Source organism: Pan troglodytes, chromosome X (genome assembly GCF_028858775.2).
Source record: "Pan troglodytes isolate AG18354 chromosome X, NHGRI_mPanTro3-v2.0_pri, whole genome shotgun sequence".
Classification (NCBI taxonomy): domain Eukaryota; kingdom Metazoa; phylum Chordata; class Mammalia; order Primates; family Hominidae; genus Pan; species Pan troglodytes.
Genome location: NC_072421.2, coordinates 88,838,093 through 88,910,181, shown reverse-complemented (window position 1 = coordinate 88,910,181; position 72,089 = coordinate 88,838,093).

Genomic DNA, 72,089 nt, shown 5'->3' with positions numbered 1-72,089 from the left:
TTGATTTCTTCACAGTATGGTGACTTCAGGTTACTCAGACATCTTCATGCCATTTCACAGCTGTAAGCAATAGTTTTCCAGCAAATGAGGTAGAAGCCACATCCTCTTTCCATCACATTCGATTTGCCAAGCCAATCATAAGCGAACTCTGATTCAAGGGAAAGGGATATAAATCCTACCTCTCTAGCCAAGGACTGTCAAGTAAATCACCACAATTTTATGTAAACTGCTCTAGTCAATTTTAAGTGAAATTCATCCATAATGAGGGTAAGATTAAACAGAAGGCTTGCCCCCTCAAACTCACCTTTTCTCTAATACTTTCCACTGCAGTAAATGGTACTATACTTTATCAAATTACTCAATCCAAAAATCTAGAAATCATCCTTGATTTTCTGTTTTCTCTTCACTCCACATTCACTCCATCAGTATTTCCTGGTCGCTTTTCCTGGAAATTATATATAATATTCAAAAATTTCTCATATCCATCATTATCCCTTTTCTGGGCTACTACAATATCTTCCTTACTGGATTTCTGCTTTTACTTTTAATCTTGCTAACCACATGGCATGTGAAGTAATTTTTAAAAATATAATTAGGGCAAACAATCCTCACTTTTTACTACTCTACTCCTCACTCATTTGTTTTCTAAACATACTGGAGTTCTTTCAGTCCAACATGCTAAGCTTGTTCCTGTCTTCAGCAATTTGTATTCACTTTGTGTCCGAAGCTTGTCCAGACACTTGTGTGGTTCACTTTCTCCCTTCTTTCAGGTTTCTACTCAAATGATCTCAGGATCTTTCTTGACCATTAAATTTAAATTACCACTTTTCAAGAACTATATGTTTCTTACCATATTTTATTTGTCTTCATAGCACTTAGCACCAGTTAAAATGTTATATGTGTGTGTGTGTGTGTGTGTGTGTGTGTGTGTGTGTAAGATATCAGTACATGTCCAGACAGAAAATAGATGGAACACTCAAAAGTAGAAATTTGAGGAGAGTTTAATAAAAAGGATTAGTGGCAGAGTGTGAGCAGGCGTTAGACAAATTAACAAGAGATAGTGCAACATCCTAGGGATAGCAACAGTGGAAAGACATTCCATCCCTAGGAGTAAAGAGGCAAGGAGAGAGAGGGTTTATGAGAACCTGGATTGGAAAGCTACATGGAAAATGCAACCTTACCTGACTCTTCATAACCTTGTAAAAGCACACAGCTTATCTGCAGTTAATAACTGGCAGAGAAAGAGCAGAAGGATATAAGAACATCAACTTAATTTCCCAACTTCACTGTGATCTGCCTATCAACCCACACCCATGGAACAATCCTAATCAGAAGACAGAAGGTAAGGAATCCTGAGGATTTGACGTTAAGGATAAGCCTCCTGGAGCACAGAACAGGGTGGAGAAGCATAGAGAATAGATCTGGACAGGAAGGAGAAAATTCGATCATGTCTCCTGCTCAGTGTAATATGTACTCTAGGAGGGCAAGAACTGTCTTCTTTGTTCACCACTGTATTCCCAGCACCTAGATTACTGCCTAGCACATAGTAGGTCCTCAAAAAATATTTTAAAATTAATTAGGATAGCATACTTTATTCAATTGAGTACAATACTTTAAAATATCTGAGCAAGATACCAACTGAAAATGCTTCATTTTAATATTATATTTGTGTTAATGGAGGCAGGCTAAATTATATTGTGCAAGGAATCACAAAGTTTCAGTGGCAGAAAGGAATGCATTTTTTTATTATTATATATCATATCCAGGGTTGTCCCTGTTCTTCATGGTCACTCAGGTATGAGACTGACAGAGGAGTCTCTATCTTAGGCATTGTCTGTCATGTACCAGTTGGAAAAGAGAGTGCTGGATTATTGGCAATTAAATACTCAATTTGTAAGTTACATCTGCTCACAATTAATTGACCACAATTAGTCATGTGACTTCACACAACCGCGTGGGACCTAAATGTGCAATCTTATCATTTATCTAAAACACTGAGAGCCAGGAAATATGATGACCAAACCACTGTGAAGCTAAGGATACTTTCCTTGTGAAGATTGAGCATGGAAGATAGTGGCAGATAGACCACCAGATGTGTCCAACAACAAAGCAAATTAAGTCACTGGAAAAGAGAACATATATATTAATAAACATTAATCAATATATTTATTATAGTCTTATTTCCATTTATATTGTGAAAGAATTTTATAGTTTAAGTAACATCTCTTGCCTTTCTATAAATTAGCATATTGTGAAGTTTTTATTAAAGGTAAATGTCCTTGTAAAGACAAGTGTGCCGTTGAACACTCGTGAGACTTCTGAGTACACTCCTTTCATAGACTCCATAATATAGAAATTGAAAAGGATATGAAAGGATATGGTTCTCTTACCTTAGAGGTGAAGAAAACAAGGTCTATATTAAACAAAGTTTTTCCAAGATGTACATTTACTAGCAGAGCTAGGAGTCAATTCTAGGCCTAACTGCTTCTCGAGTGCTCTTTCCACTGCCCTGCAGCTGCACGTTGCCTTTTATTAAAGTTACTATTAGAAATCTGACCCCAATTAATTAACTTGACAATAATAAGTATTCATGGCTTAGAAATTACCAAGTTTAATATTTAGTAATATTAATTATGCAAATATCCACAAACAGTACTTTGAAGAAAGGGTAGTGTGATGGATGGTTAATATTGAGTGTCAACTTGATTGAATTGAAGGATGCAAAGGATTGTTCCTGGGTGTGTCTGTGAGGGTGCTGCCAAAAGAGATTAACATTTGAGTAAGTGGACTGGGAGAGGCAGACCCACCCTCAATTTGGGTGTGCACCGTGTGATCAGCTGCCAGCATGGCTAGAATTAAGCAGGCAGAAGAAATTGGAAGGAGCCGATTTGCTGAGTCTTCTGGCATTCATCTTTTCCCCATGCTGGATGCTTCCTGCCCTTGAACATCAGACTCCAGGCTCTTCAGTTTTTAGACTTTTGGACTTAACCAGTATTTTCCAGGGGCTCCAGGGCCTTTGGCCACAGACTGAAGGCTGCACTGTCAGCTTCCCTACTTTTGAGGTTTTGGGACTCAGACTGATCCACCACTGGCTTCCTTGCTCCTCAACTTGCAGACAGCCTATTGTGAGACTTTACCTCGTGATTGTGAGTCAATTCTCTTTAATAAACTCCCTTTCATATATAAATATATCTTCTTAGTTCTGTGCCTCTAGAGAACCTTGACTAATACAGGTAGATATTCAATAAAGATTTTCTAGTGAGGCTGTAAATTATATGTAAAAAGGGTGGTTACAACAATTTAATGGAATATTACTTTTTCCTATCTATATTATTTTGCTGGTAAGTAGGAAAAACTTGGCCAAGTATCTAGGCAAACATCCCAAGTTTTAAACAATGTTTTTATTCTACATTTTTACTTGCTCACTCTCAGAAGTGTTAAGCCAAACAGATTCTATGGCTTCCACACAAATGAGTAAGTGATGAAGTTTTTGTACATGAACATTGCCGGTGCTGATGATCTTCCAAGAATCTAAGGTAAACCATCTTGTATAAATAGTCAAATTCCAGTAAATTCTAGTATTCTGCTCTCAAATGAAAATAATGATTGGTGGTCTCATAACATTTATTAGTATAATTTTATGTCCATCAGTTTTACTTAAGTCGCTAGATTTGAAAACAACTTACTAAATTATACTTTAGCTAAAATTCATTGGCACGAATAAACATGAGTTATTTTCACTGTTTTTAAATTTCTGAGACTGTTGCTAAACAGGTAATAAATAGTTTTCTACCTAATTAAAAATTAAAATCTTAGGTCTTATTCAGCTCTAGAATAGTTTTAGGCAGAATAGCATAACATACTGTTATATGAGTTTTTTTTTTTTAATTCTGATAGTTAACTAATTGTTTCCCTAGAGTATAAAATTCATCAAGATTTCAAGAATTCCTAGCTTTAAGGTTTTAATTCTTAGAGTACAAAAATTCAGAATATTATAATTTTTAATGAGATGTTTACATAATATTATGGGCCCTCGTCTTGTTTGATATTATTGCTTGTCTCCAACTGTTTCTTTAAAAAACGGAAAACAGCAACTAAAATAACCAAATTTGGTATTTGTTAACAACCAGATCATCTAAAACCTGGATTTCTCTACTTAATTTTTACTAATATTACTGTCAGAGTAACACAGTTTCTAACTTTGAAGATTCCGATGGTAAACAGGATTTTTTAAAATGCAAGGACATCAGGCTTATTTCCTAAAAATAGCCATATGGAATACAATATAAATTCTAGGTTTTGAAGCTGTTTCTATGACACACATATTACTGATAGCTTTTATTATAATTTATAGCATCACACTGATGTCACATTGTTTTCTGAATGTCTTGCAAATTTCAATGTGTGAGAGACTAATTTGTTAACTGTTCTGTCTTGGGTTGGAGTTTTTGTTTTTTTTATGAGTTTAAAAAATACCAACTTATGATAGACCAGAGACTAAAGAAAACAAACAAAAAAGAAAATACTCAGAGTTTAACTTCTCTATTTTACTGTCAGTCTCTAACCTACAGCATTTTGAAGTTAATGGCAATGATGACTGGGGAAAATGTGCACAGAGAGAATTACCACATAAACTTATACCTGTTTCAAATTGTAGGTAGTACAACTATGCCTTTAAGAGTTACTTCTTTGTGTACTTCTCAGAACACCATTATTGAGCAAATGACATTAGAAAATACAATTAGGAAAGAAATAATATAGATACTAATCATAAAATTAATATTATCTAAGGAGTTTTTTAAAAGTTGATAGAAACTTGGTTATAGTGTTTCAACTTAAAATGGTATATTAAATAGTATCAAACAATATTTTTTCATTTACTCATTCTTCTGACAGGCATTTAAGGAATGCTAATGTCATTTGGGAACTGCAAATCGAAACCATAATTATATACCAATTTACCTCCACTATGATGGCTAGAATGAAAAGGATAGATAGTAACAAGTGTTGACAAGGATGGCAGAAAGTAAAACCCTCATGCGCTGATGGTGAAAACGTAAAGTTGTGCAGCCAGTCCAGAAAAAATTCTGTGTTCCTCAAAAAATTTAACATAGAGTTATGTTATGACCAAGAAATGAAAATGAAAATATTCTGTCCACACAAAAAGTTTTACATGAATGCTTATACCAGTATTACTCATAATAATAAAAAGGAGAAACCACTCAAATATCTACTGATGAATGAATGGACAAACAAAATGTGGTAAAGCCATAGAATACCATATTGCTCAGCCACAAAAATGAAATAAATTACTGATACATGCTACAGCGTGAATAAACCGTGAAAACATTATAATAAGTGAAAGAAACCAGTCAGAAATGCCCACATACTGTAGGTTTCATATGTAAGAAATATCCAGAATAGGCAAATCTACAAGACAGAAAGTACATTCATGGTTGCCAAGGGCTGGGATGAGGGGAAAATGGAAAATGACTGCTAATGGATATGGGTATGGGTTTTCTTTCCATGGTGATGAAAATATTGTAGATTAGATAAAGGTAATTATTACATAAATCCATAAATATGCTGAAATGACTGAATTGTAACTTTAAAGTGTGAGCTTTTGGTATGTGAATTATATCGCAGTAAAGATATTTTTTAAAAAGATTCTTATTACATATAGTATAATGCATTTAAATGCAAGATAACCAAAACAGAAATCAAAAGGAAAAAAAGCCCTCATAATTTAGAAATGAAGTAACTTGGGAAAATATCCCAGTGGCCCTGGTAAGAAGTAGAAGAAAATGGTGAGATTAGGCCTAAAGTGAAGATGACAGGGATAAAGAGAAAGCTATAGGTTTGAGAAATTAACTAGAGACATAGAACCAATAGGAATTGGTGGAACATTGGATATAAGGATAAAAGAAGGAAGGGAGAAACAATATTTTAATTTGTTACAAAAAGTATCATTATTTCATTTACATGACATGTGGAATACAGGAAGAGGAGGCTTCTAGGAAAAGAAAGGCAATTTAGTTTTGGACAATGAATTTAAAGATGTCTATAGAATGCCATCCACTACAAGCGTTATCCATTTGGTCTTCATCAGTAGCCATTTCCAGAATACTGAATAAGATCTTTTTTAGCCATATAACTATTTGTGCTCTTAGGAAAGATGTATTTCCATTTAAAGATGAATCTTCATTTTATTACTTTAAAAAGGATACTTTGGACCTACATATACCTTGAAAGTGATAGAGTAACAACATACAAAGGAGCTTATTTCCCCTAACTTCTCATATACTTCCCATCAAATTCTGAATCTTATGTACATAGCATCTTCACATTGATTCATATGCACTAACTTTGGTGTTGTTTTAACATTTTTGGTAGTATGTTTTATATCCTTGCTACTGAGAAACATCACGAGGTCAGGAGATGGAGACCATTCTGCTAACACAGTGAAACCTCGTCTCTACTAAACATACAAAAAATTAGCTGGGCGTGGTGGCAGGTGCCTGTAGTCCCAGCTACTTGGGAGGCTGAGGCAGGAGAATGGTGTGAATCCAGGAGGCGGAGCTTGCAGTGAGTCGAGATCGCGCCACTGCACTCCAGCCTGGGCGACAGAGCAAGACTCCGTCTCCAAAAAAAAAGAATATGAACCATAGTGACAAACATTGTTTTTAGTTGCTTGTATAAACATTTCTTCTGTGAGCAGAAAATTTCTAATGAAGAAGAAAATCAGAAGATTGAAGAAAAACAAAAAGGTGATTAAAAACATTTTCTAGATCTCTTCTCCATAAATAAATAATGCCTAGGTATTCACACTATAGAAAGTATTTTTTTCAAATATAAAATAGGTAAGGAATATACAATTATATTTTAAAAGTAGCATTATATTTTAATAAAAATATATTGGTAAATTGCTGTTAACAAATCGCTATTTAAAATATAATCCATTAAAATGAATTATATATATATAATTTTAATACTAATATATAATCAACTTAAACTGTGATGTTTAGTATCTCTTATCTATTTATGTCACCGATGGTTAAAACACATAATCTCATGTGAATCAGCTCTCAAGTATCAATACAAGTAAAATGGCTCAGGGTCAGGGCACAGTGACATGCAACTATAGTCCCAGCTACTCAGGGGGCTGAGGCTGGAAGATAGCTAGAGCCCCGGAATGCAAGGCCAGCTTGAGTAGAAGAATAAGACAGCATCTCTAAAATATCATCATCATCATTATTAAAATAACTCAAGGGCATAGAAAGTTCAAAAATTATTTAAAAGCCCCGTTACTAATTTTCCCATTACCAGCCTCATCATTATTGTTTGCTTAGACCTCAAATTGCCAGAACACATCTTTAACTGCTTCAGAGAGATGATACATGTTTTGGGTTTCAATTGTTCTTTCATTTTGACTGTGTACTGGAGAGTCTACATATACAGAGAATATAGAGAGAATCTACATATACATATGTGTATTTATAAGTTAAAGATATTTTATTACTAATAATTATGTTCAATTTATGAGGTAATGATCTAACATGGATAAAATAACTATTTGTACTTTAGTGCATATAATCAGTCTTTTTATTAGGTCAAGTCAAGAAACTTTATAAGCATGACCACAATAGTTTACACGATTAGATTCAAATATACTATTACAATATTTAGTTGAGAATATCGAGCTTCTCTACAAAAGGATCCAAAATTGATTAAAAACCTAAGATAAAGACCTGATGTTATAAATTTTATATTCTAGCTCCAGGCACATAGTTAAATTGTCAACATGGCTTTATTGACAAAAAGAAGGAAGAAAAGTTAATGTAACATTTTACCATGCTATAGAGAATTGGAAACATTTTGGAGAATTTTGTTTCAAAAAACTGTGGACAGAGCCAATGTGGACAACACTGCATGCTAAAATATTTACAAATGTTTCTTCTATGTGATCAAAATGCTTAAAAATATATCTGCTCGAAAGAAAGGCAAATCCTCAGATGACAGAAAAAAAAATCTCTAAGCGATCAAGGGAAATTCTACTGAATATGGTATAGACTTAGGTGATAGGGGCTAATACCTATGTGGAGATAAGATATCTGGCTTTCATCAAGGTAAATCAGGGATTTATCTTTGAAATAGCACAAATCTGGGACCCTGAACAAGCTGACCCTTCAATTGAAAAAACTGGGAAAGATTTTTCTCCTTGGTGTAAAGAAGCTATATGAAATTTGTTTCTCTTCCTGGAACTTCTAGAAACAAGCAAACAAACAAAAACATATTCTGTGTAAAAGTTAAAGCAATGTTCAAGGTATGCACCAAATGGGCATATGGATTCAATTTTATATCACTCATCTGGTGCAGGAATCCTGAGGCCAATAAATGAACATGAAAACACTGAGGGCAAAACAACCATAAGCAAATGTGAAAACTGTGGTGAATGCCTTGATGATTCACCCAGATTTTCCTAAATAAATGAGGCACTTCTTTCCTCTAGCTATGTGGAGTGAGGCTTGGCATAAAGCCTTTAACTATTAGCCTCTATGGGAATTACCTCTGCTGGAAAGTAATTTGCACAGAGGCACGTGCCTTTCCAGGGCCGCTTTCCTCACAAGACTTGTCAACATGACAGCACAAAGGTCAGGCTCTTTTGCCCCCAGACAATTTTCCAATATTCCTTGTAGGGTAAGATGAGCCATACGTTAAAACCGTATGAAATGTATTGACCCTAACAGTGTATCCTAAAAATTACTATATGCAAATTTATTTTTTCTTCTTCAACTTTTAAGTTCAGGGGTACAGGTGCAGGATGTGCAGGTTTGTGACATAGGTAAACGTGCCATGGTGGTTTGCTGCACAGATCAACCCATCACCTAGGTATTAAGCCCAGCATCCATTAGCTGTTCTTCCCGATGCTCTCCCTCACCCTGCCTGCTTCTGCAACAGGCCCCGGTATGTTTTGTTCCCCCACATGTGTCCATGTTTTCTCATTGTTTAGCTCCCACTTATAAGTGAGAATATGTGGTTCTTGGTTTTCTGTTCCTGCATTAGTTTGCTGAGCATAAGTGTTTCCAGCTCCATCCATGTCCCTGCAAAGGACATGATTTTTATTATTATTATTATTTATGGCTGAATAGTTTTAGATTCTGCTTCACAGAAAACACAACCAGCAACAACATTTACACACTAGAGCACACGGGACTACAACACACCCAAAAATGTATGTTTCTTGCCGAAGATACACTTAGTATTAAACAATTCAAAAGTTCAGAGGACATGATCTGTAACAAGTGAGTTAAGAGACACCATGAACAAAATGAGTATTATAAAGGTACATGACAAAGAGAGGGAGGCTGAAGCAAGTTGGTGGAATAGAAAGCTCCACCAATCGTCCTCCCTACAAGGACACCAAGTTAACAACTATGTCCATAGAAGATGTTTACCTTCATAAGAACCAAAAATCTGGTGAACACCCATCGTTTCTGGTTTTAACTTGACATCACTGAATGAGGCACTGAAAAGATAGAAAAAGCAGTCCAGAATTGCTGACGCCACCTCCAGCTGGAATACGTGGTGCAGAGAGATTCTCTGGGTGCTGGGGGAGGGAGAACACAGCAATTATGAGGCATTGAACTCAGTCAGTGCTGTTCTGTTAGAACAGAAAGGAAACCAGGACCAAACTCAGCTGATGCTGGCCCACAGAGGGAGCATTTAAAGCAGCTGTAGCCAGAGGGGAATCACCAATTTCAGTGGCACAAACGTGAGTGCCTGTAAACATTGCCATCCATGGCTACAGCACTCTGTGTCTCCAAGTAAACTGGAAAAGCAGTCTAGGCCATAAGGACTACAACTCTTAGGTGAGTCCTAGGGCTGAATTAGGCCCAGAGACAGTGGACTGGGGGGTGGAGCACATGACACACTGATGCACCAGCTGGGGCATCAAAAGGAGTGCTGGCATCACCCCTCCCCTAAGCCCAGGCTGCAGAGCTCATGGCTCCAAAAGAGAACCCTTCCTTCTGCTTAAGGAGAGGAGGGATAAGAGTGAAGAGGACTTTGTCTTACATGTAGGATACCAGCTCAGCCATAGCAGAATAGGGCACTGGTCAGAGTCCTAAAGCCCTTGTTCCAGGCCCTGGTTCCTAGATGACATTTTTAGATATACCCTGGTTCAGAAGGGAAACAGTTTCTCTGAAAAAATTAAGCCAGTCCTGTCAGCATTTATCACCTGCTAACGTGGGACCTGAATAAACAGCCACAACACCCAGGTACATTAAGGGCTTTGGATGAGCCTCTTGAGACTTCCTGGTTTCAGGTACCAGGATGCCAACAGGAGGGTAGAGCACCAAACAGGCTTTTGGGGTCCCCAATTCCAGCACTTGACTTTTGTATGGCATTTCTGAAGCTACCCTGGGCCAGAAGGGAGCCCATTGCCCCAAAGGGTGAGTCCTAGTCTTGGAAGCATTCACAACAAGCTGAATTCAGAGACCTTGAGACAAAGGCAACATAGTGGTACTCTGGCAGTGCTCTTCATAGCCTGAGGTAGTGGTGGCTACAGGGTGAGGCTCCTCTTTCTTTATAAAGGAGAGGGAAGACAGAGAAAAAAATGTGTCTTGTGGCTTGTGTACCAGCTCAAATGCAATAGAGTAGAATACCGAGTAGACTTCTAAAGTCAATGACGGTAGACCCTGACTCACAGATGATACTTCAGGACCTACCCAGGGCTTGGGGGACCTCACTGCCTTGAAGGGAAGAACACAAGCCTGGCTGGCTTTGCCACCTGATAATTGTAGAGCCCCAGGGCCTTGAATGAACATAGGCAGTAGCCAGAGAGTAGTTTCAGCAGGCCTTGGGTGAGACGAAGGACTATGCTGGCTTCAGGTCTAACCCAGTGCAGTCATAGTGGTGATGGCCACAGGGGTGCTTGCGTCACTACATCCCCAGCTTTAGCTGGCTTAGAACAGAGAGAGAGAGAGAGAGAGAGAGAGAATGAGAATGTTTGGAAGAAAATAAGGGAAGAGAACAGGAGTCTCTGCATGGTAATCTAGAGATCTCCCAAATCTTGTTCAAGACAACCAAGGCTATGAGTCTGCAAGATCCACAGAGTTAGTGGTCTTGGGTTTCAACCTAAAGCAGATAAAGAGTAGATCACAACACCCAAGTTTTTTGAAATATTTTGAAAGCCTTCCCAAGAAGGATGGCTACGAATAGGCCCAGACTGTGAAGACAACAACAGATACCTAGCCCTTCAATGTCCAAACACTGACAAACATCTACTAGCATCAACACCATTCAGGAAAACATGATCTCACCAAATAAACTAAATAAGCCATCAGGGACCAATCCTCCTAGAGAAACAGAGATATGTAACTTTTCAGACAGAGGGTTCAAAATAGTCACGTTGTTGAAAGAGAAATTTAAGATAACACAGAGAAGGAATTCATGATTCTATCAGACAAATTTAACAAAGAGCTTGATATACTTAAAATATATCAAGTAGAAATTCTGGAGCTGAAAAATACAATTGGCCTACTGAAAAAGGTATTGGAGCCCTTTAAGAGCAGAATGGATTAAGCCGAATAAAAAATTAGTGAACATGAAGGCAGGCTATTTGGAAATACACAGTTAGAGGACACACACACACAAAGAATAAAAAGCAATGGAGTGTATATTCAACCACCTTGCATCCCAGGGATAAATCCCACTTTGTTATGATGAATGATCTTTCTGATGTATTGTTGAATTTGGTTTGCTAGTCTTTCTTTGAACATTTTTGCATCAATATTTATCAGAGATATTGGCCTGTAGGTTTCTTTTTTTGATATGTTTTTGTCTGCTTTTGGTATCTGGGTAATTCTGGCCTTATAGAATGAGTTTGGAAGCATTGTCTTCTCCTCTATTTTTCAGAATATTTTGAGTAGGATTGGTATTAGTTCTTTAAATATTGGTAGAATTCAGCAGTGAACTTCAGGCCCTCTGCTTTTCTTTACTGGAAGACTTTTTATTAAGGCTTTGATCTTTTTAATTTGTATTGGTCTATACAAGTTTTAGATTTCTTTGTGTTTCAATACTGGTAGGTTATATGTATATAGAAATTTGTCCACTTCTTCTGGATTTTCCAAATTATTGGCATATAGTTTCTCACAGTAGCCTCTAATGATCCTTTGAATTTCTGCAGCATCAGTTGTAATGTCTCCTCTTTAATTTCTGATTTTCTTGATTTATTTAGATCTTCTCTTTTTCTTATTTAGTCTGGCTAAAAGTTGGTCAATTTTGTATAACTTTTCACGAAACCAACTTTTTGTTTCATTGATCTTTTATTTTTTATTTCAATTTCATTTATTTCTTCTCTGATTTTTATTATTTATTTTCTTCTAGGTTTTGGGTTCAGTTTTCTCTTGCTTTTCTACTTCTTTAAGACGCATCATTAGATTGTTTATTTGAAGTTTTTTTTTCTCTTTTTTGATGTGGTCACGTATAGCTATAAACTTTCCTATTGGTACTGCTTTTGCTGTATCCCATAAGTTTTGATATGTTGTATTTTCATTATCATTTGTTTCGAGAATTTTTTTCAATTTTCTTGTCAATTTCTTCATTAACTGGTCATTAAGAAGCATATTGTTTAACTATCATTTATTTGTATAGTTTCCAAAATTCCTCTTTTTATTGATTTCTAGTTTTATTTCTATTGTGGTTAGAGAAGATACTTGAGGTCATTTTAATTTTATTGAATGTTTTAAAACTTGTTTATGACCTAACATATGATCTATCATTGAGAAAAATTCGTGGGCTGAGGAAAAGAATGTGTATTCTGCAGGTTTTGGATGAAATGTTCTATAAATAACTATTAGATCCATTTGGTCTATGGTGCAGATTAAGTTTCATGTTTATTTGTTGATTTTATCTGTGGAAGATCAGTCCAATGATTAAAGTGGGGTGTTGAAGCCTCCAGCTACTATTTTATTAGGGGCTTATCTCTATGTTTACCTCTAATAATATTTTCTTTATATATCTGCGTGCTCCAGTGTTGGGTGCATATTTAAGATTGTTATATTCTCTTGCTGAGTTTACTCTGTTGTTATTGTGTAGTAACCTTCTAGGTCTTTTCTTACAGTTTTTCTCTTGAAATATATTTTGTCTTATATAATTCTGCTCTTCTTTGTTTTCCTTGGAATGGAATTTAAAAAAATTTTTTTTCAGTCCATGTGTGTCTTTGTATGTGAACTGTATGTCTTGTAGGCAACAGATCAATGGTTTTGTTTTTTTCTTCTTTTCAGCCAGTCTATATCTTTTGATTGGAGAGTTTAGTCTATTTACATTCAACGTTATTATTGATAAGAAAGGACTTATTCCTGCCATTTTTTAAAATTTGTTTTCCAGTTGTTTGTTGTCTTCTCTTCATTTTTTTTTTTATTCCTGTCTTCCTCTAGTGAAAATAGTCTTCTCTGGTAATATGATTTAGTTTCTTGCTTTTTACTTTTTGTGTATTCATTGTATGCTTTTTGGTTTAATGTAACTATGAGGCTTGCAAATACTTTTTTATAATCCATTATTTTAACCTGATAGCAAATTAACACCTTTTACATAAACAAACAATCAAAAAGAAAACAATAAAAACTTACCTCAAATTAGTCCCCTTGCCTTTCATCTTTTTGTTGTTTCTATTTATATCTTATTGTACTATGTCTTGAAGAGCTGTAGTTATTATTTTTGATTGGTTCATCATTTAGTCTGTCTATTTTGGAAAATAGTTCAGACACCACATTACAGCGTCATAATATTCTCTGGTTTTGTGTGTACTTACCATTACCAGTGAGTCTTTTACCTTCAGGTGACTATTTATTGCTCATTAATGTCCTTTTCTTTCTGATTGAAGTATTCCCTTTAGCATTTCTTGTAAGTCAGGTGTGGTATTGATGAAATACCTTTGCTTTTGTTTTTCTGGAAAAGTTCTTATTTCTCCTTCATGTTTGAAAGATATTTTCACCAAATATACTATTTTAATGTACTTTTTTCCTCACCACTTTAAATACGTTATGTCACTCCCTTCAGGCCAGTAGGGTTTCCATTGAAAGGTCTGCTGCCAGATGTATAGGAGCTCCATTGTATGTTATTTGTTTCTCCTCCCTTGCTGCTTTTAAAATCTTTTCTTTCTTCTTGTGCTTTGAGAGTTTGAATATCAAATGCTTTGAGGTTGTCTTCTTTGGGTTAAATCTTCCTTGCGTTCTATAACCTTCTTATACTATGATATTTATATTTTCCTCTCTGTTGGAGAAGTTCTCTGTTATTATCCCTTTGAATAAATTTCTACCTCTGTCTCTTTCTCTACCTTCTCTTTAAGGCCAATACCTCTTAGATTTTCCCTTTTGAGGCTATTTTCTACATCGTATAGGTGTGCTTCGTTGTTTTTTAGTCTTTTTTTTGTTTTGTCTCATTTCTGTATTTTCAAATAACCTGTCTTCAAGCTCACTAATTTTTTCTTCTGCTTGAATCATTCTGCTATTAAGGGACTTTGATGCATTCTTCAGTATGCCAGTTAGATTTATTACCCCCAGAATTTCTGCTTGATTCTTTTTAACGATTTAAATTAATCTGTTAGAATTCTGAATTTCTTCTGTGTGTTATCTTGAATTTCTTTGAGTATCCTCAACACAGCTATTTTGAATTCTCTGTCTGAAAGTCTGCATATCTTGCTTTCTTCAGTATTGCTTCCTGGTGGCTTTAGTTCATTTGGCAAGATCACATTTTCATGCATGGTTTTGATTCTAGTAGATGGTATTTAGTTTCTGGGCACTGAAAAGTTGGGTATCTATTATGGTCTTCACAGTCTGGACTTACTTGTAGCCACCTTTCTTGGAAAGGCTTTCCAGGATTTGAGTGTTGATATAAGTTGTTTCTACTTTAGAAGGCAACCCAGGCCCAGTAATGCTGTGTTTTTTGTAGACTTGCAGAGGTACCACCTTGATGGACTTGGACAAGATCTGGAGACTTCTCTTGATTGCCAGGCAGAGACTCTTGTCCTTTTCCCTTCCTTTCTCTGAAATATATACAGCCTCATTTTCTGTTCTGAGCCACCTAACCTGGGGGTGGAGTGACACAAGCACTCCTGTTTGTTCTACCACTATGACTGTGCTGGGTCAGACCTGAAGCCAGCACAGCACTGGGTCTCACCCAAGGCTTGCTGTAAATGCTCCCTGGCTACTGCCTATATTTTCTCAAGGCCCTGGGGCTCTACAATCATCAGATGGTAAAGCCAGTCATGCCTGTGTCAGTTGTTTCAGGGCAGCGAGGTTCCCCAGGGCTTGGGTGCATCCAGAAGTGCCATCTGGGACTCAGGGACTAGATTAAAAAACCTTAGAAGTCTACCTGGTATTCTATTGTATTTCAACTGAGATGGCACTCAAACCACAAGATGCAGTCCTACCCACTCTTTCTTTCTCTTACCAGAGGCAGAGGAGCCTTGCCTTGTTGCCACCACCACCTTGGGCCATGAGAAGTACTGCCAGACTAACACCAATGTTCCCTTAAGCCCCAAAGACTCTTAAGTTAGATTGTGGTAAGTGCCACCTGGCCTGGGACTCACCTTTCAGGTCAGTAGGCTCCCCTTTGGCCCAGTATAGGTCCAGAAATGTGCCCCAAGAGTCAAGTTCTGTAATTGGGAAACTTCAGAGCATACTTGGTATTCTACCTCCCTGTGGCAGTGTTGGTACCTGAAGCCAGCATGTTTCAGAGGCTCACTGAGGTCCTCAAAGTAGTACCCGGGTCTCACTAATAATTATTCATGCATCAAGGGCTCTTCAATTAGAAGGTGATGAATGCTGGCAAGACTGGGTTCTTTCTTTCAAGACAGCAGCTTCTTTTCTGATCCAGGATGTGTCTACAAATGTCCCCTGGGTGCTTGTACCTGGAATGGGGCCTCACAACTCTGATCAGTGCCCTTTCTTGCTGTGGCTGAGCTAGTATCCAAGATGCATGACAAAATCCTCCCTCTCCTCACCTCAAGTACATTGACATAAGTAATGTACAAAGGTTCCAGTCTCTCCACATCTTCTCTACATCTGTTATTTTCTCTTTTTTAAAAAAATAATAAGCCATCTTATTAGGTGTGAAGTGGCATAGAATTGTGGGTTTGATTTACATTTCTCTAATGGTTAATGATGTTGAGCATCTTTTCGTGTGCTTATTGGCTATTTGTATATTATCTTTAGAGAAATATCTATGTAAGTTCTTTGCACAGTTTTTTAATTCAGTTGTTATGTTTTCATTGAGTGGGTAATTTTTATATAGTCTGGATGTTAATACATTATCAGATATATGATTTGCAAATTTCATCATATTTTTAATGCACAGAAGTTTTTAATTTTGAAGAATTCCAACTTATCTATTCTTTTATTATTGCCTTTGTTTCTGTGTTACGTCAAAAAATGTTGCCAAATCCAATATCATGAAGCTTTTACCCTATGATTATTTCAAATATTTTAGAATGTTGGCTTCTATGTTAGGACTTTGATTCTTTTTGAATTAATTTTTGTACTTAGCAAAAAATAATAATTTAACTTCACTTTTTTTGGATATGTAGGTTTCCCAATACTAATTATTGAAAAAATGGTATTTTCATGCTTGAATATTTTTGATAGACTTGTTGAAAACAATTTCAATATACACAGAAGTGTATTTCTAAGCTCTCAGTTTTATTCAATTGGTGTATATGTCTTTCTTTATGCCATTACTAAGCTGTTTCGTTTGGTGTATTTTTTTTTTTTTTTTTTTGGTTTTGAGACACAGTCTTGCTCTGTCACCCAGGCTGGAGTGCAATGATGTGATCTCTGCTCACTGCAACCTCCACCTCCCAGTTTCAAGCAATTCTACTGCCTCAGCCACCTGAGTAACTGGGATTACAGGTGCCCGCCATGACACCTAGCTAATTTTTGTATTTTTAGAAGAGACAGGGTTTCACAATGTTGATCAGGCTGGTCTTGAACTCCTGACCTCAGGTGATCCACCCACCTCGGCCTCCCAAAGTGTTGAGATTACAGGCATCAGCCATCACACCCAGCCTGTTTGGTGTAATTTCGTAGTATGTTTTGAAATTAGTAGTGGTGTCTCTCTGCACAAGGCATCTCTGAAAGAAAGGCAGCAGCTCCAATCAGGGGCTTATACACAAAACTCCCATTTCCCTGGGACAAAGCACCTGAGGGAAGGGGCAGCTGTGGGTGCAGATTCAGCAGACAAATGTTCCTGCCTGCCAGCTCTGAAGAGAGCAGCAGATCTCCCAGCACAGCGCTCGAGCTCTGCTAAGGGACAGACTGTCTCCTCAAGTGAGTCCCTGACCCCCGTGCCTCCTGACTGACAGAAGCCTCTGAGCAGAGGTCAACAGACACCTCATACAGCAGAGCTCTGGCTGGCATCTGGCAGGTACCCCTCTGGGACGAAGCTTCCCTTCCAGAAGAAGGAACTGGCAGCAATCTTTGCTGTTCTGCAGCCTCCATTGGTGATACCCAGGCAAACAGGATCTGGAGTGGATCTCCAGAAAACTCCAGCAGACCTGCAGCAGAGGGGCCTGACTGTTAGAGGGAAAAATAACAAACAGAAAGGAATTGCATCAACATCAACAAAAAGGACGTCTACACAAAAAACCCATCTGAAGGTTACCAACAGCAAAGAACAAAGGTAGATAAATCCATGAAGATGAGGAATAACCAGTGGAAAAAGGCTGAAAATTCCAAAAACCAGAACACCTCTTCTCCTCCAAAGGATCACAACTCCTCACCAGCAAGGGAAAAAAGCTGGATGGAGAATGAGTTTGATGAATTTACAGAAGTAGGCTTCAGAAGGTAGGTAATAACAAACGCCTCCAAGCTAAAGGAGCATGTTCTAACCCAATGCAGGGAAGCTAAGAACCTTGAAAAAAAAAAGGTTAGAGGAATTGGTAACCAGAAAAACCAGTTTAGAGAAGAAAACTGATGACCTGATGGAGCTGAAAAACACAGCACGAGAACTTCATGAAGCATACACAAGTATCAACAGCTGAATTGATCAAGTGGAAGAAAGGAATTCAGAGATTGAAGATCAGCTTAATGAAATAAAACATGAAGACAAGATTAGAGAGAAAAGAATGTAAAGGAATGAGCAAAGCCTCCAAGAAACACAGGACTATCTGAAAAGACCAAACCTACATTTGATTGGTGTACCTGAAAGTGACAGGGAGACTGGAACTAAGTTGGAAAACACATTTCAGGATATTATCCAGAAGAATTTCCCCAACCTAGCAAGACAGGCCAACAGTCAAATTCAGGAAATACAGAGAACACCACAAAGATACTCCTCGAGAAGAGCAGCCCTAAGACACATAATCATCAGATTCACCCAGGTTGAAATGAAGGAAAAAAAGTTAAGGGCAGCCAGGAAGTTCAGGTTACCACAAAAGGAAGTCCATCAGACTAACAGCGGATGTCTCTGAAGAAACCCTACAAGCCAGAAGAGAAGTGGGGGCCAATATTCAACATTTTTTAAAAATAAGAATTTTCAACCCACAACTTCATATCCAGCCAAATTAAGCTTCATAACTGAAAGAGAAATAAAATCCTCTACAGACAAGCAAATGCTGAGAGATTTTGTCACCACCTGGTCAGCCTTACAAGAGCTCCTGAAGGAAGCACTAAATACAGAAGGGAAAAACCGGTACCAACCACTGCAAAAACATACCATGTTTTAGAGACCATCGACATTCTGAAGAAACTGCATCAACTAACAGGCAAAATAGCAAGCTAGCATCATAATAGCAGGATCAAAGTCACACATAACAATAGAAACATTAAATGTAAATGGGCTAAATTCCCCAATTAAAAGACACAGACTAGCAAGTAGGATAAAGAGTCAAGACCCATCCATGTGCTCTATTCAGAAGACCATCTCACGTGTAAAAAAAGACATAAGCTTAAAATAAAGGGATGGAGGAATATTTACCAAGCAAATGGAAAGAAAAAAAAGCAGGGGTTGCAATTCTAGTCTCTGATAAAGCAGACTTTAAACCAATAAAGATAAAAAAAGACAAAGAAGAGCATTACATAATGGCAAAGGGATCAATGAAGCAAGAAGAGCTAACTATCCTAAATATATATATATTATATATATATATATAATATATATATTATATATATAATATATATATTATATATATATATAATATATATATTATATATATATATAATATATATATTATATATATATATAATATATATATTATATATATATATAATATATATATTATATATATATAATATATATATATACACACACCCAATACAGGAGCACCCACATTAATAAAGCAAGTTCTTAGAGACCTACAAAGAGACTTGGACTCCCACACAATAATAGTGGGAGACTTTAACATCCCACTGTCAATATTAGAAAGATCAACAAGACAGAAAATTCACAAGGATATTCAGGACTTGAACTCAGCTCTGGACCAAGTGGAACTAATAATAGACATCTACAGAACTCTCCACCCTAAATCAACAGAAGATACATTCTTCTCAGCACCACATTGCACTTATTCTAAAATTGACCATATAATTGGAAGAAAAACACTCCTCAGCAAATGCCAAAGAATGGAAATCATAACAAACAGTCTCACGGGCTACAGTGCAATCAAATTAGAACTCAAGATTAAAAAACTCACTCAAAACCGCACAACTACATGGAAACTGAACAACCTGCTTCTGAATGACTACTGGGTAAATAACAAAAGGAAGGTGAACTAAATAAGTTTTTTGAACCCAGTGAGAACTAAAACACAACATACCAGAATCTCTGGGGCAAAGCTAAAGCAGTGTATAGAGGGAAATTTATAGCATGAAATGCCCACAGGAGAAAGCGGGAAAGATCTAAAATCGACACTCTAACATCACAATTAAAAGAACTAGAGAAGCAAGGACAAACAAATTCAAAAGATAGCAGAAGACAAGAAATAACTAAGACCAGAGCAGAACTGAAGGAGATAGAGACACAAAGAACCCTTCAAAAAATCAATGAATCCAGGAGCTGGTTTTTTGAAAAGATTAACAAAATAGACTGCTAGCCAGAATAATAAAGAAGAAAAGAGAGAAGAATCAAATAGACACAATAAAATGTATAAAGGGGATATTACCACTGATCCCACAGAAATAAAAACTACCATCAGAGGCTACTATAAACACTTCTATGCAAATAAACTAGAATATCTAGAAGAAATGGCTAAATTTCTGGACACATACACTATCCCAAGTCTAAACCAGGAAGAAGTTGAATCCCTAAATAGACCAAAACAAGTTCTGAAATTGAGGCAGTAATTAATAGCCTACTAACCAAAAAAAAAAGCCTAGGACCAGATGAATTCACAGCCAAATTCTACCAGAGGTACAAAGAGGAGCTAGTACCATTCCTTCTGAAATTATTTCAAACAATAGAAAAAGAGGGACTCCTCCCTAACTCATTTTATGAGGCCAGCATCATCCTGATACTAAAATCTGGCAGAGATACAACAAAAAAAGACAATTTCAGGCCAATATCCCTGATGAACGTAGATGCAAAGATCCTCAATAAAATACTGGCAAACCAAATCCAGCAGAACATCAAAAAGCTTAGCCACCATGATCAAGTTGGCTTCATCCCTGGGATGCAAGTCTGGTTCAACGTATGCAAATAAATACATGTAATCCATCACACAAACAGAAGCAATGACAAAAAACACTTGATTATCTCAATAGATGCAGAAAAGTCCTTCAATAAAATTCAAAACCCCTTCATGCCAAAAACTCTCAATAAACTAGGTATCGATGGAATATATCTCAAAATAATAAGAGCTATTTATGACAAACCCACAGAGAATATCATACTCAATGGGCCAAAGCTGGAAGCTTTCCCTTTGAAAACTAGCACAAGACAAGGATGCCCTCTCTCACCACTCCTATTCAACATAGTATTGGAAGTTCTGGCTAGGGCAATCAGGCAAGAGAAAGAAACAAAGCGTATTCAAATAGGAAGAGAGGAAGTCAAATTGTCTCTGTTTGCAGATAACATGATTATACATTTAGAAAACCCCATTGTCTCAGCCCAAAATCTCCATAAGCTGATAAGCAACTTCAGCAAAGTCTCAGGATACAAATCAATGTACAAAAATCACAAGCATTCCTATACACCAATAACAGACAAACAGAGAGCCAAATCATGAGTGAATTCCCATTCACAATTGCTACAGAGAGACTAAAATACTTAGGAATAAAACTTACAAGGGATGTGAAAACTTACAAAGGATGTGTCTTCAAGGAGAACTACAAACCACTGCTCAAGGAAATAAGAGAGGACACAAACAAATGAAAAAAATTCCATGCTCATGGATAAGAAGAATCAGTATAAGTGAAAATGGCCATACTGCCCAAAGTAATATATAGATTCAATGCTATCCCCATCAAGCAACAATTGACTTTCTTCACAAAATTAAAAAAAAAACAACTAAGTTTCATTTGGAACCAAAAAGAGCCCATATAGCCAAGACAATCCTAAGCAAAAAGAACAAAACTGGAGGCATCATGCTACCTGACTTCAAACTGTACTACAAGGCTACAGTAACCAAAACAGCATGGTACTGGTGCCACAACAGATATATAGACCAATGGAACAGAACAGAGGCCTCAGAGATAATGCCACATATCTACAACCATCTGATCTTTGACAAATCTGACAAAAACAAGCAATGGGGAAATGATTTCCTATGTAATAAGTGGTGTTGGAAAACTGGCTAGCCATATGCAGAAAACTGAAACTGGACCCCTACCTTACACCTTATACAAAAATTCACTCAAGATGGATGAAAGACTTAAACGTAAGATCTAAAACCATAAAAACCCTAGAAGAAAACCTCGGTAATACCATTCAGGACATAGTCATGGGCAAAGACTTCAGGACTAAAACACCGAAATCAAGGGCAACAAAAGCCAAAATTGACAAATGGAATCTAACTAAATTAAAGAGCTTCTGCACAGCAAAAGAAACTATCATCAGAGTGAACAGGCAACCTACAGAATGGGAGAACATTTTTGCAATCTATCCATCTGACAAAGGGCTAATATCCAGAAGCTACAAGGAACTTAAACAAATCTACAAGAAGAAAAAAAAATCCAATCAAAAAGTGGGCAAAGGATATGAACAGACAGTCCTCAAAAGAAGACATTTATGCAGCCAACAAACATATGAAAAAAAACTCATCACCACTGGTCATTAGAGAAACACAAATCAAAACCGCAATGTGATACCATCTCACGCCAGTTAGAATGGCGATCATTAAAAAGTCAGGAAACAACAGATGCTGAAGAGGATGTGGAGAAGTAGGAACGCTTTTACACTGTTAGTGGGAGTGTGAATTAGTTCAACCATTGTGGAAGACAGTGTGGCGATCCCTCAAGGATCTAGAACCAGAAATACCATTTGACCCAGCAATTTCATTACTGAGTATATACCCAAACGACTATAAATTCTTCTACTATAAAGACACATGCACACGTATGTTTATTGCAGCACTGTTTACAATAGCAAAGACTTGGAACCAACAGAAATGCCCATCAATAATAGACTGGATAAAGAAAATATGGCACATATATACCATGGAATACTATGCAGCTATAAAAAATGATGAGTTCATGTACTTTGCAGGGACATGGATGAAGCTGGAAACCATCATTCTCAGCAGACAAACACAGGAACAGAAAACCAAACACCGCATGTTCTCACTCATAAGTGGGAGTTGAACAATGAGAACACGTGGACACAGGGAGGGGAACATCAGACACCAGGGCCTGTCAGGGGGTGGGGGCCTAGGGGAGGGATGGCATTAGGAGAAATACTTAATATAGATGATGGGTTGATGGGCCCAGCAAACCATCAAGGAACATGTATACCTACGTAACTAACCTGGACGTACTGCACATGTGTCCCAGAAATTAAAGTATAATAATAAAAAAAAAGAAATTAGGAGTTGTGAGACCCTTCAATTTAGTTTTTAATTTTTGAGGTGGTTTTGGTTACTCATGGTCACTCATGATTCCTTATAAACTTTATATAGACTTTCCTATTTCTGCAAAGAAAAAAAGTTTTTGGGATTTTGATAGAGACTGTACGGCATATGTAGATTACTTTAGAAGTATTGACATTTTTAACAATAATTAAATCTTCCAATTCATGAACATGCAATATCTTTCCCATGTTTGTATCTTCTTCAAGTCTTTCAGCAACATTTTGTAGTATTTATTTTACATGGGTTTTGCCACCTTGGTTAAGTTTAATTTTATGTATTTCATTCTGTTTTATACTATAGTAAATAAAATTGCTTTCTTCATTTCTCTTCCAAATTGTTTTTTGCTAATGTATAAAAATACAATTAAATTTTATGCATTGATGTTGAATCCTACAGCTTTGATTAATTTGCTTATTAGTTCTAGCAGGGTTTTTATGGCATCTTTAGGGTTTTTGACATACAAGATCGGGTAGGGTAAAAACAGAGATAATTTTGTGTCTTTCTTGTTAATTTGGATGTCCCTTAGTCTTTTTCTTTTATATTTGCTCTAGCTATTATTTCTAGTACTATGTTGAATAACAGTGGTGAAAGTGGTCATCCTTAACATTTTCCTAATGTTTAAAGAAAAGTTTATTTTTTATTTTTTCACCAATAAATATAGTGTTAGCTCTTCTTACAGTCTTTATTCTTGGGATGCCAGGCTGATTTAATATATGCAAATCAAAAAATGTGATTCACCACATAAACGGAATTTAAAACAAAAACCATATAATCATTGCAATAGACACAGATAATGCAATAGATAAAATCCAGCAACCTTTTATCATAAAATTTTTCAACAAACTAGGCATAGAAAGAACATACCTCAAAATAATAAAAACCATATATGACAAACCCACAGCCAACATTCTACTGAACAGGAAAAGTTTGAAAGCATTCGCCCTAAGAACTGGAACAAAACAAGGATGCCTCCTTTCCCACTTCTATTTAACATAGTACTGGAAGTCATAGACAGAGGAATCAGGCAAAAAAGAAGTAAAGGCCTTCCAAATCAAAACATGAAGTCAAATTTTCTCTGTTGGCAGATGATATGATTCTATAATTAGAAATCCTTAAAGACTACTCCAAAAGACTTCTAGATATTATAAATGAATTTAGTAAAGTCTCAGGTTACAAAATCAATGTGCACAAATCAGTAGCATGGATATACACCTACAGCAGTCAAGCTGGGAATTAAATCAAGAAGTTGATCTCTTTCACAATAGCTGCAAAAAAATATAATACCTAGGAATATACTTAACCAAGGAAGTAAAGGATCTCTACAAGGATAACTACAAAACACTGCTGAAAAAAAAAATCAGATATGACGCAATCCAAGAGAAATGCATCCTATGCTCATGGATTAGAAGAATAAATATTGCAAAAATAAACATACTGCCAAAAGCCACTCATAAATTCAATGCAATTTCCATCAAAATACCAACATCATTGTTTTACAAAATCAAAAAAGCAATCACAAAATTTATATCAAACCACAAAAGCCTGAAAAGCCAAAGCAATCTTAAGCAAAAAGATCAAATCTGGAGGAATAACGTTACCTGACTTAAAATTATGCTATGAGGCTATAGTAACCAAAACAGCATGGTACTGGCATAAAAGTACCATGGCATAGAGCAATGGAACACAATAGAGAACCCAGGAATAAAGCCAAATACTACAACCAACTGATCTTTGACAAAACATAGAAAACATAAATTGGGGAAAGGACACCCTATTTAATAAATGTGTTGAGAAAACTGAATAGCCACTTGTAGATGAATGAAATTGGATTCCCATCTCTCTCCACATACAAAAAACCAACTCAAGATGGATTAAAGACATAAATCTGAGACCTGAAAACAAACAAACAAGAAATCTAGAAGAAAGCCTAGGAAAAACTCTTATGACATTGGCCTAGGCAAATAATTTATAATTAAGACCCCAAAAGCAAATGCAACAAAAACAAAAATAAATAAATGGGAACTAATTAAAACTTTGGCACAGCAAAAGAAATAATCATTAGACAGGTAACTAACAGATTGGGCGAAAACATTTGTAAACTATGCATCTGACAAAGGACTAATATCCAGAATCTACAAGGAATTCAAATCAGTGAGAAAAAAACAAATAATCCCATTAAAAGAGGGACAAATGACATGAATTGATATTTCTTATAAGAAGATATACAAATGTCCAACAAACAGATGAAAAATGTTCAACATCACTAATCATCTTGGAAATGCTAATTAAAATCACAATGAGAATATCACCTTATCCCAGCCAGAATTGTCATCATTAAAAAGTCAAAAAACAATAGATGTTGGTATGGATGTGTTTGAAAGGGAATATGTATACACTGCTGGTGGGAATGTAAATTAGTAATGCCTCTATGGAAAATATTAATAATAAGATTTCTCAATGAATTAAAAATAAATTTACCAAGTGATTCAGCAATACCACTACTGGGTATCTACCCAAAGGAAAAGCAGTCATTATATAAAAAATACAGCTGCATGCATATGTTTATCACAGCACAATTCACAATTACAAAGCTAAGTGTCCATCAACCAATTAGTGGATAAAATCATAGAGTATTATATATGCATCATTGAATACTACTCAGTCATAAAAAAGAACAAATAATGTCTTTTGCAGCAACTTGGATAGAACTGGAGGCCATTCTAAATGAAATATTAATAACTCAGGAATGAAAAGCCAAATACTGCTTGTTCTCACTCATAAGTGGGAGCTAAGCTATGGATATGCAAAGGCATACAGAGTGGTATAATGTACACTGGAGACTCAGAAGTGGGTAGGGTGGGAGGGGAGTGAGGGATAAATAAAACTACTTATGGAGAACAATATACACTACTCATGTGATGGGTGCAGAAAAGTTTCAGACTTCATCACCATACAATTCATCTATGTAACCAAAAACTACTTGTACCCCTAAAGCCATTGAAATAAAAATAAATAAAAAATAATTTTAGCTGTGGGTTTTTCATATATAGCCTTTATTATATTGAGGTAATATTCTTCTGTTCATATTTTTTTGAATGTTTGTATCATGAAAGGTTGTTGAATTTCTCAAATGTCTTTTCTGTGTCTAATTGATATGATCATGTTTTTTTTCTTCATTATGTTAATGTGGCATATTACATTAACTTATTTAAATATTGTACTGTTGTAACATTCCAGGAAATAATTCTACTTGTTTATGGTGTATAATCCTTTTAATATGCTGTTGAATTAATTCGATGATATTTTGCTGAGGATTTTTACATCAATATTCATAAGAAATATGGCCTGTAGGCCGGGCACGGTGGCTCACGCCTGTAATCCCAGCACTTTGGGAGGCTGAGGCGGGCAGATCACGAGGTCAGGAGTTCGAGACCAGCCTGACCAACATGGTGAAACTCCGCCTCTACTAAATACAAAAATAAGCTGGGCGTGGTGGCGTGCGCCTCTAATCCCAGCTACTCAGGAAGCTGAGGCAGGAGAATTGCTTGAACCCGGGAGGCAGAGGTTGCAGTGAGCTGAAATCGTGCCATTGCACTCCAGCCCAGCCTGGGCGACAGAGTGAGACTCCATCTCAAGAAAAAAAAAAAAAAAAAAAAAAAGGGAAATATGGCCTGTAGTATTCTTTTAAAATGATTGTCTAACTTTTGTATCATGGCAATGCTGGCTTCATACAAGAGCTTAGGAAGTGTTCCATCATCTTCAAGTTTTAGAAAATTTTGGAAAGGACTGATGTTAATTCTTTTTTATATGTTTCATAGAATTCATCAGTAAAACCATCCAGTCTTGGACTTTTCTTCACTGGACTGTGATTACTGATTCGTCTTCATTATCCATTACAGACATCCAAATTTTCTTTTTTTATGATTCAATATTGGTAGTGTTTGTATTTCTAGGAATTTGTCTGCTTTATGTAGGCCTTCCATTTCACCAGTGTAAAACTCTATAAGATATTCTCTTACCATTCTTTTTATTTCTATAAAATTCCTAGCATGTTGAATGATCTTTTTAAAGTGTTGTTTAATTCAATTTGCTTGTATTTTGCTGAGGATTTTTGCATCAATATTCAGTGATATTGGCCTATAGTTTCCTTTCTTTAATGTGTCTTTGTCTGGTTTTACAATCAGTATGATACTAGCCTTCTAGAATAAATTTGGAATAATTTTGGTATAGTTTGTGTAGAATTAGTATTAGTTCTTTTTTAAAAGTTTGGTAGAATTTAGCAGTGAAGCCATTGGGTCCTAGGCTTTTCTCTACTGGGAGATTTTTTTATTATGGCTTCAATCTCCTTGTTATTTGTCTGATCAGGTTTTGGATCTCTTTATGGTTCAATCTTGGTAGGTTTTATGTGTCTAGGAATGTATACTTTTTTTCTGAGTTTTCCAATTTATTGGCAAATAATTGCTCATGGTAGCAACTAATGATCCTTTGAAGTTCTGTGCTATTGGTTGTAATATCTCCCTTTTCAACTCTGATTTTATTTATTTTGGTCTTCTCTTTTTTTTATTAGATAGTATGGCTAAAGATTTGTCAATTTTGTTTAACTTTTCAAAGAACTTTCTTTCATTGATCTTTTTTAACGTTTTTCTTTATTTCAGTTCCATTTATGTATGCTCTGATCTTTGTGTTTTTTCTACTATTATTTTTGGGTTTGGTTTGCTGTTGCTTTTCTACTTCTTTAAGCGGTGTCATTAGATTGTTTATTTGAAGTTTTTCCTATTTTTGATATAGGAACTTACAGCTATAAACTTTCCTGTTAGTACTGCTTTTGCTGTGTCCCATAGATTTGGGTATGTCGCTCTTCTGTTAACATTTGTTTCAAGAAATTTTTCAGTTTCCTTTGTAATTTCTTTATTGATCCTGCTGTCACTCAGGAGCATATTGTTTAATTTACATGTGTTTGTAAAGTTTCCAAAATTATTCTTGTTATTGATTTCTAATTTTATTCTGTGGTGGTCAGAGAAGATACTTGAAATTAGTACAATTTTCTGATGTTCTGAAGCTTTTTTAGTAAGCTAACATATGAACTATCTTTGTGCTGAGGAAAATAATTTGTATTCTGCAGCCACTGGAATGAAATGTTCTGTAGGTATATTTGCTCTATAGTGCAGATTAATTCTAATGTCTCTTTGTTGATTTTCTAGTGGGGAGATCTGTCCAATACTGAAAGTGGGTTGCTGAAGTCTCAGCTATTATTGTATTGGAGTCTGTCTCTCTCTTTAACTCTTACAATATTTGCTTTATATAGCTGAATGTTCCAGTGTTGGATGCATATAATTGTTATAATCTCCTGCTGAATTGACCCCTTTATTGTTATATAGTCATCTTTTTTCTTAGAGTTTTTTTTTCTTGAAATATATTTCGTCTGATAAAAGTATAGCTACTTATGGTCTTTTTTGTTTTCACTTGGCATGGAATATCTATTTCATCCCTTTATTATAAGTGTATGTGTGTCTTTATAGGTACAGTGCATTTCTTCTACGCAACAAATGTCTGGGTCTTGTTTTTTTGTTGTTTGTTTGTTTTCATTCCACCACTCTATGTCATTTGCTAGAGAGATTAGGCCATTTACACTTAACATTTTCACTAATTAAGTAAGGGCTTATTTCAGCCATTTTGTTATTTGTTTTCTTGTGGTTTTCTGTTCTTCTATTTTGTTCTCCTTCTGTTTTGTTTTCCTTTACATAAAGTTGATTTTCTCTGGTGATATGATTTTATGTCTTGCTTATTGTTTTTGTGTATCCACTATACATTTTTTACTTGAAATTACCATAAGGCTTGCAAATACTATCTTATAACCCATTATTTTAAGCTGATAAAAACTTAACACTGTTTGCATAAACAAACAATGGAAAAGAAAACTAATACAAACTATCCATTTTAATTTTGTCCGTCTGCTTTTTAACATTTTGTTGTTTCTATCTTATTGTACTACCTACAGGTTGAAAAGTTCCTGTAGTTATTTTTGAATGGTTCGCCTTTTAGGTTTTCTACTTAAGATAAGCATAGCTTACACAACACAGTTACAGAATTACAATATTCTGTGTTTATCTGTGTACTTACAATTACCGGTAAGTTTTGTTCCTTCTGATGATTTCTTGTTGCTAATTAACATCCACATTTTTTTCCTGATGAAAGTGCTCCCTTAAGCATTTCTTGCAGGAAAAGCGTCGTGCTGATGAAACACCAGACTTTGGCTTTTCTTTGTCTTGGAAACTCTTTATTTTTCCTTCATGATTGAAGGATATTTTCACCAGATATGTGATTCTAGCGTAAACATTTCTTTCCTTCAGCACCTTAAAGATGTCATGCCACTCTCTCCTGGCCTGTAAGGTTTTCACTGAGAAGTCTGCTGCCAGACATATTGCAGATCCATTGTATGTTATTTGTTTCTTTTCTTCTGCCTCTTTTAGGCTCCTGTCTTTAACCGTGGACTTTGGGAGTTTGACTTTTAACTCCCTGGAGGCAGTTTTTGTTGCTTTTAATCTGCTTGGTGTTCTAAAACCTTCTTGTACTTGGATATTGATACCTTTCCCTAGGTCCAGGATATTCTATGATATTATCCCTTTGAATGAACTTTTTACCCCATCTCTTTCTCTACCTCCTCTTTAAGGCCAATAACTCTTAGATTCACCCTTTTGTGACCATTTTCTAGATCCCATAGGCTTGCTTCATTGTTTTTTATTTTTTCTTTTGTCTTCGCTGACTGTGTGTTTTCCAATAGCCTGTCTTTAAGGTTACTAATTCTTCTGCTTGATCTATTTTGTTCTTAAAGGACTATGATGTATTGTTCAGTATGCCAAATGCATTTTTTTCAGCTCCAGAATTTCTGCTTGATTAAAAAAATTTCAATCTATTAAGTTTATCTGTTAGAATTTTGAATTCTTTCTCTGTGTTATCTTGAATTTTTCTGAGTTTTCTCAAAACATCCATTTTGTATTCTCTGCCTGAAAGGTCACATATTTCTCTTTCTCCAGGATTGGTTTCTAGTGCCTTATTTATTTTGTTTGCTGAGGTCATCTTTTCCCGGATGGTCTTGATGCTTGTGGATGTTCATCTGTGTCTGGTCATCGAAGAATTGTGTATTTACTGTTGTCTTCATAGTCTGGGTTTTTTGTACCTGTCCTTCTTGGGAAGGTTTTCCAGGTAGTTGAAAGGACATGGATGGTATGATCTAAGCTGTATCTGCATTAGGAGGCATAACAAGCTTAGTAATATTGTGGTTTTTGCAGACTAGAGGCACTGCCTTTATAGTCTTGGACAAGATCTGGGAGAATTCTCTAGATTACCAGCCAGAGATTCTTGTTCTCTTCCCTTACTTTCTCCCAAACAAATGGAGTCTTTCTGCTCTGAGTCATCTGGAGCTGTGGGTGGCATAGCACAAGCACCTCTGTTGCCACCACCACTGGGACAGTGCTGGGGCAGGCCTGAAGCCAGCACAACACCCGGTCTCACCCAAGGCCCAGGCCTTGGGTAGGACCAGGGGCACTATCTGGGAGCCAGGGCCATGAGTTTAACATTTTATAAGTTTGCCTGATGTTCTACTTTATTGTGGGTGGCCTGGCACTCAAATAATGAGACAGTTTTTTGGACTCTTCCTTCCCCTTTCTACAAGCAGCAGAACATCACCCTTTGGCCACAGCTACCACAGGCCCACAGGAAGTACTGCCAAGCTATTGCTGATAGTCCCTTAAGGCCCAAGGGGTATTCAGTCAGTTTGCTGTAAATGTTGCCTGGTCTAGGACACATCCTTCAAGGCAATGAGATTCCCTCTGGCTCAGGACAGGTCCAGAAATGCCATCCAAGAGGAAAGGTCCAGAATAAGGAACCCCAAGAGCCTGCTTGGTGATCTACTCACCTGTGGCTGAACAACCAGCTCAATTTTGGATTGAAGATATCAATAGTTCACTTTATCTTCCTAACAGAGAAAAAGGGGAATCTTCCCTTGTGAGATAAAAACACAAAAATATCATATGAAGCTTCTTTTTCTTGGTACACGTTATAATCAGCGTACAACAAAAATTCTGGAAATACAAAGAGGCAGAAAAATATGGCAAATAAGCAAGAGAAAAGGAAACAATAGATGCAGATGCACACATGATCCAGATAATGAGTTAGCAGAAAAACAGTTTAAAATAACTATAATTGATATGCACATTCAAAAGATGATTTACAAGGTAAGTGAAAAAGAGAATTTCAGCAAAATTTTGAATCTCAAGAGAAGAACCAAGTGAACATCCTGGAAATAAAACACATAATATTTGAAATTAGAAACTCAGTTATAAGTTTAATAATAGATTAGATAGCAGAACACAGGATTAATGAACTTGAACACACGTAAATAGAAAGTACTCAAACAGCACAGAGAGAACAGGTAATAGGGTGGAGGAGGAAACAGAACAAAGCCTATTAGCCAAGTGGAACATGCAATAACATATATACATATATATACATAAAATATATATGCTTATATGCATATGTGTGTGTATATGTATGTATGTGTGTGTATATATACACAAACACACACACACATGTGTTGAAATCCTAGAAAGGAAAGAAAAATCATCCAGAATAGTCAAACAGACAGTGACCAACAACTTACCCAAACCAATGAAAGGTATCCCACAGATTCAAAAATTTAGTAAACGCCGAGAAAGATAAACACACACACACAAATATCTGGTCAAATCGTAATAAAATTGCTTTGAGAACAAAAGATGGAAAACTTAAAAGCATTCAGAGTAGGCATTAAATAAGTGGAAATTACTATAGAAACGACGAGTCCACAGGATGACTGCTAAGTAGAGATGGCAGAAGGCAGAAAAGAAAAATTGACGTATTTAGAATGTCGAAAGAAAATAACTGGCAACTTAGATCCCATATGACCTCATTTTGCATTCATTAGTTTTTAAAGGCCCTGTATACAAATACAATCACATTCTGAGGTAGTAGAGGTTAGGGCTTCAACATGAACTTTGGAGGACACAATTAAAACCATAATAACTTCTTGGATTTTGTAAGCATTTGCTTCAAAATTGTTAACTGTGGATGACATCACAACGTTCCAAAAGGGTAATAACTTGAGGGAAGTCTACTTCTATCACCTAAAGATGATCTACTATAAAATGAAATTTTACTTTATATTACAGCTCATATTACAGGTTTCCAATTGAAGGTATATTGTTAGCATTAGGTTTTCATGCTAAGAATTTTCAAAAATCAATTTTTGAGACCCTCCCCCGAGCTACAGGCTAACATATGTGTATGTGCATGTATAGTTTTTGCCTCTGTTCAAATTGGTATTTTTCTCTCAGCTACGTTCATTCAGAGTGCGTATCATCAATATTTATTTTGTAATCACCAAGCATACACTTTTGTGCCACCTTACTATCGTGCCCTTCAGATCTTGGTTTCTACATTTCTTTTTTAAAGAATCCTTTCTTGGCCCCGCATGGCGGCTCATGCCTGTAATCCCAGCACTTTGGGAGGCTGAGGCGGGCGAATCACCTGAGGTCCGGAGTTCGAGACCAGCCTGGCTAACATGGTGAAACCCCCTTTCTACTAAAAATACAAAAAAGTAGCCAGGCATGGTGGTGCACGCCTATAATCCCAGCTACTCGGGAGGCTGAGGCAGGAGAATCGCTTGAACCTGGGAGGTGGAGGTTGCAGTGAGCCGAGATCGCGCCATTGCACTCTAGCTTGGGCAACAAGAGCAAAACTCCATCTCAAAAAAAAAAAAAAGAATCTTTTCTTGACTCCCATCCTATACAACCCTGACTCATGACTAAAATAATATAGTGCCCTATATTCCATCTCTCAGCACTTATGGTAATTAATTGTGGATGCATTTATTCATTTACTATGTATCTCCTTCCTAGGTGATAAACTTCATGAAGACAGAGATACTGTTTTATTATCCATCATATACTCAATACCTGGCACATAGTAGAACTCAGTAAATATTTTTAAATAAATTATGTAAGATGGAAAGAAGTTAATACTATACTTTGAGTAGATACAGGGCTCTGTAGAGAAAATAAATTACTAATTGACAGCATGACTGGATCCTGTTATCTATAGCTGGTAGCTGCGAGTAGAAAACCACTGTGACAAAATCAATTTACTGGTCCAGTGTGCCCCAAACTTACTTGGTTATAATAATTATAAGGGATTTCTAATTGATACACTCTTTACCTATTCCCTCCCTTGAATATTTGGATATAGTTGTTAACAGTACGACTAGGGAATTTGTATTTTACCCAAAGTAAAGTTTATTTCATTGGGCTATTTTAAGCCTACGTGATACAAAATTTAAATTCAGAAGCAACTTTGAAGGAAAGATTTTTAAAAATAAAAACTTGTTAAATTAGTTATAGGAATATGAAATATTTTATTTTCTTTATTTAAAAGATCCACACAATGTTGTACATGATAAATACCTGCGCTTTTATCTGTCAATTAAAAATAATCTGTTTGAAATAATTTAAGAATATTTTATATATATATAATTTTCATTACCAGACTGAGGGGATGGGTATTTTTTTGAGCGATATCACAGAGATAGCATGCCATCTTCATCACATCATAGCCAGGAGCTTATGAAATACTGTGACTTGGTAATGAATAATCTTGATCACTTGGGCAAAGTGGTACTTACCAGGTTCACTCTCCAATTGCTATTGATCTCCTTGTATTTTCTGTTCTTTGGAAGCATGTCATTATATCAAGCTCACACTTAAAGGAGGGAAGGGGTTTAAACTTCATCTCCTGGGAGAAGGAGTATCTACAGATATTATTTGGAATTTTTCGGTTGGGGAAATTTACTTTTTCTCCTCCATTTATTTCCAATATTTAGCATGAAAGACAGAAATATTTTTAGTTGTCTCATCATTTACTTCTAAAAATAATCTGTGCTTCAACTTTATTTTCAGTACATGTTTATTAACTCAGTCCTCTTTCCTCTAAATTATACATACTCCAAATTTTACATTTACTTCCTATGAGTTACATTTGTGAAATGCTTGCATTTTTTTTAATCAAAGTAAATAAAAATACAAATTTTCTGGTACTGAAAATTATATATGTTCTATGGAAATTTTTATTTCAGTGAGAATAAAGTTAAATGCATTATCCTAACAAAAAGAAATAAACTAGGAAATTAGAAAACTGTGTTTTTGAAAGTTATGCCTGGAATTTTGGCACTTATTTTGTTTTATTATGTCCAACTGGCTATAGTGTCAACAAGTTATTTAAAATGCTAATATTAGATAAAAAGTTTGTTTAGGTTGTTAAGTCTATCCACACAATTAATTTATTCATTCATTAATAATAAATTATAGTCTTCTGTTATAATATTTTTGGTAGACAATTTGTACCTACCACATGTCTGAAACTATTATATGTGTTCATTTATTCTCAATTGAATAATGACCAAGTATGTAACCAAAAATATTCCCAGATAATCAAAAGTAAAACATACAAAGATGAAAATTATAATAATTTTAAAAATCTTTTCAAAAAAATTAATTTATGTTTTAATGACCACTACGATACATTTCCTTTGTAAGAAAATCTACATGTTCCACAAACTTCTCTTGTTCCACATCCTAGCTGCTTAAAGAATATTTCTTTTAGAGCAACAACTCTTCTTTTAGAAATATGCGTGTATATATGCATTAAAGCATTATGTTTCACATGATAAATATGTACAATTCTATATTTTAATTAAAAATAAATTTGAAATAAATGCATATGATAGCTGTGTTGTGAGCTCTAAGAGAAAGTACAAGTGAGAAACCTGGTGAATACAAGTGAGCAAGTAGAGTTTCTCTTGCTGTTCTTTGTAATCTTGAAAAATACCTGGCACCTTCATATTACCAAAGGCAGGTCCTGGATTCCTCAGGAATGCCAAGTAAAGTTGACACCCATAAATGCTTGATAATCACTCCAATAACTCACAACTCAAGCCTTATCTGATAAACCACCAGAATGCAACACTCTGTGGTAAAGATTGGCAAACTACACCCCACAGGCCAAATCCCATCTCTCCCGTTTTGTAAAAAAAAAAAAAAAAAAAAAAAAAAAAAAAAAAAAAAATTATTTTGAAATACACCTGCACTCATTTATTTGCTATTGTGTATGACTGCTTTTCCATGATTATGGCAGAGGTAAAAAAGTTGTGACAGACCGATAACCAATGATTCACAAAGCCTAAAATATCTGCTATCTGACCCTTCATAGTGAAAGTTTGCTGATAACTGCTCTTTATAGTTAACTGACACCAAAATAAAACCGGAACCGCTATACATATCATAGATTTGGATAAAATTATATACCTCAATCAATTAAATATTAAGAAGGAAAGGGTAGTGGGGGTGGGAGGAGGTGGGGCTGGTTAAAAGGTACAAAAATAGTTTTAATAAATAAGACCTAGTATTTGATAGCACAATAGGGAAACTATAGTCAATAATTATTTCATTGCACATTTTAAAATAAAGAGTAAAATTGGATTGTTTTTAACACAATAATGCTTGAGGGAATGGATATCTCATATTACATGATGTGATTATTATGCCTTGCATATGCACATTTAAACATCTAATGTACCCCATAAATATATGCAGCTACTATGTATCCACAATAAATAAAATTAAAAATAAAAAAGAAAGGTATTCACGTATTTATTATGCATGTACTTCAGTATAAATGCATAATAAAAAGAGATCAGAAATGTTATTTTTTTCTATTGAAATGATGTGAGATTCAAATGCAATAATGTATGGCAAAACTAATTGAAAACTGTATCTTTCTGTTTGTCTGTTACAAAATCATTTATCCCAAAATTTAGGCTGTCAAATATCATAAATTCAAAAACTTTCTGATAAAATGTTTTTAATTATCGGCGTTGGCAATCTAAAACTAAAGAAAATTACTGAGAAATGATGTCCAAGTGTCTACTTTTGATGGTGTCTATGTAATAGAAAATAAACCATCCCAGAAAATAAATTTAAAATGATGATGATAAATAGAACATTAATGTTATTAACTGTGTTGTGTTTTGGAGATTTCCCTAAATCTGGGTTTAAGAGCTCTGTAGGCTTAAAGGCTTAAAAATCAATTTAAAATTATCATTTGGTAGATTTACAACCATTCACAATACAATTGAATACGTAGAGGTGATGAGAGGCAACAGGCTATTTTCTAAACTATTGATTTTCTTTATCTTGTAATGACTTCTATTTTGATTCACTGATTTGTGGTATAAATTGTTTCATATTACTAGACCTATGTCTCTCTTCAGGCCTTGGAGGAACTGAATGTCTGTGCTTTTTCTACTGCATTATTGCTCTTAACAAAATACTCAGGAATGAAATAGTAATCAGGAAGCTGAAAAAACTTTAAAGCCTCATCAAAGTCCATATACTGCTACCCTTTCACATTGGAAGTTTTGCACTTCTGCTGTTAAAGGTTTATATTCAAAGGTGCATTACTAGATTTTCTAAACCAAAGTCTATCATAACTTTGGTGCAGTAGGTTAACGCTATGGACTAAGTTGGACTGAAAGTATTTTATAATTTTTATGGAATCATCAGCCACTGATTTTAAAGATAATCTAGATTTTTTAGTATGAGACATATATAATTACGAAATTATGCAATTAATGTGTACTATTGATAGCGACAGGAGGCAGCCAAATGCCTCGGCAGATAGGGGAAGGTCCCTAGTAAAACCCCACCTCCAAGCTGAAGACAGTTTAAAGTCTGAAAGTTAAGCTACAAGTTAAATTCTCAGACCAGATTGAGAACTCGTCTTCCTGTTTGGCACGCTTTCCTCTGATTGATCCCCACACTTCACATATTTTACATAAACCTACCCTTTCCTAATTGGTTTTCTATACTGTTGTGCCCACCTTTGAGTGGTATCTTTGCTTTAACCTTTTTTGCAAACCAATCAGCGCACACTCTCCATTCTGAGTTGATAAAAGGCCCCACATCCAGCCACATGGGGGAACTTTTCCACCTTCGGGTAGGGAAACCACCCACCTCCACTGTGTCCCCTCTCCACTGAGAGTTTTCCTTTCACTTAATAAATTCTATTCTACTCACTCTCTGGTGTTTGCATGCCTAACTCTTCCTGGTCATAAGACAAGAACCTGGACCTAGCTGAGCTAAAGAGCAGAAAGACTGTATCATTTTGGAGGTCCCACTGAGATTGAAATAGGATGAGTAAATGTGAACCTACGCTCTTCACTTTCATTTCCAAGCCTTCTCATTCTCAGGACTTTTCTGAAGAGAGATGAAGCATTAAACCTCTGGAGAGCCAATTAAGAATGGATGGTGCAGTTACAGAGGACAGGATGCTGGAGAGGACCCTGACAACCTCCTATCCCTGTCAATCTCGGGTTGGGAGTGTCGGCCTCATTCCAATCCAGTCTTCTCTATGGCATTTTCCTTCTTTCTTTCTTTCAAGGCTGTCATGACTCCTGTCTCTTCTTTTATAATGTTAAGGGTGTTGCTGGAAACTGTAGAGATATTACTAGGTAGAATGAGCATTTGGCTCAGTCATCACATATGCAAGTCAGAACAATGTGATTTCTGTCTGTTCTTAGAAGCATATCCCCCACCTCCATCCCAAAGGCTGCAGGCACACAGGGCAGATGGATGAGCACATGGCAGCTCCCCACTCATCCTCCCCATCCTGGCTGGGGCATGTGGCTTTGTTCACTGCATGTACATGCTGCGTCCAACGGTCATGGGTTTGGGAGTGAGCCGTGGCCGCCAACTGAGCCCCAGGTCTGTCTCAGGGATAAGGGTCCCCAAGCAGCTGGCCAGCTAGTGTTTCCTGCCTGCTGCCCCCTTCCACCACATGCCACCATTTGCTGATTCTCTTCCCCTCCATGAACAACTTCTAGCTTCCTTTCTTAAATCTTCCTTTCTCTGAGCTACCTTTAAAGATTATAGATTTTGTAAAGGCTGCTTACCACCTCTTTGAAAATACCTCGTATACTCATGGTTAAGTCATAACCTTAGTGGAGGCTACTTTTCTTAAAGTACAAAAGCTAGAAATATTGGCCACTTCCCATGGCTAAAGTCAGGTAACAAGGGATTTAAAATGATTTTCTTAAAGAGTGCTATGGTTAAAAGCTTAATTAAAAGAGGATATCCAAGATATAGGTGTATTTAAAAGACCTTTATGTTTTTCTCTTGGTGAATCTTGTTTTTCTGGAAAAAGATTTTTTCTCAGTCGACTGAATTATTTTTATCCGTTTTGTCTTGCTACTCTTAATGCAGACATGAGAGGCCCTAAGATAACTTCTGAGAACATGGGACTCCTTGAGAAAAATGGAGAATGTGACACAGACCCCATTTTGGGAAAAAACCCTGTTTTTCTCATGTAACCCAAAGAATTAAAAGTGTATATCCCTCGCAAATCTATTTATGTCTCCCAGCTATGCCTGTTTATTAGGCCCTAGGAACTAAATTCTTTCCTAGTCCTGTTTCTTGAAGGACTCTACCCTGAGGTCAGTAATCCAATTAGGAGACTGGCAAATGAAAAGTCTTACAACTACTAAATCTTCTTCTGTCTGTCTGTGTAATCATATATGTGTTATTTGTGTGGTGGTTATAGAAAAAAGGTCTAATTAATTGGCTTAAAGAAAATAAGTGCTTAGATCAAATATTTTCTTAAGAAAAAGTAAAAGCTGTAATGCTTTTTAGTTCATGTGAATTTAATCTTTGAGAAATAAGAAGTTTTAAAGATAATTGGTAAAATACAAATGTCTTCAAAATGTAAATATGTGGTCTGATGGTTTGTAAAAATTAAGGTTGCAAAAGAAATTCTGTGTGTGAACATACTAACTTCAAAAAGGTATTATATAATTTTCCATAAATTGAGCATTGAAATAAAAGCACAGCAAGGTTTTCTTTCTTTTTTTTTTTTTTTTTTTTGAGATGGAGTCTCGCTCTGTCACCCAAGCTGGAGTGCAGTGGCGCGATATCGGCTCACTGCAAGCTCCACCTCCCAGGTTCACGCCATTCTCCTACCTCAGCCTCCCGAGTAGCTGGGACTACAGGTGCCCGCCAATGCACCTGGCTAATTTTTTGTATTTTTAGTAGAGATGGGGATTCACTGTGTTAGCCAGGATGGTCTCGATCTCCTGACCTCATGATCCACCCGCCTTGGCCTCCCAAAGTGCTGGGATTACAGGCGTGAGCCACCGCGCCCAGCCACAGCAAGGTTTTCTTAAGGCACTGATCTGCTCTCTAACAAAAATTTGAAAAGGGTTATACGAGATTTACAAGAATCTCACCTCATGGTCAAGGTGGTTAAGATTGGCCAAAATTATCTATAAGGTTTCATTAAAAATTGGGGTTGACATTAATAGTAGACTAACGCAAGGGTGAAATATGGCTTTCTCTCTCTTGAACAGGATTTTTATGTAATATTAAAGAAAGATTGTTTAGAAAGCTAAGTCTTCCCTCTTAATGAGTAATGGTTTTTGCCCTTTTAAAAAATTTTGAGTCATCATTTTGGCTAACTAAATGACTTATGGTAACCTGGAATTATATTTCATAGTATGAAGTGTTTTAACCTTTAAACTGTTTGATAGGCTTCCCAAAATCAAATGTCAGCTTCAAAAATTGCCTTTTCTGATCCTTAACTTTTAGATGCTACGGAGGAAACCTGGAACATTCAAATGAGTGGTAAACAGGATTATTTTACATGTTTAGTTATGGGAGATTGCCAAAATAATGTTTAATCTTCTTCAGGTTATGCTTTAGTGAATAACGGTAATATATGTTCCAAAATTGTATGTGATTTTTTAAAATTTTAATGTCTGTGTATATGCTGTCAACCATAATCAAGGTTATTACGTTGTTATTGTAAACCACATAAATAACCAAATTTCTTTGTCAATAATGTTTTTGACTGTAACTACCCTGAAGACATTTTGTCATTCACCGACAATTGTTGTCTTGCTTTTATTCTTTTCAAAGGATGGTTTATAATCAGCTATAGGACTTTGACAGCTGCTCTCATATGCAGATTACTGATAACTTTGGAGACTGTGACATTGGAATAAAGGAAAACCTACAGGACTCATGAAGAGCTGAAATGTTCACGAATATCAAGAAGAACAAGAGTTAAACATATGTATTTATAAAACTTTGAAACATATTTTATCTTCTCTCAACTCCTGTGACTCCATACCCAATATTTACAATATTAAAACTTATAAATTTCCGGCATTTCAACCACTGTTGTCTAATACTGTATGGAAATGTATAACTCTTAAAAATGTTCAAGTTGATCTGAGCTAAAGCAAGAAAAAAATGAGCACAAAGTAAAGGAAGCAATTCTAATAATTAAAACAACAAACAACAAAGAATCTGATAGAGAAAACATTTCCTAAAGCACAGAGTTAAACAAAACTAGAAATGTGTAAATGTATGACATCAAGTACTGTATGAAAAGTGCATTTTTTAGTTTAGAAAATGTAGTGATGATCTTTATTATGCACTTATGTAAATGTAGGGTACATACCCAAATACTAAGACTATGTAGTAGGTGCTGTAATAAATTTATTCAGAAATTTTTTCAAAAATTTCTTTTTTTACAGTAAGAGCCTTCAACAATATTGAACCTTCAATAAGAATAATTTATCTCAACAATACATTAGTTCATTTCACATGTATTACACATCTAACATGTTATCAGACACAATAAATACAAAAATTAATAACATTAGTTTTCTCAAATGATATACAGCCAATCAGTTTCTTGACATCTATAAGCAAAGAGGCCAAGTAAGGCAAAAGATCTTAGTTCAACAAGTTTCCTCAGTGAAGGGCAATAGAAGGGGTCAATAGGGTAGAGAAGGAGAAATGAGATAACTTTAGGTCATTTGCAGGGGAAGAGCATGAGAATGATGCACATCAAATAGGTAAGTATTAATATAAATTGAAAGCTAATACACACCATGGAGACACTGGATTCTGCAGAAGAGCGCAGTCAGCAGGATAGGATATCAGAGGCACATATGAAGGGCATGTAAATAAAGCTATTAGGTAAAACAAAAGTATATTCATTGAGTTTATAGCTTTGCTTGCATGTTTTAGTTTATGTTCCCCAAAACAGAGTTCATAGAACAAAGTTTCCCAGCTGAGTGCATACTGTTAATCCTGATCATAGGAGCACCAAAACATCTTCAGTGAATCCAGCAAATTCCATGCATATAACTCCTTGCCTCTGTTTGGTAGCAGACGTTGTATTTCCTCATAATAATCAAGGTCTATTATCTATGATTGAAAAGAAACATTTCTTTATCTGATTGTCCACTCGATTGAGAAGCTCAAAGGGACCAAGTAGTGCTCCCAACATTAAGTTCAGTGGAATGGTGATTGGGCCAACTGGTGAAAGCATTGCCTCCTGGGAAGCCAAGACCTTTCAGTCAGTAGAACCCTAAGGCTGAAGAAACTAGAAATACAAATACTGGAAGTGAGTCAGCAGGAGTGATGGTAAAAAATGTCAAACTTCCCTATACCCCTTGGAAACATTATTTAGCATTTGACCACAGAATGATATGTCAGTCTTGGTTCCATGACAATACTGTATTCTGTACGATATAACTTTGACTGTACCATGTTGTCATCCACAACAATTGCTTTAGGCAAGCCTTTAAGAAATTATAATAAAGGTCTAACAGGCCACAGGTTTTCAGGTGATACAGCAATCAGTAACAAATTATTCTTCAAAACAAAATGGGCTCCTTGGTCTGAAACAGCTATGTGGGATCACATGTGAGTACATCAGAAGGCTGTAAGTAAGTGGTTAGTGGAAATCATACAAGCATTGTGGCCAAGGAAGGCCAATGAATTTCAGAGCAGATATAAATTATTGAAAGTGTGAATTACTGTTATCTTCAGTTAGAAGAAGGCTAATATAATGATCTTGAAACCAAGTGTCTGGTTGGTCTCTTTCATGGATGGAATCATATCAAGTTTTCAGCATTGGTTTCTACTATTGACACATCAGGCATTTATAAGAAATGGTAGTTGTGCAAACTCTGGCGAGAGGTATGCCAGGGTATTGCAGCCATTCATAGCCTCCATTTCTGCTATTATAGTTCTTTCTTTATGGGCCCATTGAATAAACATTGAAGTAGCTGAGAATAGAAGATGGTTTACATCTAGGGAAAGCATCTCTGTGGTTGCTGAGTGTCTCTTCTTCGTAGATACTGTCTGGTGGGTATTGTTGTAAGACACAAAGATATGCCAACTCTATACTCACTTTCCTAGATCCATTCTTATGCATATTCCAGTCAGCGTTGTCTCCAAAATCTTCCAGTATCACTCTTCACAAGGCCTTACCAATCAAACCAGACATTTTTCATGTATATTCCTACTTTAGGCCACTTCTTTCTTAATACCAGATTAATTACCAAGGGTATGGTGCAAAATTCAGCATCTAGGAGTATTTGTTATCAACTGTTGTACACCTTTCCATAAAAAGCTTGCTACTGCATCCTTGCCAGAACTAAATTCCTGACGGATAGAAGTCTTGTGATTTTCTAGCCTGAAACTCTCATCTTGTAAGTCAAATCAGGTTCAATGAATAGTACTGTGGGAAAGACTTGACAATTTTGTTTCTCGATGAAAGTAGACTATTAAAAAATCCAGCCAGTCTTGACACAGTGGCCTTTCAGCTTTTATGTGAAAAATAGTAGCTATTCCATTGTGGAAAAATACTATCCGCTTCTCCAATGCCTGAATTAAAATCACTGGCTAATTGGTGCCCTTGTTTCACAGAAGTGTCTCTAAGTGTGTAAGCCTTGTTACATGATGACAAACTGTAATTTGGTGGCATCCAACAGGTGATTGACTCTCTTCAGCCTCAGAATCAGCTAAGAATCAAAAGAATATAGAATCCACTTGCACAGTGAGTAGGACTCCAGGACGGTCTCCTAGCTTTAGCTGTTGTCCCTCTTTGTGAACGTTGTTATATTTTACATATCCTGCCTCCCCTGCCTCCAACTATTTGGTTGCTGCCAATTAAATAGCTGTTTGGTCAGTCACTTGGAAAATTACAAATACTGGATTAACACTCCTCATCCCTTTGGATTCATAACATATTGAGACAGATCCAAGCTGTTAATGATAATGTATGGGCTATTCATTTAGAAGTCCCTGGAATAAGTTGGTTCTCTAATGAGACTGAATGGGAATCAAGATGCTGATTGAGCCTGCACCACCTAGATTTCCACCATTGCTGCCTGGATCCATCACCCTGTTAATCATAGAAACACATCCACCACCATACATGAAGCAGGGAGTAAAACATACTATATTTCTCATGTAGAGGTTACCATTGCAACTCTTGCCAAAAGACGATGTGTTTATTTCACAGTGGGGAGGCAATATTGTGTGGGGCCTCGCCTCTGTCTACACTGGCTTATTGACTACATCAGATCTTAGACTCACTCTTAGGGAAATGGGGATTGTTCTCTACTTTTGGCCCTTTTTCATGATTACAAAACTTCTGATTCAGTCTGATTAAACAAGTTCAGGCACACCATTGTCCCTCTGAAAACTTATCTGTATACAGTGTTTGGTGTTTCAGGTAATTTTTAGTCTGACAAGGTTGTATCTTAAATATGTAATAAAAGCCACTAAGCAATAGGCTTTCAGTCAAGATTTTCAATGAAATTTGTATATGCCTACCATGCACAAGCATCTGGTATTCATGACCACTCGAACAACTTCCTCAAAAATCAACTCAAAAGGATTTCTGACTTTATATCTCCCCATTCCTCCTCCTCTCCACACCTTAATAAAGTAGCAAGCTCTTTATGGAAAGGTGTATCACCATTGATAACAAATCCTCCTAGATGTTGAATTTTGCACCATACACTTGGTAATTAATCTGGTATTAAGAAAGAAGTGGCCTGAAGTATGAATATACATGAAAAATCTCTGGTCTGATTGGTAAGGCCTTGTTCACCAAATGTTCTGTTTCAAAATGGCAGCTACCCTCTGAACTATTCCAGAGTAATGAACAAAAGGAATTTGAGGAGGGTGTATATAAACCTACTTTGGACCATTCCTTGGCACAATGTATGTTGTCTTCCTCCTAACAGCAATCCCTGCTGTTCTGGTTGGTGAACCCAGATAGCAGCATGGCTAAAAGGAGGCCCAGCAGATTCAAACTTAATTCCTCTTCAGCAACCTGGATTTTATTGTTGAATTAACATGGTCCAACAGCATAATGATAAAGACTACATGTCGACTGCACTGTTCTCTGAGTCGTCTACAGTGGTCTATTTGGGAAAAGTAGGGAACATATTAAGTCTCCTCAAGTCTTATAAATTGCCATTGTTTCTATTGCTCCTGAAATTTTTAGATTAGAATTCCAATAGTGAAGAACAGATTATTGTAAAATCAGTGTTTTTATAGCTATTGGAATGTGACATACCAACTTTGTGGCAATGAAAAGAGAGCAACTTTACCTCCAACTGAAAAGTGGACCTCTTATCTCCAGGAGTGACAGAGGATTAAGACATATTAATAATATATATTTCAGTATTGCTACTGTTTGAAGTAAAATGCCCTGGTTGCTTTCACTCTTCCCAATTTTTGCAAACACCATATATTTGAATTTTGATAGCATTTCCTCACCAAACAGACCTGAAACACAATTTGATGAATACTTCCCTTAGCCTTCCTATGAAGCCTACTGGAAATTGCACAGGAGGGCTTCTGCTTCTGCATCTCTCAAAGAAAACACCTGTCAGTCTCTCTAGATGTATTTCCTGCCATTATTCCCTTATCTGTCACCCATTTATTGCATAGGGTAGGTGAATGGAACCTGACTGAGTGGCATGGACAAAAAAAAGACCAGTAGAATGAACTCTTCTCAGGCAGTTCTTACTGTAAACAAGGTCCAGAATCAATTATTTGACATTAACTGGGAACCTTAAGACTTACCACTGGCCAGGAGCCCACAACAGAGGGAGGAATGTTCACCTGGGCAATTGACTGATGTAGTTTCCATTTGGGGGTCTCAACAATTATAAACATTTTCTGAATGGAGTAGTATATGCATCCGGTAATCATTGCACTTCTGGGGAAACCAAGTATTAACTTCCCTCTGTTTTGAAAACACATTTGCTTGCTACTTAAAGGTGACCATAGAAGACATCAAGGAGACTTAACCCAAAGAACACTGTATCAAGGCATTTAATACTCAAACTCCCAAAGGTCAAGGATAAAGAAATGTTGGTAAAAGCAGCAAGATGAAAGAAATAACAAACAACAGAGCTTCAATATGTCTGGCCGTAGACTCTCTGGAAATCTTACAGACCTGGAGAATGTGTCATGACATATTTAATGCACTGAAAACAGAATTTCACCCTAGAATAATATATCAAGTGAAAATATCCTTCAAACACAAAGGAGGAATAAAGTAAAACCCAAAATTAGTAGAAGAAAAGAAATACTAAAGATCAGAGTAGAAATAAATGCAATTAAAATGATGAAAAATATAAGTGATCAGTAAAATAAAATCTTGGTTTAGTGAAAAGATAAACAAACTTGAAAAAATTAGCCAGACTAACAGAAAAAAGAAAGAAGACCAAAATGAATAAAATAAGACATGAAAAGGGAGTCATTAAAGTTGATACTGGAGAAATTCAAAGGTTCATTATTGGCTACTATGAGCAACTATATGCCAATACGTTGGAAAACCTAGAAGAAATGAATAAATTCCTAGACACATACAACCTACCAAGATTGAACCATGAAGAAATCCAAAACCTGAACAGACCGATAACAAGTAAGGAAATCAAAGCCATAACAAAACTTCTCTCAGCAAAGCAAATCCCAAGACTGATGGCTTTACTGCTGAATTTTATCAAATATTTAGAAAAGAACTAATATTAATCCTTCTCAAATTCTTCCGAAAAATAGAGGAAGAGGAAATACCTCCAAATTTATTCTATGAGGCCAGTTTTACCTTTACACCAAAACAAGACACGTCAAAAAAAAAAAAAAAAAAAAAAACCTTACAGGCCAATATTTCTGATGAACAGCGATGCAAAAGTTCTCAAATAATTCAAGCAAACCAAATTCAACAATGCATTAAAAAGATCATTAATCATGACCAAGTGGAATTTATCCGAGGGAAGAAAGAGAGTTCGTCGTAGGTGAATCAATCAATATGATACATCCTGTTCACAGAATAAAGAACAAAAACCATATAAACATTTCAATTGATGATGGAAAAGCATTTGATAAAATTTAATATTGCTTCATGATGAAAATCCTAAAAAAACTGGGTACAGAAGAAACATACATCAACATAATAAAAGCAATATATGACAAACACACAGGTAGCATCGTTTTGAATGGGGAAAAACTGAAAATCTTTTCTCTAAGATCTGGAACATGACCAGGATGTCCACTTTTACCAATGTTATTGAACATATCCCTTGAAGTCCTACCTGAGCAATCATATGAAAGAAAGAAATAAGGGGCACACAAATTGGAAAGGAAGAAGTCGAATTATAATTGTTTGCAGATGATATGATCTTATATTTGGAAAAACCTAACAACTCTACCAAAAAACCTCTTAGACCTTGTAAATTCAGTACAGTTGCAGGATACGAAAACAAAATACACAAATTAGTAACATTTCTATGTGCCACTAGCAAACAATAGTTTAAAAAATCAAAAAAGAATCCCCATTTATAAGAGCTAAAAATACAATTAAATACCTAGGAATTAACTAAAGAAAAGACAGATATCTACAATGAAATCTATAAACATTGACGCATGAAATTGAAGAGGACACAAAAACTAAAAAGATATTCAATGTCATGATTTGTGAGAATCAACATCGTTAAAATGTTCATACTATACAAAGTAATCCACAGATTCAACACAACCCCTTTCAAAATACCAGTAATATTATTAACGGATATAGAAAAAAATCCTAAAATTTATATGGAACCATAAAAGAGCCATAATAGCCAAAGCTATCCTGAGCAAAAAGAACAAAAGTGGGGGAATAACAGTACCCTACTTCAAATTGAACTACTGACCTATAATAACCAAAATGGCATGGTACCCACAAAGAAGCAGACACATAGACCAATGAAACAGAATAAAGAACCCATAAAGAAAACCATGCATCTAGAGTGAACTGATTTTCCACAAAAAGGCCAAGAACATACATTGGAGAAAGAACAATCTCTTCCATAACCGTTGCTGGGGAAACTGGATATCCATATGGAGAAGAATTAAACTAGATCCTTATATCTTGCCATATAGAAAAATCAAATCAAAATGCATTAAATGCTTAAATCTAAGACGTTAAACTATGAAACTCCTACAAGAAAACATTAGGAAATCTCTCTATGACATTGGTGTGGGCAGAGTTCATGAGTAATAATCCACAAGCACCAGCAACCATAGTAAAAATGGAGAAATGGGATCACATCTAGTTAAAGAGCTTCTGCACAGGAAACCATTGACTAAGTGAAGAGACAACCCACAGAATGGCAGAAAATATTTGCAAACTAACAAATATCTGACAAGAGTTTAATCACCAGAATATATAAGGAGCTCAAACAAATCTACAAGAAAAAAATATAATAATCTGATTTTAAAAATGAGCAAATGATCTGAATAAACATTTCTCAAAAGGAGACATACAAATGGCAAACAGGTATATGAAAAGATACTCAACATCACTCATCATCAAAGAAATGCAAATGAAAACTATAATGAGATGTGATCTCACCCCAGTTAAAATGGCTTTTATATAAAAAGCCATTGACAAATGCTGGTGAGATTAGGGAGAGAAGGGAACTATTTTGCACTGTTGGTGAGAATGTAATTTAGTAAAACCATTATGGAGAACCATTTGGAGGTTTCTCAAAAACCTCAAATTAGAACTACCGTATTATCCAGCAATCCCACTGCTAGATGTATACCACAAAGAAAGGAAATCAGTATATTGAAGAGATATTGGTACTCCCATATTTATTGCAGTACTATTTATAATAGCCAAGATTTGCAAGCAACTTAAGTGTTGCTTGCATGGATAAAGAAAATGTGGTACATATACACAATAGAGTATTAGTCACTCATAAAGAAGAACACGATCCTGTCATTTACAACAACATGGATGGAACTGGAGGTCATTATGTTAAGTAAAATAAGCCAGGTACAGAAGGACAGGCTTCATATGTTCTCACTTATTTGTGAGAGATAAACATTAAAACAATTGAACTCATGGAGGCACATTGTTGCCAGAGGCTGGGAAGAGTAGTGGGTTCCGGGGGTTAGGGGAAAGTAGGGATAGTTAATGTGTACAAAAAATATTTAGAAAATAGAAATAATATGTACTATTTGATAGAATAACACGGTGAATATAGTTAATAATAATTTTATTGTATATGTTAAAATAACTAAAAGTATAATTCATTTTTTGTAACACAAAAGATAAGTGCTTTAGGTGATGGATTCCCAATTTATCCTGATGTAATTTTTACATATTGCATGCCTATAACAAAATATCTCATGTAACCCATAAATATATACACCTACTATGTACCCACAAAAATTAAATATATATTTAAAAATTGAGCTAGTTGCTTTCAGTTTCTGACACTCAGTCTACCTCCTGGTCTTTCCTAGTCATAGGCATGGTCCTTCTAGAAGAGTCTCCAATTGGAACCTTGATGTGTTTCAGTCTCATTATATGCCTGTAACGAAATATCTCATATAAACATGTTTAGTCTTTCTGACTTGCCTAAACATCCCTCTTTATATTTATATATTTATAATATATAAATTTATATATTTACAATATATAAATTTATATATTATAAATATATAAATTTATATATTTACAATATGTAAATTTATATATTTACAACACATATACACATATGTGTATTTGAGATATTTTAAAATGTACACCTATGCACTCATAAAAATACATCAAAATGTACACCTATGTACTCACAAAAATAAAAATATACTTTTTAAAAAGGTGGTCATAAGAAACCATGTGTTTCATAAAACACCACCAGTAGATCAAATAAACCTTATATTACTATAGAAAGTGTTCTAAAATGAGTATAATCTTCATCAGACAGGGGAGATTTTCAGAGGTCTAATAGATTTATTACTATGTTATGCAGCAAGTAATTTTTCCTACAATGAGAGTCATCCAATTAGGAAAATTTGTTATATAATCTGCCCCTTATTTTAGTTGATTTTATCAATTATATCATCTCAGCTCTAAAAAGCATTCAGGTCCACCTGAACTTGCTGGTTGTTTTGTGTGATAAGATTGCCATAAACTTCATAGCTGCAAACCACATTCTTATTTATGCAACCTCTAATTCAGCATGCAGTCCCTGAATGAATTCCTCTGAATTAGTGCCATGGCCAGTAAAGAAATATGATAACAAGCCTGGCATGGTGACTCACACCTGTGAGCGCTTTGGAAGGCCAAGGTGAGAAGATCACTTGAGGTCGGTATTTCAAGATCAGCCTGGGCAGACTGATAGGAACCCATCTCTACAAAACGTAAGAATAAAAATAAAAAATAAACAAAACGTAAGAATAAAGCCACCCATGTTTCTATGATAGACTCTGATGGTTAATAACATTTGCTTAGCTGCCTGAGTTGAGGATGCTGGGAAGCATGATTAAAATCAATACTTCAGATTGACCCCATTCTGCTGCTTATAGTCCTGTAGACAGTTGTCTTAATTAAAAGCTGAATGAGGATGCCACTTTCAAAAAAACAGTGCTAGAGCAATCGAACAGCTGTAGCAACAAGTAACCTCAACTTCAAATTAGTACTTTATACAAAAATTAACCTGATAGGGATCATGATTTTAAATGTAAAATATAAAACTATAACAGTTTTAAAATAATATAGAGAGACAAAACTTCTGATACAGGAATTGTTGAATAGCTTTTATTCTTGCCACTAGAACATATTTTAATAAAAATTCAAAATTTTTCAATTAAATTTTTATATTACATTAAATTAATTAGTTAAATAAAATTCATTACAATTAAAATGATTCGCTTTGCAAAAGACCCTGTTAAGGGATGAAAAAAGAAGCTACTAAATGGGAAAAACTCTTTACAATATGCATATCTGACAATAAATCATGTCCATAATATTTAAAATATTTTAAAATTTAATAGTTACAAACAGAAAGAATAAAGACATTTGAATTAAAAAATGGCAAAAAAAACCTTTAAAAAAGAATTTAAGACACACTTCAAAGGAGAGGATGTATAAATGGCAAATAAACACATGAAAAAAAAAGGTTCACCGTTACTAGCCATGAGGGAAATGCAAATCAATAGCACAATGAGAAATCACTACATACCTATTAAAGAAGCTAAGATAAATAATTATGACAATATCAGATTTTGAAGTAGATGAGGATAAACTCTCATACTGCTGGTGGAGATGTAAATAAGATAGCCACAGTGGAAAACAGTTTTGCAGTTTGTTAAGAAACTAAAACTATACTTATGACCCAGCAACCACATACTTATCCCAAATTCTAGGGAAATGAACATTTATGTTCACACAAAAATGTTTACATAATTGTTAATTGCGCCTTTATCTGTATTCACCTCAACCTGGAAACAACCAAAGTGTCCCACAGTATTGGTAAATACCATCATCTACTACTAGGCAATAGAATTGAATAAAGGATACATGCAGCAAATTTGTTGAATCTCCAGTAATTAGGCTGAGTGAAAAAAGGCCAATATAAAAAGGTCAGATACTGTATGACTCCATGTATGTAATATTCTCAAAATGAGAAAACGATGGAGATGGATCACATATTAGTAATTGCTTCAAGAAAAGACACAAGACAAGGATGGCCTCTCTCACCACTTCTATTCAACATATTATTGGAAGATTCTGGCCAGGGCAATCAGGCAAGATAAAGAAATGAAGGCATCCAAATAGGAAGAGAGGAAGTCAAACTATCCCTGTCTGCTCATGACATGATCCTATCTTTAGAAAACCCCATAGTTTCAGCACCAAAGCTTCTTAAAATGATAAATTCAGGATACAAAATCAATGTGCAAAAATCACTACATTCTTATACACCAATGATAGTCAAGCCGACAGCCAAATCAGGAATAAACTCCCATTTACAATTGCCACAAAAGAATAAAATACCTAGGAATACAGCTGACCAGGGAGGAGAATGATCTCTACAAGGAGAACTACAAACCACTGCTCAAAGAAATCAGAGAGTACATAAACAAATGGAAAAATATTCCATGCCCATGGAGAGGAAGAATCAATATTGTTAAATTGGCCATACTGCCCAAAGCAATTTATAAATTCAATGCTATGCCTATTAAACTACTATGGACATGCTTCACAGAACTAAAAAAAAAGAAACTATTTTAAAATTCTTATGGAACCCAAAAGAATCCCAAATAGCCCAGGCAATCTTTAGCAAGAAGAACAAAGCTGGAGACATCACGCCACCTGGCTTCAAAGTATACTACAGGGCTACAGTAACCAAAACATCATGGTAGTGGTACAAAACCAGACACATAGACCAAAGGAACAGAATAGGGAACTCAGAAATAAGACTGCACACCTACAGCTATCTGATCTTTCATAAACCTGACAAAAACAAGTAATGGAGGAAAGGACTCTCTATTCAATAAATGGTGCTTGAATAACTGGCTAGCCATATGCAGAAGATTGAAACTGGACCCTTTCCTTACACCATACGCAAAAATTAACTCAAGATGGACTAAAGACTTAAATGTGAAACACAAAACTACAAAAACCCTGGAAGACTTCCTAGACAATACCATTCAAGACAAAGATTTCATGACAAAGTCGCCAAAAGCAATTGCAACAAAAACGAAAATTGACAAATGGGTTCTCATTAAACTAAAGAGCTTCTGCACAGCAAAAGAAACTATCAACAGAGTAAAAAGATAGTCTACACAACGAGAAATATTTTTTTCAAATGATGCAGCCAACAAAAGTCTAATAATCAGTGTCTATAAGGAACTTAAACAAATTTACAACAAAAAGAAAACGCCGTTAAAAAGTGGGCAATGGACCTGAACAGACACTTTTCAAAATAAAACATGCATGTGCCCAACAATCATATGAAAAGAAATTCAATTTTACTCATCATTAGAGAAATGTAAATCAATACCACAATAAGAAACCATCTCATACCAGTCAGAATGACTATTATTAAAAATAAAATTTTTAAAAAACAGATGATAGCAAGGTTTTGGAGAATGCTTATACACTGTTGATGGGAGTGTAAGTTAGTTCAGCCATTGTGTAAGACAGTGTTTCAATTTCTCAAAGACCTAAGAACAGAAATACCATTCAACCCAGCAATCTATATTATTGGGTATACACCCAAAGGAATATAAATTGCTCTACTATAAAGACACATGTATGCATATGTTCATTGCAGCACTGTTCACAGTAGCAAAGATATGGGATTGACCTAAATACTCATCAATTATAGACTAAAGAAAATACTATGCAGCCATAAAAAAGAATGAGATCATGTCCTTTGCAGGGCCATGGACGGAGCTGGAGGCCATCATCCTTAGCAAACTAACATAGAAACAGAAAACCAATCACCACATTTTCTCACTTATAAGTGGGAGCTAAATAATGAGAACACATAAACACATAGAAGAGAACGACACACACTGGGACCTTTTAGAGTGTGGAGGGTAGGAGGAGGTGGAGGATCAGGAAATATAACTAATGGTTATTCAGGTTACTACCTGGGTGATAAAATAATCTGTACAACAAACCTCCATGACTGAAGTTTACCTATGTAACAAACCTGCACCTGTACCCCTAAACTTAAAAGTTTTTTTTTTTTTTTTTAAACCTTAGGACAAACTGTAATTTTTAAAAGTGAGTTTTGTTCCTGTATACTAATCACAAAAAAGTGGAAAAAATGTTTTAAAATTATGCTAATTAAATGATTATAAACATCAACTATCCATAGGATTAACTCTAATGCTGATATGTGAGAACACTACAATAATAACAATAAAATACTTTTGAGATAAACCAAAGAAAACATCAATAAATGGAGGGACACATTTTATTTAAGTATTGGAAGATTCAGTATCTTATGTTTATGGAATTTGTATATCAGTTTGAAATTTTAAAGATGTATATTCTATAAAAATAGCTTTACATATAAAAAAACTGGATTGGAACTTTGGGTTTGAAGATGTAGAAGGTATTTTGAGATGATTGGGGAAATTCAAATATGCCCTGTAATTTGATCATTTTCTAGAATGATTATTACATTTCTAGAGTTTGATATGGGAATTATGTTTATGTAACAGATTGAACTTATTCTTAGGAGATATGTGCTAAAGTATTTAGAGATAAAATCTCATGATTTCTGCAAGTGGTTTTCATATACATAAGTGATATATGTAAAAAAAATTGGTCTACAGATTGAAAATTTAAGAGACAAATCAAAATAGCAGGAGATTTTGTAAGGAAGCTGACAAATAGAATTTAATATTCATATGGAAATTCAAAGGATCAAGAAAAAACAAATCCAACACAAAGAATAACAAACATGGAGGATATAATCTATCTATCAGATATCATGACATATTATAATTTATATTTATTAGGACAGTATAATATAGCTATGTGTATGAGCAAGTAGCCCAATAAAAGTAAATTACAGAAAAAGATCAACACATATATTATTAAGTGTTTTACGTCAAACCTGAGAGTGCAGTGCATTGAAAAAGGCTAATTTTTGGAAACTTTGACAATAGACTAGACCAAGCAGAGGAAATAATTTCAGAGCTTGAAGACCAGTCTTTTCAATTAACCCAGTCAGACAAAAATAAAGGAAAAGTGAGTTTTTAAAAATGAACAAAGTCTTAGAGAAATATGGAATAATGTAAAGGGGATACATGTGAAGGTTGGTTGAAAGGGTGCATTGCATAATACTGGGGTTTTGGCTTATAGTGAAATGATCACCCAAATAGTGAACATAGTACCCAGTAGGCAGTTTCTCAGCACAAATGTTACAAGCCAGAAAAATTGGAGCCCTATTTTTAGTCTCCCTAAATAGGAAAAATGCCAGTAAAAAACTTATATCTTGCCGAAGTAAGCTTCATAAATAAAGGAGAAATAAAATATTTCCCAGGTAAATAAATGCTAAAGGAAATTATCACCACCAGAATAAGCTTACAAGAAATGGTACAAGGAGTTCTAAATATGGAAATGAAAGAACAATACTAGCTACCATAAAAGCACACCTAACTACAAAGTTCCCATAGCCTATAAAGCAATTACATCATTGATACTACAAAGCAACTAGCCAAAAACACTATGACAGGAACAAAATCTCACAAATCAATATTAGCCTTGAACATACATGACTTAAATGCTCCACTTAAAAGTCAGAGTGGTAAATTGGATTAAAAAAAGACCCCACCTTCCGCTGACTTCAAGAAACCAACATCACATGTCATGAGACCCACAGGTTTAAAGTGAAGGAATGTAGAAAGATCAATTACACAAGTTGAAAACAAAAAGAGCAGGAGTTGCAATACTTGTATCAGATAAAACAGACTTTAAACCAACAACACCAAACACACAAACACACACACGCACACACACACACACAATAAAATTCAGTCAGAAATTTAAAAAAAAATTTGAGCCAAATGAAAAGAGATACAACATACCATAAACTCTGAGATCCAGCAAAAAAAAGTTAAGAGTGAAGCTGATAGTGCCAAATGCCTACAACTAAAAGACAGAAATATCTCAAATTGACAACCTAACATACAGCTAAAGGAACTAGAGAAATGAGAACAAACCAAACTTCAAAATAGCAAAACAGCAGAAGAAAATAAATAACAAATATTATAGCAGAACTAAATGAAATTGAGGCCAAAAAGCATGCAAAGGATCAATGATAAAAAAAATGATACTATAAAAGAATAAACAAAATTGCTAAAATGCTACCTACATTAGCAAAAATGGGAGAAGACTCAAATAAGAACAATCAGAAATTACAAAGGTGACATTACAACTGATACCACAGAAATACATAAGATCCTCAGAGACTATTATGAACATCTTTATGCACACAAACTAGAAAATCTAGAAGAAATTGTTCCATTCCTGCAAACACAAAACCTCCCAAGATTGAACCAAAAAGAAATCAAAATCCTGAGCTGACAAATTATGAATTACAAAATTAAATCAGTAAGAAAAAAATCTATCAAACAAAAGAAGCCCTGGACCAGATGGACTACAGCCAAATTCTACCAGACGTTCAGAGATTATTTAGTACCAATCTTATTGAAATTATTCCCAAAAATAGAAGAAAAGAGATTCCTCCCTAACCCATTCTATGAAATTAGCATCATTCTGTTACCAAAATCTGGCAAGGATACAATAATAACAAAAAACTACAAGCCAATATCTCCGATGAACCTAGACTGAAAAATCCTCACATAATACTAACAAACCAAATCCAGCATCACATCGGAAAATAATTTATTATGGTTATGTGGGCTTTATTTGTGTAATGCAAGGATGGCTAACATATGCAAATCAATAAATGTGATTCACCACATAAAATTAAAAACAGAAACCATATGATGATCTCAATAGATGCAGAAAAAGCTTTCAATAAAATCCAACATTCCTTCATGATAAAAATCCTTCAGAAATGAGGCAACAAAGGCACATATTTCAATAAAAGCCATATGTGACAAACTCACAGGCAACATCATATTGAATGGACAAAAGTAGAAAGTATTCCCCCTAAGAATTGAAAGAAGACTAGGATGTTCACTTTTACCACTCCTATTCAACATAGTACAGGAAGTCTTAGACAGAGCAATAAGGCAAGATAAAGAAATAGAAAGCATCCAAATTGGAAAAGAGGAAGTCAAATTATCTCCATTCACTGAGGATATACTATACCTCAAAAACCTAAAGATTCCTACACAATAATCCTAGACATGATAAATAAATTCAGTAAGGTTTTAGGATACAAAATCAGCATATGAAAATAAGTAGCACAGTTATATACTAATATTGTTCAAAGTAATAACATATTCAAGAACTCAATCCCATTTACGATAGCCACATAAAAATGATATAATTAGAAATATATTTAACCAAGTTGAAAGATCTGTACATAGAGAACTACAAAACACTGATGGAGGAAATCATGGATGACACAGTAATCCTTAGTGTATATATACTCTATTCAAGGGTGCAAAGTGGCAGCTGTACTTCCAGTTATATCATTCATATTGCATTTAGGAAGAATAAAAACATAATAAAGATGAAGGACTGACATATAATTATTCCACAAATATTCAATATACATATATATACACACACATACATATATATAAATATATAAAATACTTGGTCATAATTTTGTCACATGGCCTGTTCTAGATGCAAAGAAGGCTGATAAATGGAGTACTTAAGGTTTGCTTCAGTCAACATAAAAGTACATTTGTTGATAAGAAAGAAGTAGATATTAGGTAAGCAATTAGCAATGTTTTACACTGTGGGTGATTAAGCTGCAAAACATATCTCATAATCACAAAATAAATGCTTTCAGCATAGTCCACAGTCAAAAGTGTGTTTTCATTTTCTACTATTACTTTAGACTGAACCTCAACTATAGTTTTTTACATGTGATACACATCTTTTTATTACTCATTCTCCAAACCCATGATAAATAACTTCCTTCATTTTTTATAGCAAATGTTTAAAATAGAGACATGTGAAATAATTCCCAGTGAATACCCAAGCCTTAAGTGATTCATAGATTGCTATTAAAGACAGAAAGTATGTGCTCATTTTAAATTCCAACTCTTATTTGGCTATGCCACACTTATTAATTGGTAACCTCATTACCTATGTCATGAATGACAGAAACCCTTTTATTGAATATTACCAGGATTTGATGCAGTAAGATTTTTCAAATGTCCCATTCATTCATGCATTCATGTATCCATCCATTCACTCTTCTATTCATTTATTGTATAAATATTCATAGAGTTCCTACTAACTGGCATATTGTTCTGGGTGCAATGTTGTAATAAACAAGACATAAGCAATCCATATTCTCCTAGACATTATTAACTATTAGGTTACTTCAAAATTAATTACAGTTTATGCCATTAAACATAATGGCAAAAACCTCAATTACTTTTTGCACCAACCTAAAAAATAGAGAGACATTGAATAAGTGTGCCTAAGAATTAGAAAGAAGTATTTGGGGAGTGTATTACAGAGAGATCAAAATGTGTCATATCAGAAAAGGCTTGCATGAAAAAGTGATATTTAATTTGAGACATGAAGGAGGAAGAAGGCATTAGCTAGGCTAATGTAGTTGGAATTGAGTGGGGAAATTGTTCCACGTTTAAGGAACACCTTGTAAAAATGCTCAGATGTGAAAAAGTACATAGCATGTGCAAAAGACTACAAAAGCAAGAAAATTTAATGACTTGATTTGTGTGTAACTAAGACCTATGTAGAGATAATTGTAGGCAGAAAAATCATATAAAAAGTGACTGATGATAAGGTTATTTTAGTAGTCAAGATTCAAAATGATGATGATCAGAACTTGCATGGCAGTTAGAGATAGTAGAGAGAACTGAATAGATTCCAGAGATAATTAAGAGCTCAAAGATGTGTGGGATGAATCCTAGCTTTCTGGCATTAGCAATTGAGTGGCTAGTAATGCCATTAACTGTAAGTAAAGTGAGTTTGGGTTTAAAATTCTTGAGTTAGGTTTTGGATATAATGAATTTGTATGCCTGTGAAACAGCCAAGCAGAAATATTAAGTAACACCAGGCGCAGTGGCTCACACCTGTAATCCCAGCACTTTGGGATGCTGAGCTGGGCGGATCACTTGAGGTCAGGAGTTCAAGACCAGCCTGTGTGACATGGTGAAACTCCATCTCTACTAAAAATACGAAAATCAACCGTGCGTGGTGGCCGCGCCTGTAGTCCCAGCTGTTCGGGAAGCTGAGGCCGGAGGACCGCTTGAACCCAAGAGGCGGAAGTTGCAGTGAGCTGAGATCCTGCCACCACTGCACTCCAGCCTGGGTGACAGAGTGAGATTCTGTCTCAAAAAAAAAAAAAAAAAAAAGAAGAAGAAGAGACAAAAAAGAGAAAAGAAATAGTAAGTAGCAAGATGGATGAATAGATCGAAACTTAGAGGAGAGTTCCGGGAATTTTCAGCATATAGATAGTAATTAAAATAAAAGGTCATAGTACTACTTAAGTAGAAAAGTTGTAGAAAAAAGAAAAAGTGTCTAGAAAAGATCACAGAGGAATAAAATGATGCTTTGAAGGAATACCTTGCACAGAGCAGAAACTCAATATATTCATTCTAATTCAAATTGAAATCTATCTATATGTAATTATGGGATTCACATTTGATTAGTACAATACTGTAATCTATGACATACTGTTAGTAGGATATATTTTTTTTCCATATTGTAGTTACATCCTAAATCATTTTGCACACCTCCTCATGGGTCACGCTCTGTACTTCACCTTTAGGGATCTGCTGGGACTGGAGTGTATTTCCAGGTTTAGAAGCAAATATGGGTGGTGGATGTAGGTCCTGAGGAAAATCAGCAGTGCCTTATAAGGTAAGTACCTTATGAGACGGAATTACAGTTTCCTCAGTCAAAGCAGGGTTAGTCTTCTCAAATGAGGTGGAGAGGCTACTGATGGCAAAGATTCTTTAGAATTTTCATATGTCCCCATTCCAAATCTCTCGGCAGAAGCTCTACAAGCCAGAATAGAGTGGGGGCCAATATTCAACATTCTTAAAGATAAGAATTTTCAACCCAGAGTTTCATATCCAGCCAAACTAAGCTTCATAAGTGAAGGAGAAATAAAATACCTTACAGACAAGCAAATTTACTAACTTTAAGAGAAGACATCATGAATGTTAGAAATTCAATTTGCATTGTAATTTGACCACATGCAGTATTACATTTTGGGTTTTCTTTTCAGCAGTCTCAGCTGTGTGGCTATAGGAAATAAGAATTTCTTTCAGAGTAGACATTGAAACTTTCAGTTCATTTATGCAGTACTTTAGCTGGGAATTCAAGTCCCTGAACTAATCTTTTTCTTTCTTCACTTTCTGTAGCACAATTAGGAACAACTAATCAATCTTATACACTTCTTAGTTTTACAAAAAATATTTAAAGATATTATATATTAGTACCCCAAAAGCTTGCCTTTTACAAGTGCTTGATTAGGAGTATCCAATGGTGGTATTTAAAATTTTCAAGAGACATTTTGATATAGTAAATAACGAATCATGTCTCTGTTACATACTTATGGACTATAAGTGCTATCTTTTCTATTGGAAATATAATTATTAGTGCCCTTAAATATAATCAAATAAAAAACCAATTTCAAATTCCCAGAATCAATTCAGAAATTTCATTCTTATGATTCTGCTTTTCTAGAGCCACTCTTGGTACCAAATCTGCACTAGCATTCTCCACAGAAGCAAAAAGTGTGTGTGTGTGCATGCGTGTGTGTGTGTGTGTGTGTGTGTGTCTATATATATGCACAGAGAAAGTAGAAGAGAGAGAGAGAGAAAGAGAGAGTGGGAGAGGCAGATTTATTTCACACAATTGTGGAGGCTGATTCTGAAATCTGCAAGGCAGGCCAGCAGATTGTAGACCTAGGGAAGAGTTCGGGATGTTGTGACTTGAGTCTAAAGGCAGTCTGGAGGCAAAATTATTTTTTTCTAAGGGGATCACAGTCTTTTTACCTTAAGGCCTTCAACTGATTGAGTGAGGCCCACCCACATCATGGAAGATAATCTACCTTACTAAAAGTCTACTGTTTTAAATGTTAATCTCATCTAAATAAATACCTTCACAGCTACATCTAGACTAGTGTTTGACCAAATACATGAATATTTTGGTCTAGTCAAGTTGACATATAAAATTAACTATCACAGAGGTGAACAATTTGTTTCAAAAAATTATAATTCAAAATTTCTAATTCTAATCCAATTTACTTTTTTAATTTCAAGAATTTCAAAGTTTTAAAATGTTTCCACTTATGAAATCAATGGACATTTATTCAATGTCTACTGATACATTTTAGACCATACTCTTATTCTCTATTACAGTACAGAAACATTATGGTGAGAAATAGATTCCTGTAAAATGAAAGTTAATGTTAAAAATGTTGATGCACTCTATAAAATTGATTTCAGGCATCACTTAAATACTAGCTAATCTTATTTTTTTTAATTTTTTTTTTTACTTTAAAAAGTTTTGTTTGAAATTTAGCTGTGGGAGGGGTTTAAAATTTCAAAGGTAAAATTCAATTAAAGGAAGGTCAGTGTGAATTTTTCTTAAACCTTCAAGTGCACTCATATCCTCACTGAAGTTAAATTGTCCTGTACCCTTTGTAAAATAGCAATGGTAGTGAGACAAGTTTTCAGTTTGTCCCATCATTAACGATGTTGTGTAAAAGGGATAATTTCCTTTACGGAAAATTGTAATATAATCCTGTGTTTTAGCAAATAACTGAAGACTGTGCCCAGTTATAGTAACACAAATATCTACATACTGATATTTTGAATTCTAACATAGTTAGTAAACAATCAATTTGAAGTACCACATGTATCTTGTTTTCATGGGTCATATGGCTTTGATAACTTATACAGTATATTAAGTTGGATGTGATTTCTGTCAGCATTTTTCAATGTGATAGACATTACCATGCTGGTAAATATATCACAGTGTCTAGAGTAGTTGACCTCAATCATAGAGTTTTGCCTTATTTCCATTCCATTTATTGTCACAGACTTCTAGAAAATGTTATTAATAACACTAAAATATAATTGTGTATACGTTTTTGTGTATATTTATTAACGTAGATTGTGAAGATAAGTGAATTGAATCTGGTGATGCAGAACTGATTAATGTAATGACTACTAGGCTTAGGGACATATCAAAATGTAACTATTGTTTCCAAATTCCTACAAAATAACTAGAGCTCTTTACTTGCAATGTGCTTTATAACTATGCTGTAATATATTTCATTAGTCTTAAATATTGCTGCTGTAAGCCAGACTAGCTGACTATCTGACTTCCACAGTCAGAAAGAGAATAAAACATTACCCATTTATTTTCTTACAGTTTTCATGGTTCAGGAGTCTCAGCAGGCCCTGAGTCCTTGGTACAGGGTCTAACAAGATTGCAATCAAGGTATTAGTTGGTTTACATTCCTTTTTAGAGTTTGGGGCCCTCTTCCAAGCTCATCTGGATGTTCTTTTTGGTTATAAGACTAAAGTTCCCATTGCCTTTCTGGCCGTTAGCCAGTTCATGGAGACCATACAAATGTCTTTGCCAATTGGCCCTATCCCAATTTGGCAGCTTACATTTTAAAACCAGGAAGAGAGTCTTTCACTTTAATCTGGTAAAATGGAATCTCATACAATGTAACCTAATCAAGGGAGTGACCACCCATCACTTTTGCCATATTCTACTACTAGAAACAAGTCACGGACTCCACCTACACTCAAGGGAGGGGCTTACATAATGGTGTGACTTATTAGGGAGTCACCTTGGTGTGTGCCTGCCACATAGCACATCCTGGTCCTCAGCATTATAAAAGTTACAATAAAGTATCAATATGTATCTACTTATCTGTATATCTTTATCAATATTTATTTCATCTATCTATCTATATCAAGAGTCTGATCAGATTTACCCAAATGTCTAAAATTACAGGCTTGAAGAATGCTAATATTCAATTTGCAGAGGCCCCCCATTTTCTTTAAACACAATTTCTAACTACTGCTATCTTTCCCACTTGTGGATGATAGAAGTTATCAAGTTAAAGAAACACATCCCATGCTCATGGATGGGTAGAATCAATATTGTGAAAATGACCATACTGCCAAAAGCAGTCTACAAATTCAGTGCAATCCCCATCAAAATACCACCGTCATTTTCCACAGAACTAGAAAAGACAATCCTAAAATTTATATGGAACAAAAGAGCCTGCACGGTCAAAGCAAGACTAAGCAAAAAGAACAAATCTGGAGGCATCAAGTTACCTGACTTCAAACTATGCCATAGTCACCAAAACGGCATGATACTGGTATAAAAATAGGCACAGAGACCAAAGGAACAGAATAGAGAACCCAAAAATAAAGCCAAATACTTAACAGCCAACTGATCTTCAACAAAGCGAACAAAAAAATAAGGTGGGGAGATAATACTCTATTCAACAAATGGTGCTGGAATCACATGAAAGCCACATATAGAAGAATGAAACTTGATCCTTATCTCTCACCTTATACAAAAATCAACTCAAGATGTATCAAGGACTTAAATCTAAGACCTGAAACCATAAAGATTCTAGAAGACAACATCAAAAAACCCTTCTAGACATTGGCTTAGGCAAAGAATTCATTACCAAGAACCCCAAAGCAAATGCAACAAAAACAATGAAAAATAGGTGGGACTTAATTAAACTAAGAAGTTTCTGAATGGCAAAAGAAACAATCAGAAGAGTAAACAGACAACTCACAGAGTGGAAGAAAATCTTCACAATCTATACATCCAACAAAGGACTAATATCCAGAATCTACAAATAGCTCAAACAATGATAGACAGGATAAAGAAAATGTGGCACATATACACCATGGAATACTATGCAGCCATAAAAAAGGATGAGTCCATGTCCTTTGTAGGGAAATGGATGAAGCTGGAAACCATCATTCTCAGCAAACTGACACAAGAACAGAAAACCAAACACTGCATGTTCTCACTCATAAGTGGAAGTTGAACAATGAGAACACATGTACACAGGGAGGGGAACATCACACACTGGGGCCTGTTGAGGGGGTGAGGGGCTAGGGGAGGGATAGTATTAGGAGAAATACCTAATGTAGATGATGGGTTGATGGGTGCAGCAAACCACCATGGCACGTGTGTACCTATGTAACAAACCTGCACATTTTGCACATGTATCCCAGAACATAAAGTATAATTTAAAAAAAAAATTTTTAAAGAACTCAAACAAATTAGCAAGGAAAAAACAAACAATCCCATCAAAAATTATGAATGAACAATTCTCAAAAGAAGATATATAAATGGCCAACAAACATATGAAAAAATGTTCAGCATCACTAATGATGAGGTAAATGCAAATCAAAACCACAATGCGCAAAACCACCTTGCTCCTGCAAGAATGGCCATAATAAAAAAATAATGGATGTTGTTGGGGATGCGGTGCAAAGGGAATACTTTTACACTGCTGGTGGAAATGTAAACTAGTACAAACACTATTAAAAAACAGTGTAGAGATTCCTTAAAGAGCTGAAAGTAGAACTACCACTTGATCCAGCAATCCCACTACTCAGCATCTACCCAGAGTAAAAGAAGTCATTATACAAAACAGATACTTGCACAGGCATGTTTATAGCAGCACGATTCACAATTGCCAAAATATGTAACCAGCCCAAATGTCCATCAATCAATGAGTGGATAAATAAATTGTGATATACATATATATAATGGAATGCTATTCAGCCATTTAAAAGGAATGAAGTGACGGCATTCACAGCAACCTGAATGGAATTGGAGACCACTATTCTAAGTGAAGTAACTCAGGAATGGAAAACGAAACATCGTATGTTCTCACTCATAAGTGAGAGTTAAGCTATGAGGATGCAAAGGCGTAAGAATGATACAGTGGACTTTGGGGACTTGGGGGAAAGTAGGGGAGGGGGATGAGTGATAAAAGACTATAATTGGCTACAGTGTATACTGCTCAGGTGATGGGTGCACCAAAATCTCACAAATCACCACAACTTACTGATGTAACCAACTACTACCTGTTTCCCAAAAACCTTTGGAAATAAGAAAAAAAAAATTTTTAAGTTCATGCCAGAATAGGAAAAAAAAAAAAAAAGACTCAGAAACTAAAGGCCCAACTTTAAAAAAAAAAAGAAGTTATCAAGTCAATCATGTTTCTCTGATTCAAATTGATATTAGTTTTATGACATGAAGAACCATAATTGATAAGTCAAAACTTTAAAATCATTTGTGGAAAAGTAATGATTTTAAAGAGTCTAAATCCGTAGACTCCCAGCTGATTAAAGCTATCTCTTATCATTCATTTTCAACTCCCTATAAAAGATGTTTCCTTTCATGCATATTCCTTTTGCCTACCAACATCTAAAATAAGAATTTTGATTTGAAATAGTAATTTAGCTTTTAGTAACCAGAAAGAGAAATGTAAAGTCCTCTGAAATATAACTTACACTCAGTTTATAGAAAAGCTGCCTTTAAAATGGCCAGTGCAATATCAGACACAGAGACTCAGCAGGTAAAAGGCACATGGATGGACAGCACAGCTGCAGCCATTTATTTGCAGGGAGAAAGACTGCATCCTGAGGTTTGCCTTGTCAGAATTTCTTACAGGCTCTTCACAAAGGTGAAAGATATTTATTCTTTGGCATGCCAAGTGAATTTCTCCACAATGCTCTGCTATGTGGTTAGAAATTTGTCTACTGTCTAAATTCAACCCCTTATTAAAAATATCATTGAATAATAAAAATATCTGGTGTCTTTGAATATATAATATCACTTACTAGTTTTATTAATTCATACCTCAATAATGAATTATACTCCTCTAATTATGTGGAAATTAACTTTTCATTAAAGTGGCAATTCTATACCTATTTTTCTTTCTTGTCAAGTCCAGAACCATGATTTAGACATATGAAATACTGTTCTCATCAAGGATTGGTTCTGTCTTGTATTTTGTTTCAATGAAAATATTAAAAGAGAAAGTAATTCATTTAAATTTTAGCTGTAAATGATGGGCCTTACATTTTTGTCCCCTATGAATTACTTATGGTGGTTGACAAAAATATAGATTCCTGGGATCCATACCTCGATATTATTTACTCAGTATTTATTGGGTTGAACCCAGGAATTTTCATTTTGAAAATCAACTTGGGTGATTGAGATGCAATGATTCGTAAAACACACTTTGAGTCTTATTGGAAAAACTCCCCTTGGTAGAAAATGTTTAAGTGTTTTTTTAATCCTATCTTACCAACTCCTGATTTGATACCAGAGCTTGTTTAAATTAAACCCTGTTTAAATTAAAGCCTATTTCTGGTAATACAACTAGCTATGTATCCATATTAACACTGTTACTGAAAGTATTTAAAGATGTTGGATGAAATATTTTAAAAAATTTAAATACATGGAAGAATAAACAAGACAGAAAAGAATTATCAGGTGAATGAAGCCATTAAAATGGTAAGAAAACTACCGAGCTATTTTTGCTCCAATATTGTTTTCCAAAGCTGGCATCATTTAGTATGTATTTTTATGATCTTGAGTGATTTGAGAACACTGCAAGCAAAAGCCAAGGCATACCCAAGATGAGATGTGAATCAGAAGACACCTTCCTCACAAAGCTGGAAAGCCAAATACCTATGCTATCAACACAGTTTTCAACCAGAAACAAACTCTGTTATATTAACATACCTACTAGAAACATACAGCTAAAATTTCTTTGGTACTGAGCAATGCAAGATTGAAATAAACGGCAATGAAACATAATCATAAACACAAACTATTTCTTGAAGTATTTTAACCTCAAGTTCATACTGCCAAGATAAGCCATAAAAACTCAAACCTTTCATTAAGGCAGAGTACCCCCATACTGGTGGTGCCCAAAAACATCTTGCAGTAGTAAATGCAAGTCCTATTCAGATAATTCCACCTTTTTTCTATCTTTCAAATAATCCCAACAATTATTTTTAAGGAGTTTTAGCAGCTCTCTGTCAAAAACTAATTGACATAAAAGAAAAGAATACAAAACAGAATGCTATGTATGAGGTATCAGAAAAATAAAACAATAGAAACATGTCCACAAAGACTTCATTTCGTTGACTTATCTGATTCAAATTTTAAAATAACTATGTTTACAATATTTAGGAAATATATGGCAAGCATGAAAATATCTACAAAGAAGTGTAAATCATAAAAATGATGTAACAGATTTGAAAAAGTAAAAAATGTAAATTATAAATATGAGAAAATATTTAAAAATGGTAATAGATGACCATAACAGCATATTTTAGGCACAACAAAACAGTTTAGAGAGTGACATTACTAAGATGGTGGACTAGGAAGCTCCAGGACCTTGTTTTTCCATCAAAACACCAAACAAACAAACAAACAAACACATACATATTAGCTAAAATAACTTCATGAGAGCTCTGGAACACAATCTAGTATCTATAACAACCAAGCCAATGCTCAATCAAGACACATTCAAAACGGTAGAAAATTTTATAACACTTTTACTCACTCTTGCCACACGCCCTCTCCAGCATAGTGCAGCAACGTCAGGAAGAAGCGGCTTATTTCCTGGTTCCCTCCCTTGTGACGGAAATAACAGAATGGAAATAGTTGTCAATGTTTTAGTCTATCTGTGGGCTGCCAGAGTGACTGGTCTATCTTATTAAACTTAAAGTTCAAATGGAATTGATGGCACATTTGATTAATGTCTAAAGATGAAAGTCACAGAAGGCAGTGGTTACTGCTGTGGTGCATGAAAACCACAGGGGAACTTCAGACCTGTAGATGTCTGGGATCAAGAGATTACAGACAAATATATGCAATAGAACACCTAAGTTCCCCACAAAATCTTGGGTGAGAATATTTTAAAATTTAAGGCTTTTAAAACTATCCAGGGGGAAAACAGAAAAGAGTACCTAGACAGGCCCAGAAATGATGCATACCTAGGAAAAGAAGACTCAAGCCTTCACCCCAGGCTGATTTCAATATTCAGAGGCCCACTGATTAGTAAAGGTCTTCCATAACAATCTGTAAAGAATCAGAGGGGGCCGGGTGCAGTGGCTCACGCCTGTAATCCCAGCACTTTGGGAGGCCAAGGCAGGCAGATCACGAGGTCAGGAGATTGAGACCATGCTGGCTAACACAGTGAAACCCCGTCTCTACTAAAAATACAAAAAAACATAGCCGGGCACGGCGGCTGGCGCCTGTAGTCCCAGCTACTTGGGAGGCTGAGGCAGGAGAATGGCGTGAACCCGGAAGGCGGAGCTTACAGTGAGCAGAGATAGCGCCACTGCACTCCAGCCTGGACGACAGAGGGAGACTCAGTATCAAAAAAAAAAAAAAAAAAAAAAGAATCAGAGGGGTAGATGATTCTTCAAATGTTTAAATATCACCGAAAATTCACAAGGGATATTTAAAAAAAAAAAAAAACAGAAAAATATGGCCCATTCAAAGGAACAAAAATAAATCTCCAGAAATAGTCTCTGAGGAAACACATGCTAAGACTTAATAAATGAAGGCTTTAAACAACTGTCTTAAATAGGTAGGGGGAAACATACACAAAGAAATAAATAAAAATAAGAAAATGATACATGAAGTAAATGAGAATATCAACAAAGAGATAGAAGTTACTTAAAAACAAACAGAAATTCATGAGCCAAAAAATACAATAGGTTTACTGAAAAATTCACTAGAATGATAAAATAGACAACTCAAAAAGGCAGAGAAAATAATCAGTGAACTTGAAAACAGGTCATTAGAAATTATGAAGCCTGAGGGAAAAAATGAATACAAAAAAAATACTTGTAGCACAGTATAAACCAGACAAATATATAAGTCATGAAAGTCTTTGAAGGAAAAGAGAAGTAGAAAAAGGAGCAGAAAGCTTATTTAAAGAAATAATGGCTGAAAACTTCCCAAACTTAAGGAAAGACATGAATACACAAATGCAAGAAGTTTAATTAACTCCAAATAGGATTAACTGAAAGACACCCACATTATGACACATTAAAATCAAACTGTCAAGAGACAAATCAATGAGAGAATTCTGAAAGCAGCAAGAGAAAAATGACTTGTCACATTCAAGGGATTCCCCATAAGATTTCACTGGATTTCTCAGCAGAAACTTTGCAGGCCAGGGGCACTGAGATAACATATTTAAAGAGCTGAAAGAAAAAAAAAAAAACAAAAACACTTTTAACCAGGAATTCTATATTTGGTAAAGGTATTCTCCAAAAAAATAGGGAAATTATGATATGCCAAGATGAACAAAAGATGAGGGGACTAATTAAATCTAGACCAGTCTGTCCTATAAGAAATGCTAAAGAAAGTCCTTCAAGATGGAATAAAAGGATGTCAGACAGAAACTGAAAGCTACACAAATAAATAATGTTCTCCAGTAAAAAGTAAGTAAACGGATAAATATGAAAATATGTATTGTCATAATTTTGGTTGTAACTTCGCTTTTTAATTTTAACAGAACTTTAAAGATAAAAGCATAAACAATGATAAATCTATTTTACAGGGTGCACAATATATAAAGATATAATTTGTGGTGATCAATAACATGGGAGGTAGAGCTGCAAAGTTTTTTTTTAAGTGTTGGAAATTAAATTGGCAATTAAAGATTGATTATCATAACTATATGAAGATAAATATAATCTTTCTGCTAACCTCAAAGAAAATATCTATAGAATATATAAACAAAAGAAAATAAGATTTTCAAAATATACCCCCACTCCCCAAAATCAAATAAACTAGAGGAAGACAGACATAAAGAACAGGGACAAAAAAAACCTGTAAGACATACAAAAAAAAAATGGAATAAGTAAGAGTTTCTCTATTTGTAATTACTTTAAATGTAAGTATATTAAACACCATCATCAAAATATGTAGACTGGTAGAATAAATTTTTAAAAAACATAATTAAACTATATGTCATCTAGAAAAAACTCACTTTAAATGTAAGGACATACATAGATTGAAAGTGAAAGGAGGAAAAAACATATTCCATGTAAATAGTAACCCAAAAAGAGCAAAGGTTATTATACTAATATTAGACAAAATAGACTTTAAGTTACAAACTGTTACAAGCAAAAAAGAAGGGCAATACCTATTGATGAAACGATCAATTCACATAGAAGAGATAATAAGCATATACGCATTGAACATCAGGGCACAGATATGTATCAAGCAAACACTGACAGGAATAAAGGGAAAAATGAACATACTTACATTAATAGTAGGAAAAATTAACCCTACTTGTGACAGTGGCTTCAACATCCAAACAAATGATCAAAAAGGAAATAGAAGACCTAAACAACACTATAAAGCAATTGGTACTAAAAACGTAAAAAAGTCATCTCACCAAAAACCAACAAAATACACTTTTTTCTCAAGTTCACGAGGAACATATTCTGGGAGGTACCAAATGTTAGGTGACAAAATGAGTCTTCACAAATTAAAAAGAAAAAAATAAAATCAAACACAGCATCTTTTCTGATCACAATGGAATGAAACTAGAAATAAGCAGCAGAATTAAAACCATAAAATCTACCATTATGTGGAAATTAAACAACTCTCACTTAAACAACAAATGGGTCAAAGAAGAATTCACAAGGGAAATTACAAATTATCTTGACACAAATTGAAATGAAAAGACAACATATTCAAATGTTTGGGATGCAACAGAAGCAGTCTTAAAAGGGATATTAAGAGCTATAAATACTTACATTAAGAAAGTAGTAAGACCTCAATTTTGTCAACCTAATCTTGATGCTATAAGGAACTAGAAATACAGAAACAAACTAAACCCAAAGTTGGCAGAAGGAAGAAAATAAAAAAGAGTAGATTAGAGATAAAATAGAGATTAGAAAAACAATATAAGAAATCAACAAAAACAAGAGTTGGCTCTTCAAAAAGATTAATATATTTAACTATTATTCAGCTAAATTAAGAAAATAGAGAGAAGACTCAAAAACCTAAAACCAGAAATAAGAGGGGAACATCACCTAAGTGGGATTTATACCAGGGATGCAAGGATGGTTCAACATATGAAAATTAATGTATATGATATACTATATCAACGGAATAAAGGACAAAAACCAGGAATAATTTCAATTGATGCTGAAAAAATGTGATAAATGTCAACATCCCTTCATGATAAAAACTCTAAAAACAAACTGGGTACAGAAAGAACATACCCCAACATAATAAAAGCCATATATGACAAACCTATGGCAAGTATCATACTGAATGGGTAAAAACAGAAATCCTTTTCTAAGTTCAGGAACACGACAAGGATGCCCACTTTTACCAATGTTATTCAATAATATAGTCCTTGAAGTCCTAGCTAGAACAGTCAGATAAGAGAAGGAAATAAAGGGAATACAAACTGGAATGGAAGAAGTGAGATTATCCCTGTTTGCAGATGATATGATCTTATATTTGGAAAAACCTGAAGACTCCACGAAAAAACTATTAGAAAGACATTCAGTAAAGTTGCAGGATACAACATCAACATACAAAAATTATTGAAATTTCTATATGCCAACAGTGACCATTATGAAAAAAATAATCTTACGATAACTACAAGTAAAATAAAATACATAGGAATAAACTTAACCAAAGAAGTGAAAGATTCTACAATAAAAACTATAAAACACTGATGTAAGAAATAGAAGAAGACACACAAATATGGAAAGATATTCCATGTTCACTGATTGAAATAATATTATTAAAATGTCATGCTATGCAAAGCAAACTACAGATCCAATGCAATCCTTATCAAAATACTAATGACATTTTTCAGGGAAATAAATAATTATAAAATTTATATAGAACTACAAAATTTCTCCTAGAATAGTCAATGCTATCCTGAGCAAAACAACAAAACTGGAGGAATCACATTACCTGACCTCAAATTATACCACAGAGCTACATTAATAAAAATGGCATAGTACTGGCATAAAAACAGACACATAGGCAAATGAATCAGAATAAAGATCCTAGAGCCAAATCCATACACCTACAGTGAACTCATTTTTAACAAATGTACCAGGAACATACATAGGGGAAAGAGCAGTCTCCTCCATAAATGTTGCTGGAAAAAAACTGTATATCCATATGCAGAAGAATGAAACCAGACTTTTATCTCTTGCTATATATAAAAATAAAATCAAAATGGACTAAATACTTAAATATAATACCTCACATTATAAAACTCCTACAAGAAAACATTGAAGAAACTCTCTAGGACATTGATCTTGGCAAAGATGTCTTGAGTAGTAGCTCACAAACACCAGTCAGCAAAGCAAAAATGAACAAATGGGTTCTCATCTCGTTAAAAAACCTTCTGCACAGCAAAGGAAAAAAAGAAAGTATCTTCAATAAACACTTTCAAGAAACACTTTGAAATGTTCAAGAAAGTGAAGAGACAACCCATAGAATGGGAGAAAATATTTCTAAACTACCAATTTGACAAGGGATTTATAACCATAATATATAAGAAGCTCAAACAACTCTATAGGAAATATTCTAATACTCTGATTAAAAAATGGAAAAAAAATCTGAATAGGCATTTCTGAACAGAAGACATAAAAAAGGCAAACAGGTATATGAAAAGGTGCTCAACATCATTGATCATCACAAAATGCAAATTAAAACTATAGTGAGGTGTCATCTCAATCCAGTTAAAATGGCTTTTATCTAAAAGTCAGCCAATAACAAATTCTGGCAAGGTTGCAGAGAAAAGGGAACCCTTATACACTGTTGGTGGGAATGTAAGTTAGCACAACCACTGGGGAGAACAGTTTAGAAGTTCCCCAGAAAACTAAAAATAGAGCTACCATATGTTCCAGCTCCTAGGTATATACATCCCACTCCTAGGTATATACCCAAAAGAAAGGAAATCAGTATATCCAAGTGATGTCTCCACTTCTATGTTCATTGCAGCCCTATTCGCAATAGCTGAGATTTGGAAGCAACCTAAGTGTCCATCAACAGATAAACAGAT